Source organism: Budorcas taxicolor, chromosome 6 (assembly GCF_023091745.1).
Source record: "Budorcas taxicolor isolate Tak-1 chromosome 6, Takin1.1, whole genome shotgun sequence".
NCBI lineage: Eukaryota > Metazoa > Chordata > Mammalia > Artiodactyla > Bovidae > Budorcas > Budorcas taxicolor.
In genome coordinates, this window is record NC_068915.1 from 72,069,480 (window position 1) to 72,141,568 (window position 72,089).

Consider the following 72,089-nt stretch of genomic DNA (forward strand, 5'->3'; position numbering starts at 1 on the left):
GGCTGCCACCATTCAAGACACTGAGGCATTACCAAAGCCCTCATCAGCGTTCATGTAGGCCAAGTCACCCATCAATTAAATAACCATTCAAGAAACTGTCATTTAATTTGCCTTTAATTATAGATAACTCCGTTGGTTCCAGCTCAATTGAACCCCATCAAATCCACCTTAACTTCAGAGCAAGGGATGACTTTTTTCCTATCAGTAAATTCTAAAAATCTTAAATTCTCTACTTAGCTTAAAAGCTTTATTTGTGGACCCAGGCTGGGGGTAATAATGTCATCATAACTGATATTTTTAGAACTCAGCTATGGTCTTTTAGAAATGGCAACCTACTCCAATATTCTTGCCTAGAGAATCCCAGGGACGGGGGAGCCTGGTGGGCTGCCATCTCTGGGGTCGCATAGAGTCGGACACGACTGAAACGACTTAGCAGCATGGTCTTTTAGAATATTTCCTATTAGAAAACTTGAGGTTAGGTATTTCTACAGTGGGAAGAGAAGCAATTGATACAAAAGGAGAATTTTACCTCCCAAATAAATGAAATATAGCATAAATTGCTGTTTGACCATTTACTAATGCAGTCGACCTAGAAATTAGATGTGATGTCAGTTACATATTTTGAACCGTGGACAGTCATGGAGAAAGTACTGTACTCATTTATTTCATCAGGCAGTGCCAAAGACCAGTTATATAGTAATGTAATAATACTTGTGGAACCTTACAGAATGTTATTAGCTTAAATTTTTAAATTGACTCATTTTATATAGAGTCAACTCTTTTTTAAAAAAAAAAGTTTATTTTCGGCTTCCTTGGGTCCTAATTGTGGCACACGGGATCTTTTGTTGGGTCTCAAGTTTCTCTCCAGTTGCAGTATGTGGTCTTAGTTGTCCAGCGGCTTGTGGGATCTCAGTTCCCTAACAAGGGATCCCCCCCGGAATCCCCTGCATTGGAAGGTGGATTCTTAATCACCAAGGAAAACACATGAAGTCACTTCTTCTAACACTTACCTAATGTTCTGTGATGGTCTTCAAAATCTACTGATTATAATTTTTTAAATTAGCCATTGGAGACTTTACTGATGGAAACCAAAAGTAGGTTTGTGAAAATCTCTGACCTATATGCCTGAATAAATAATCACTGAAAACATTTTGAAATTAAACCCTCCCATTTTTTTTTGTTTTTACCATTTTTAAATAATGTTACCTCAGTTATATTGCACATTTCCTTGTCTTTTAAACAGTTTAACTCTTTTTGAGGACTACATGCCTAACAGTGCTTTATTTGCTATGTTATCAATCTCCTTTTAAGGGGGATACAGTATGTTATTTCAGGGATCGATGAAGTTTGAAGGTGTGTTTGCATCTATACTAAGGATCCCAGACTGTTATCTTTTTGTAATTGGTAATTATTCTTTATGCTTCCTCACTTTCTCTCACCACTGCTTAGGGCAAAGTAGTTTAAACCGCTTCTTCCTCACATCAGATTTTCTGTGAACTCTTAGTAAGGCCAGAACTGCAGATCACGAGAGGAAATGAGATGACCATCTTGAACATCATTAGCCTTGTTTTGGGACACAGATCTCTGGACAGCAGAGGTCTGGGGACTTGACACCCAGATGAGGGCTCAGTCCTGTGTGCATTGTGCAGGTACTTTTCCATACATATGATGAACGTTCATCTCTCCTTTCCCCTCAAAACTCCTGACTCCAGCTTTCAAGATATGTTTCCCATGACACAGACAAGTAATTTCATCTCTCTGGGCTCAGGTTTCTCATCCAGAAAACAGAGATGTTTGCAGTATCTACTTCCCAGGTAGTCTTGAGGATAACTGAGGTAATATCTGTTAAGTTCTTACAGCAGTCATACGTGTGTCAAATACGTGCACGCTTAGTCATTCAGTCATGTCCGACTCTTTGCGACCCCATGGACTATAGCCCACCAGACTCCTCTGTTTGTGGAATTCTCTCCAGGCAAGAGTACTGGAGTGGTTGCCACTTCTCTAGGGGATCTTCCCGACCCAGAGATTGAACCTGCATCTCCTGTGTCTCCCGCATTGCAGGCTGATTCTTTACCTGCTGAGCCAGCAGTCATACATAGAGAGGGTTAAATAATTAAAAAAAAAAAAAAGATTGGCCTCTGGATAAATGACTCTTTAAGCTTTTGAAAGGAAAGATCTGAGAGGAAGCTTCTGCTAGTAGAGATTGATTTACACTTTCTCTTCTGGGGTGTAGGAGTGGAGAAATTTAGAGGAATTTGTATATGAAGGAGCAGAACTGAAAGGTATTACCTAAAATATCTGTAGAAAGTGCTGGCAGTAAGACTGGGTCCTGACTGGATCTAATAATATATGGAAAGATGTTCATAACAGCTCCTCTGGGGCTCTTCATAGTATGTCTTAAAAGGAGACAAGAGGAATAAACTGCAAATATATGGGGATGGAGGGAATTGGGGGCAAAGCTTATGCCAAGAGTTAGCAGTTATCTTCTATTACCTAATAAAGGCTGAAAGAGAGTGATTCTCAGGGAAGATTATGTGTCTGTGTGTGTGTGTGTATATATATATATATATCAAGTTATATGTGTATCTATCTTATCTATCTATATCTATATATAAAACCTTTTCACCACCTGTCTAACTTAGGTGTTTTTCTCAGCAGCTCCCACGGAAAGGGGCCCCGGCCATCTGCTTTGTTAAAGAAAGCAGGCACTGGCGTCCTGTAGCACACAGGGGATGCCCTGCTGGCCAGCATGAAGCTTGGAAGCCCTTGGTGGTGCCCGCGGGGCAGAAGACCCTGCCCAGGGGCACGTTGCCCCGGCAGCTGTGTGGCCCCGCTGCCTGAGGACCGTGCTGGCGCCGGGCCAGGTGGCTGTTGGCTCCGACGGCCGCCCTTTGCCCCGGCTCACAGCCCCGGTCATAATTCGCTCTAGGCTCAGAGGTGCAGCCTTGTCCAGCTGCAGCATGTTTATCTTGTAATCCACAGACAAGAAGAAAGGAGGCAAATTCCAGCCTTTTAAGAAGTTGTTCCGCAAAAGGAAAAAGAAAGGCACGTCGGTATCCCAGGAGGCGTCTGCAGGGCGCAAGTGTTGCTCTCCCCCAAGTGTCAGCAATGGAACCTTCTCTTCCGACGAGGAGATCCTGGAGAGCAGTCTGAGGTAATCACTCACACTTTTTACCCCCAGACCTTCTGCAGAGTTCCAGGGTGGGGAGTGGAATCCCAAGGGAGGCAGGGCCACCTCACCCGGGTTCCACCTCTGGGAAGGTGGAGGAGTGGGGTGCATGGGGGGCTTGCTCTACGCAGACGCCTCGGGGAGCTGGCACTCGGGTCTCACTTGCCGGGAGAGCACCAGAGTCTGAGGCTCCCTCTTGCTGCCCTCGCCCTGAGGAAAGTGGCAGCTCACTGCCTTAGCTCAACAAGCTTTCTTGGATTGAAGGAGACTGTGTCCCCTGTCCCACTGCCTGGCAAGGAGAAAGGTTTCACACCCATGTTGAGTACACAGACTGCTGGGGCACAGGATGTCACCCTCATGCCCCTGGCCATCTCTTGCAACTTCAGAACCTGCCTCCCATGAGCTTTCAGTTTCTGCTCCTTGTTCTCTCTCCACCTGTCTCCCCTCTTCTCTCCTCTCCTCCACCCCTTCTCCCTCTCCTCCTCCTCTCTCTCCCCCGTCTCTGCTCTCTCCTCCTCCTCTCTCCCTCCCCATCTCTACTCTCCTCTCTCTCCCCCTGTCTGTGCTCTCCCCTCCTTCTCTCTCCCTTTCTCCTCCTCTTAGAGCACAGGCACTATGTCTGGCTGTGACAGTGTCAAGAACCTAGACAAGCAGGGTCAGGCAGTACTTTCTCACCGGAGTGCTGGGAATTGAAGTCAGAGTCAGAGATGGTTAAGCTCTGCTCCTGACAGCTCTGAAGTCAGCTCCTCTGAGAAGCCCTTTCCTACTACCAGTTCTGGTTTGTTTGCCCTTGACAGCATTCCTCCAGCATTGGGAGCCTGGCTCCAGCAAAGAGCTTGTCGCTTTCTCTGGATGTTATTGATGGGCTTGTCTGTCTCTCTCACTCACCTGTCAGTTCTGTGAAGTCAGGGACTTGGTTTTATTCAGCCTCATCTTGGGCTCTCAGAAAGTGTTCCCTGTGAATGCTTGACAATGCATAAGTACGTGTTGATGGCATAGATGATGTAATCTGTGATATTCTTATTGTGTTTCAAGGACAAAAACAAAAACATCCTCAGTGGTCTGTCTGTGGGTATAGTGTTGTCAACTGCAGTTGAGCCCAGATTACAGAATCCTCAAGCAAGCCATCCACATAAGCTTTACAGTGCCCACAACATCTGTTAGTTCCGAGTAATGCCAACTGCTTTTCTCCACAGGCCCCTTATTTGTTTGCCATTGTCTTTAGTAAGGAAACTACTGACCAAAGGAAACGATCTCACTGAAAGAGAACACAGCTAGCACCAAACTAAACCCAATTGTTGGAATGTCAGTACTGATGTAGAATTGAGTATTGTTCAGCATGAATCAGTTTTGATTTTACCTCAGTTTCTTCCTTTGCAAAGTAAGACTGTGAAACTTTTTGCTTCACACATCAGAATGAGGTACAGATGCTAAAATATGACCGAGTAGCGGTTTAATGCAAAATCTGAGCTCAAGTCTGGAAAGTTCTCCTATAGAAGGACTGTCCTATGAAAGCACAACGTATCCTTTTCATAGCTCTGTCAAGTCTCTGATTTCTTGTTGAACTAAATTAGACTCAGAAGACCCTAGACTCTGGTTCTCATCCCACTTAATTGGTATTCCAGTTACCCTTTAGGTTTTTCCTTAAGGTTTAAAGTTTTACAAAGCCTTGGGGAAATCTACATTGAAGCTAACAGCTACATTTCCATTAAATATATGTAATGTTACCTGTTCTTATTAATAAACCTATATTTATGAAATATATGCTGTATTTTAATTGTTTAACACATTTGTATAATACAGGAAGCTAGAAGGATAAACTTGGGCCAGTGAGTTTTAAAATGGCTCATTACATATCTTTAAAATTTAAAAAATAGGAAAATAGAAGTTCCTTAAAATATATATATTCCTGTTTTCATCTCAGAAATTTTTTTTTTAATTATTAAATTATTTATATATTTATTGCTGCTTTGGATCTTCATTGCTGCAGGCAGGCTTTTTCTAGCTGTGGCCAGCAGGGGCTGCTCTTTGTTGCGGTGCCCAGGTTTCTCATTGCGGTGACTTCTCTTGCTGCAAAGCACAAGCTCTAGGTGCTCGGGCTTCAGTAGGTGTAGGCGCATGGGCTTAGTTGCTCTGGGGCATGTAGAATCTTCCCAGACCAGGGACTGACCTCACCCCTGTGTTGGGAGGCATATTATCCATTGTACTACCAGGGAAGTCCCAGAAATTTCCAATTGAAAAATAATTCCACCCATGAAGTAAATATTACATGCATCATTTACAGTATAGCTGAACTTCTGATTATCTGCCCTGTTTACAAAGGAGAAGATGAAAAATGCTGCTTCTAACAATTCTTATTTTCAGTTCACTGCTCAATTAACAGATACGTTGTGTAGGATTCAAAAAGTGTATATATATACGTAGTGTATTTTATTTGTTAATCTCCGAAACGGGCAGCTAGTACTAAAATACAAAGCTCAAAATTCTGTGAACGTGATCTCAGGTGGAGGCTCCAAGGAGGCAGACTTCAGCCCAGTGTGAAGGAGAATTTCATAATTACTAGAGCTGTTTAAAAATGGAGAGGCTGGGTGTATGCCAGGGGGATTGGAACTGATGAAGGGCAATTTCTGCACCGGGTAGGAATTTAAAGGAGCTGAACTTTAACATGCTGTCAAACTCCAAGAATCTGTAATTCTAGAAATGTCTCCATGGCCAAAAATAGCTCATTATTGATCTGCTCCTTCTGCCTGAAATTTCTCATTTCCTTTGGGTCTTAAAGCATTCTGTTCTTTCTCTAGGTTAGAAGCCTTTATTTCTCCTAGGCTGCTACTTTTAAATTATACATGCCAGTGGGAAAAGCAAAACAGTAAAACATGATCAGTTTTTAACAGTTTAATATGACTTCCTTTATTAACTAAAGACAGCTAATACTGTGTTTCCCAAAGTGTGCTAAATAGATTTTAAATTTCAAAAGAGGGAGAAAGTCATTTTGACAAACAGCTCTGGGAAATCCTGGACCGAAACGAATTAAATAGAATTCTTTACATAGGTAAAGAATTTTTACCTGTGTAAAAAGCTTTTACCAGGAGCTTTTACTCGGAGCTTTTACTATGCCATTGTGCCCTGGGAATTTCCAAGAAGAGAGCTGTCGTTTGCAGCATTTCCAAGATTCCTTTAACCACAATTTTTTTCCCCCTGAGAGAATATCCATTGGTATATATTAAAGTTACCACGTGTTAAACTTAATACAAATGTGTTTTACGTAGGTGAATTCGTGTAATATTTACCATGACTCTCTGAGATTGACATTATTACTCCCACTTCAAAGATGAGAAAACTAAAACTAGAGAATGACTTGGTGGTAAGTCACTGAGGCACTGTGCAGACAGTAGTGAGTGCACGCGGAACCATCCATTGCTCTGCCGGTCACTGGTAAGTCACTGAGGCACCGTGCAAACAGTAGTGAGTGCACGTGGAACCATCCATTGCTCTGCCGGTCACTGGTAAGTCACTGAGGCACTATGCAAACAGTAGTGAGTGCACTCGGAACCATCCATTGCTCTGCCGGTCACTGGTAAGTCACTGAGGCACTGTGCAAACAGTAGTGAGTGCACGCGGAACCATCCATTGCTCTGCCTCTGTCCTGCTGCAGCTGTGCTAGGAGCTAGTCACGTGGCCCCAGGTTGTCCTGCTGGCCCTGGGTCACTAAGCTCGGGTATCCTTTGGCCCTCGGCTGCCTGACGGAGGTTCTGCTACTTACGGGGACAGCATTTATCCTACTTCCAGTTTCTACTTAACACCTGGCATTGACTATATCACACACAGCTACAGCACTTTACAGTAAGTGCCAGCTGTAAGCATGTTAAGAGCTGAAGGGGCTCCCTGGAGGGTGAGCTCACCCTGGGGCTGGAGCAGGACAGGAAGGGGCTCAGGCCTTATCTCCCAACAAGTGATAGGACTTGAAGTGGCTGAGAGACAAGGCATGGATGTTTCCAGTCAGAAATGGCATAAGCAGAGGCTTCCACTTGAGAACGAATGTGGCAAATAGGAGGAAACTTTCTAGCTCATTCTGTGAGGCCACTGTTACCTTAATACCAAAACCAGGCAAAGACATCACAGAAAAAGAAAATTACAGACCAATATCTCTAAGGAATCAAGACATAAAAATCCAAAACAAAATACTAGCAAACTGAACCTTAACAACATATAGAAAGGATTATACGGCATGACCTAATGGAATTTAAGCCAGAAATACAAAGTTAGTTTTAGGTCCAAATCAATCAATATAATACGCTATATTAAAATAAAGGACACAAACCACAACATCTCAGCTGATGGAGCTAAAAGTAACAAAATCCACTACCCTTACACGATAAAAAACACTCAAAATTGGGAGTGGAAAGGAATTTCTTCAGCTTGATAAAGGACAGTGATGAAAATCCACAGCCCTGGGATTTCTTTGGAGGGAATGATGCCGAAGGTGAAACTCCAGTACTTTGCCCACCTCATGCGAAGAGTGGACTTATTGGAAAAGACTCTGATGCTGGGAGGGATTGGAGGTAGGAGGAGAAGGGGACGGCAGAGGATGAGATGGCTGGATGGCATCACTGACTCGATGGACGTGAGTCTGAGTGAACTCCCGGAGTTGGTGATGGACAGGGAGGCCTGGCATGCTGCGATTCATGCGGTCGCAAAGAGTCAGACACGACTGAGTGACTGAACTGAACTGACTGAACTGAACTGAATATTTTGCTTAATGGTGAAAAAATGTGTTTCCCTTGAGATCAGGAAAAAGACAAGAATGGCTTTTTAACACTGTACTTATTGTAGGTTATAACTAGGACAGATAGGCAAGAAATAGAAGCTTTAATTTTGGAAAGGAAGAAATAAAGCTATCTATCTGCAGCTGCCATGATCTTATATATAGAAAATCCCAAGGAATCCACAAGAAAACCGTTCAGCTAATAAAGTTGAGCAAGATTGCAGAATACAAAATTCAGATTTTCTAAGTGTCCATTAACAGAGGAATAGACACAGAAGATGTGGTGCAGATATACAGTGGAATATTACTCAGCCATTCAAAAGAATGAGATAATGCAATTTGCAGCATCTCTCTGTTTGGACCTAGAGAGTATCATTCTGAGTGAAGTAAGTTAGATAGAGAAGGAAAAATATCATATGACATCCCTGATATGTGGGATCTAAAAAATGATACAAATGAACTTACTTACAAAACAGAAAGAGATTCACAGACTTAGAAAACAAATTTATGGTTGTGGGGTGGGGTTGGAGGGGGCTTGGGGGAAGGGATAGTTGGATAGTTTGGGAAGGGCATGTACACACTGCTATATTTAAAATGGATAACCAACAAAGACCTAGGTATAGCACATGGAACTCTGCTCGGTGTTGTGTGCCAGCCTGGATGGGAGGGAGTATAGAGGGAGAATGTATACGTGTATGGCTGAGTCCCTTCAGTTTACCTGAAACTACCATAACATTGGCAATTGGCTAAACCCCAATACAAAATAAAACATTTAAAGTTTGGGGAAAAGAAGAAAAAAGATTAGGGTGTTATATTTCAGTGTGCCCACTACTCCTAAGAAAAAAGTCCAGGCTTCCCAAAGCCCTCCTGTTAGTCCCTCTGACTGGCCCTCCAACCAGCCACCGGGGCTCGTCTTCCCTGCATTGGACCCCAGGACTGGGGTACCCAGGATGTGGCTTGAACCCCTCACTGCCTAGGCAGGATCTCTGCCCATATAGTCTCCATTTCCTTCTGAGTCCTCTTCCTGGGGCACAGGTTCTGACCTGATCACTTCACATCCATTAGGAAGACTGTAGTAAAAAAGACAGAGAATAGTAAGCTTTGATCAGGATGTGAGAAAATGGAACCCTCCTACTTGCTGATAATGTAAAATGACGCAGCCACTTTGGAAAGCACTTGGACAGCTCCTCCAAATTGTTAAACACAGACTTACCATATGACTCCAACTCAGCTGGTTTTGCACATGGTGATTCTTTTGTCTGGAAGACCCCACCCCCCACCTCTACCTCCTTCCTCATCTAATTCCTCTTCATTCTGCAGTTTTCTGCACAAATGCATCTTCCTCCAGGGAGCAAGCTTTCTCTGACCCCCTGAGCCTAGATCAGCACCCCCTGCCCTTGTTCTCACAACTTTCTTTACTTTTCCATAAAAGTAGGCCTGCACACCTTACCTTTCATCCGATTTCAAGCCTCTAGCACTGTGCCTAGCACATATCAGGCATTCAGTAATTATTCATTGAATGAATGAATACATGAATCCTCCCCTTTTTACCATACTGACTCTTCCCACTCACTGTACCAGTCAGTATTCTTGTAATTCATCCTTCGGTTTCCCACCATGGTGAAGAGGATCTCTGTCCCTTTGACCTGCTGGAAAAGGAAAATTATACAGTTGGTGTAGTGAGACAGCATGTCACCAATGAAATTACAGTGAAGCTCAGGCTCTCTGATTACCGTGTGTGCTTCGGTTCCTTGGCCTTACTGCTTTTCAAAAGATGAAGTCAGAAAAGACTATTTTACTTGATCATTTATCCTCTATCCATGAGAACCTGGGATGTGCTAAAATTGAACAGAGAGTAGAGAAGAGGTGCAAAAAGCATTAAATGCATGAAAATTAGGACGAAGCAGGAGAACTCATAGGCCTGGGCTGAATAAGTCTAGGAGAAAGAAGGTTGATGATCAGTTTCAGTAATTATTAGAGATACAAAATGTGGAAGGGCAATAGATTGGAAGCCAAGATCCTCTTGTGAATCCAGGTGTTTTCAGAGCTATGTGACCTTAACCAAGCCAGCCTCTTGATCTGTTAAATGGATATGCTGTCTTCCGGGATAATTATGAGGACAAAAAAAATGCATGTGGGGGCTTCCCGTGTGGCTCAGTGGTAAAGAATGTGCCTGCCAATGCAGGAGACATGGGTTTGATCCCTGGTCTGGGAAGAACACACTTGCCGCTGAGCAGCTAAGCCTATGAGCTGCAGCTACTGAGCCCATGCACAGCAATTGCTGAAGCCCATGTGCCTAGACCCTGTGCTCCACAGCAGGAGAAGCCACTGCTGTGAGAAGCCTGAGCACCACAACAAAGAGTAGCCCTTGCTCACTGCAACTAGAGAAAAGCCCAAGCAGCGATGAAGACTCAGCACAGCTGAAGATAAATCAATCAAATAAAATTATTGTAAAAATTCATGGGACCTGACACTATTTGCTATAAAAAAGTACTTTCCAAATGCAGGGTAATATTACTACTGAGATGAAGATGATGTTGATAACTAGTTTTCTATTTCCAAAGCAAAGACCAAGACTAAACTGATTCCCACGGTGGCTAGAGAGGTTTATGAAAAGACCTTACTCCAGGTGGGGCACCTGAAGAGTGGAACAGGTAGCGTGGAAGGCTGAGAAGTCCCTGCAGAATGTGAGAGGCAGGCTGGATGGTTGATCGTCCTACGTAGACCGGGGACTGAGCCTAGAGGTTGGGGTAGATGGTCCTTTGACTTCCAGTTCTCAGTGTCTGTGTTTTAAGACTCCAAACTTTCTTCCTCTTCCTTGAATTTTTTTATGACATACCCTGTTGCTCCTGTAATTATAGGTGATTCGGTACCCTTTAGCCTATTGAGAACTGTGTATTTTCATAGAATGTCAGAGTCCAGGATGAGTCTCCAAGATGTCACACAAAATGTAATCTGACTTCAGTCTCTTCCAGCAACTCTAGTTTGTTTGATGATGATAGTTAATTGCTCTTCAGCATTTCATTTAAATGAGACTCACGGCTCAGTTTAGGAAGAAAAGTGCTGATCAATTACAATTGCCCCTGTTGTCATGGAAACAAGCTGCAATTGGACTATAATTATATTTCCTTATTCCTGAAGTGAATCCCTAATCATTGCCATGGTAATTACCCAATATCTATGATCCCAAATTACATGATGCTTGTCCAAAAAAGACAAAGGAGAAGGAGTAGGAGGGCTGGCCTGAGACATGTGTTAACTGTGCAGCTGCAGAGAGCCTTCTCCTTTTTTGGGTGGGGAGAATTTCCCTCTGTAGGCTCTTACTCCAAGGTGAGATGATGTCAGTGAGTCTTAGATGTGCCCAGAGTTTAGAGTAGTGGCTAGAAGACTGTATCAGGCATTATGAGTTAACAGAAAACACATCTACTGGTACCTTTCTGCAATGGTAATGAAGTATATTTTCTGATTCCTGATAGTCTAGATGACTTTCCATGTTCCAAGGCCCATTGATGCAGCAACCTAGCAACATAATCAAGATCCAGTCTGATTGCTTTTCTTCTCTGGCATTTTCAGGGAGTATGGCTATCCCCAGGCTTGTTTCCTCATGGCTCCAATATGGCTGCCTCTGTTCCAGCTATCACATGCAGATGACACAAACCAGGAACAAAAAAAGAGATCATTCCTGTCTTGTGTCACATTTTATTCACAAGGAGACTTTTCCCCCAAACACCTCCACCAGCAAACTTTCTCTCCCTTTTCATTGTTCCTTTCACGCCAGACCCCGCTGGAAGCAGTAGTTCCAGACAACACAACTTAAAATGGAGATGGCTCTGCTTGAGTCCTCCCTGTGCTGCTTAGCACTCACTGCCCAGTGGGTGAGGGATGCAGTGGTATGTCTAAGGGATGACTTTGTTTTATTTGCCTTCTCACCTCCTATCTCTACTGTCCCTCTCTAGGGCCTAAGCCACAGGCCCATCACGCACCCTCTATCTGATCTCTGCCACTTCTGCAGTTAGGCATGGGCATAGGGCACTGGAGCTAGGTGTGGACATCCAGGAGCATGGGGTTTGGCATCCTTTGCTCTCAGGTCACAGCATGGGCCACCAAGAAGAAAGGCAGCCTCTTGGAGGACAAGTGGAATCCGAACACCAGAGAGCTAGCTGTTCAAATGACTGGTCTGTGTGGATGGGCTGAATGGGAGACGAGAATCAAAAGGGGATCCCAAAGCATAGTGTGGTGGCTGGTTTGGGTCATTCAGCTATTAGCTTCTGGTTCTCCTTCTCCACAGGCCCCAAGTTTCCTTTCAGGGAATCAGTTTTGCTGTGTGCCCTTCTGACAGAATTTGGTGCCTGCTTCCTAGGACAGAAGCCAAAAGGCCCGGATCTTCTACTTGCCCTCCTGCTGAAGCCTGGCCTGAACATGTGATCCAGCCTGGCCAATCAGCCTTTGTCTCCTAGGGCTTTGACTGGGCAGGTGGATCCAGGAAGTAAAGACGCAACCAGGAGAGCAGGCTGCAACTGGGCTCTTCGAGCGCTGTGTGACAGCTGCTGTGGTTCCTGATGCCTTGACCTCTAGAGCTCTCTTCACCCCTGTCTTTCTCCAGGCTTTCACTCTAACTTTCGTTGTCCTTTGAGCCCTCACTGTTCATCTGGTAGCTTTTCTTTTCTTTTCCTAATTAATTTATTTATTATCATTATAATTTTAATTTCTGGCTGCACTAGGTCTTCGTTCCTGCGGGCAGAGGCTATCCTCTCTTGTGGAGCATGGGCTCTAGAACTCTGAACTTTGGACAATGAGTTTAAAAATGGCTCTTTAAATATTTTTAAAATTGAAAAAATAGGAAAATAGAAGTTGTTTAAAATATATATTCCCCTTTGCATCTCAGAAATTTCTTGTTAAAATTATTTATGTATCTATGGCTGCACCTTCATTGCTGCACACAGGCTTTCTCTAGTTATGGCAGGTGGGGGCTACTCTTCACTTGGTTCATGGCCTTCTCATTGCAGTGACTTCTCTTGTTGCAGAGTACAGGCTCTAGGCACTAAGGCTTTGGTAGTTGTGGCACTTGGGCTTAGTTGCCCCCATGGCATGTAGAATCTTCCCCATCCCGGGATCAAAGCCATGTCCCCTGAATTGGCAGGTGGGATCCTAACCACTGGACCACGAGGGAAATCCGAGCAGCTTTTCTCTTGGTTGAGTGAGACAAAGTTGGTTTCTCTTACTTGCAGCTAAGAACTATAACTGACACAGAATGAAACCTGGAAAACTTGGTGAGAGAGAGATGGGAAACAAAGCCAGACGCAGTTTGCTGGTTTGAGTTGAGAAGGAGGCCTAGAAGGAACCTTTGAAAATGCTGATCATCCTAACTTGCCCACTTTTTGCCTTCTCAGGACTTTCACTCCCTCAGTGACCTCTCCATTGAAAACCCATCTGACGAACTCCGGTACACTGTTAATCCTTTACTCATCCACTGAAAACAACTCACAGCTTTTATTTTGTAAAGTGCTGTGGGAGAAACTGGGCTTCCACTTCCTTGGTATGGGCTTCCCTGGTGGGTCAGATGGTAAAGAGTCCGCCTGCAGTGCAGGAGACCCAGGTTCGATCCCTGGGTCAGGAAGATCCCCTGGAGAAGGGAATGGCTACCCACTCCAGTATTCTTGCCTGGAGAATTCCATGGACAGAGGAGCCTGGCAGGGCTATAGTCCATGGGGTCACAAAAATTCTGACACGACTAAGCGACTTTCATGGGAGAAACAAAGATAACAGTTATGATCCCTGCCCTCATGCAACTCCCAAGCGCTGTAGTGAAAATATAATAATACATTTTACAGTGTGAAAGCACTTTTGTTTTCCTTCTCATTTAAGGCATGATTTTAGTAATCATAACATAAACATGTATGTAACGAGAAGTGCATGCATAGGACTTTCTGAGGGAGAAAAGATCCCCTTCTTCCAGCAAAACAGGCAAGGCTGTGTGGGATTGATAAGGTGTCAGTTGGACTTTGAAGGATAAGTAGCACCTGCACTGAGAGATTGGCACTGGGCAGTCAGTCATGGGGAGGAAGAGCCCATGCAGCGATGGAGCCAAGAGAGGGTATTTGGGGGACTGAATGGTTGGCTTTGCGTTTCTGGATGTTTGAAGTGGGGTAACACTTGATAATAATAGGTGATATTTATATAAACACATCACTCCAAGGTTTTTACCAATGGAGGCTCAGTTAATCCTAAATAAGCTCCACGTGCTGTGCTTAGTCTCTCAGTCATGTCTGACTCTTTGTGAACTCATGGACTGTAACCCGCCAGACTCCTCTGTCCATGGGATTCTCCAGGCAAGAATACTGGAGTGGGTAGCCTTTCCCTTCTCCAGGAGTTCTTCCCAACCCAGGTATTGAACTTAGGTCTCCTGCATTGCAGGCAGATTCTTTACCATCTAAACCACCAGGGAAGCCCTAAGCTGCATGAGGTAGGTCGTATTATCATCCTCATTTACAGATAAGGAAACCGATGACCCTGGAGGTTTAGTGATATGCCCAAGGCCACACAGCTGTAAGTGGCAGAACCAGGTTTCATAGAGAGGCACACTGGCTTCAGTCTGAGTACTAAATCCCTGCATTGCAGGGCCTCTGCTTCAGAAAGCCAGAGTGCTTTAGGATGCCTAAATGCAATCATGAAGAGCCTTAAGTGCCAGGCAGCCATTGCAGCTTCATCTGGTAGAATTTGGCAAAAAAGGAACCACTAGAGGTTTCTGAGCTGGCAAATTAACTGCTTAAAGATGAATGTCAGGTTTAAGAGGAAGTGGAATTGGAGGAGACTTCAGTTGGAGATCATTTACAGATGTCCGTCGTATTACAGGAAATAAGCAGAGGATCTGCTACGGGCAGTTGAAGGGCTAGTGAGCATTATTGTCACTGTCCCTCCTGGTTTCAGTTCTTTTTAAAAAAGAAATGTATTTGTCTGCGATGCATCTTAGTTGCAGCACATAGGATCTTTGATGTTTCTTGCAGCATTTGGGTTCTTGTAATTGCAGCACGTGGGATCTGTTTCCCCGACCAGAGTCAAATCCAGACCCCCTGTGTTGGGAGCACGGAGTTCTAGCCACTGGACCACCAGGGAAGTCCTTCAGTTCTGTCTTGATAAAGCCTCTCTGTTTACCTTCGGGGCCTCAGCTTCTTTGTCCAAAAGGACAAATCATGCCTTGGTGATCACAGAGTCAGCAGAGACTGCTGGCTGGCCAGAACTGCTGCCGCGCTGGGTTCGCAGCTCTCTCTCCTGGTCCTGGTTTCCATTAGGGACCCACTGGAGATAGGGCACGGAGCTCTCCAGGACTCCAGGCACAGCCGTGGAGGACTGTAGCAAGCAGAATCCAGTGCAGGTTTAAATGGGTCCCAGAGCTCAGGATTTGCAGTCTTACTCATTGATTTCAATATTGTTTTTGAAGGATTTCTACCTGTGAAAGGGCAGATAATGTTACTCATTAAGGCCTTTGGTACAATAACTTGCCCCTAACCTGGATCTGACTTCATTTACAAAATATTATGGCACAGACCCTAAGGGATGATAGTAACAAAGAAATAGGAAAGATTGGAATTTTGTGGGAAACGCCTAAGTTTGCTTTCTTTTGTGTCAAATTTGTAGAGACAATGGGCTAGCCAAGTGGTAGGGCCCACTGTAGTATTAGTCCAAGTAGTAAGCTTCCCTGGTGGCTCAGTGGTAAAGAATCCTCCTGCCAGTGCAAGAAACGCCAGTTCAATCCCTGGGTCAAGAAGATTCCCCCTGGAGAAGGAAATGACAACCCACTCCAGTATTCTTGCCTGGGAAGTCCCAGGTTCAGAGGAGCCTGGTGGGCTACAGTCCATAGGGTTGCAAGAGTCTGACACAACTTAGCGACTAAACAGCAACAGTGGGGTCCACTAGTGTAGCTGGAGACAGGTGGGTAGAAGAGACTGTAGTATTGGAGTTAGTTATTATAAGTGATTACTGGGACTTCCCTGGTATTTCAGTGTATGAAAATTTGCCTTGCAATGCAGGAGACATGGGTTTGATGCCCAGTTGGAGAGCTAAGATCCCACATGCCAGCAACTAAGCCTGCACGCCGCAACTACTGAAATCCTCATGCGCTGCAACTGGAGAGTCCGTTTGCTGGAAAGAACCTGCGTGATTCAGCTAACCTGACAAAGCCAAATAAATGAATAAATAGTTTTTTAAAAAACTGATCGTTAAGGCCCAAAGAATAGTCCCAGGCCATTCTACTGTCTCTGCCTTTGGAAGGATAACCAAAGGAGTCAGTAAGACTTTGAGGGGAAAGATGAACAGTGGTCTCCATGAGCTGATTAGAAGCTTCTGATAGATGTTTGGAATTCCAGGCTCTCTGCGAATAACAGTATTATCAACGACAACAACAACAACAAAAAAAAAGAACAGAAATCTAGAGATAAGAGTTGCAAGCCCTTTCTTTTTCTATAAGGCCCCAGGAACTTCTCTGCTCTTTGGACCTCTAAGTCCAAAGGGACCATTTTTGTGGTATCTGTATAAGTCACGGCTCAGTGATTCTTCTCTAAGCTTATGAAAACGGTTCCTCAGGGCCCAGTGTTGTTCTAAATTTCCCAAGTGGGCCTCTCTTCCTGTCTTTCTAGAGTTTGCTTTTCCCCCATGCGCTTTACATTTGACTTCAGATCTTGCTTAAATTAAGATGACTGTTAAATGACTGTATTGATAATCTTTCAGTTAGAAGTTAAAAATCTGGGGAGTTTTAGACGTCTTTATACATCTCACAGTTGATTAAGAGAATTCTAGGTATTCTAAGCATCACAAGAGAAGATTGCCACAGCAGGTCCCACTTCCTCCATTTAAACCGATACTCCGAGGGTAAGTTGCAGCACGGAGGCACAGAGACCCCTCGCCTCTTGGCTCACTCTTAATAAATAGAAGGGGGAGAACTGGCCTACTTTGCAATCAGTCATGAAAGATCTGTAAATGTCAAGAATAAAGAAGTCCAGATGAACTTGGCTAAGGTGCAATTTGTGGTAAACTGCCCCTCCACTTCCTAATCACGTAATTCATAGTTCCCAGCTGGTTAAGGACAAAGATTCCCACCAAGCTCTTTGTTCATTAGAACATAGTTTCAAGCTGAGATCTCTGCACGTGGGCTATTCAGTTTCCAGTCCAGCCCTGTCTCAAAATCTGGAACTTTGGACAACATTCTTACCCACTCTTTGTGTCAGCTTCCTCTTCAGAGAAAAGAAAATAATCTGCATTGTAGAGTTGTTTGGAGACAAAATTGCTAACCATGATTACCAAAGAGCTAAAGTTACACAAATTGCCAAGGATGTAATGTTAAACTCGCGTTACGTAAAGTGAATTATCTAGAAGAGAGTGTTCATCAATGTTACTAATAAATCAGTGACCTCTGCCGTTCTCCTCTGCCGTTACTTCTCAGGGCTTTAAAAAAGGCACAAAAACAGATATGAGAGAAAGGTACGAATGTTTTTCATCACTTTGTCTTCCTGCCTGTGTTCTGGGAGGCTGGATACCCGCACTGGAGGACTCACAGGGCATTGCCAAGTGACTCTTTCCTTTTATGTCACAGCTGCTTCTGTGTTTATCCTCAAGTTAAATTTTGGAATTATCATACTGAAGGGCAAAATAAACTAATTTGTGTAACAGAAAAAGTAAAGTAATTCTCATAACAGCAGTAGCCATATCAAAAAATAGATTCTGACGTGTGTAGAAACTTAATAAATATTAAAAAAAATAGTTCTTTCACTTTTGGCTGTGATGAAGTAGCTTATAATAAATCAGTCCTCTCACCAAGAACAACTGAAAATACAAATAAAATATTCTAACAGGGATGTCTGTTTGAAGGTGTCAGATTGCTGCTGGGGCACCAGATTGAGCAGTGAGAGCCTGGAGAGAAGGGAGATCCACTGAGTTGAGCCATACTTTCTGCATATTGCTTCTTTCCAGTGGGCATTAGTTGACTCTTGAGTACAGGCCAAGAGACCAAAAATGTTCAGGGTGGCCACCAAGAGGAGGAGAAGGCAGAAGAGCTGTAAGCAAACTCATGGGGCTGGAACACAAAAATTAGAGTTTGAGACAGCCAGGATTTGAGGGACTAAATTCCCCAAGAGGAGAGAAGGCCAGAATGAAATCTAAATCTAAGTAACAGTTTTCCTTTTGAGGCATTTGTTGGTAAAGCTGCACAAGAATGAAGGCTGAAAAACAGCAGAATTTTTGGCAATCTTTGGTGCTGGAAAGACAAAAATTATAGTTTGAGATTGTTGCCAAAACTCAGCCTCTGTTCATTGGTGCCTCACAGAAACATGGAGACAGTGTTTTGGGTGATGTAGAAAAGAGCTTTTATTGCTTTGCCAGGCAGAGGGGGCCACAGTGGGCTAATGCTCTTAAGACTGTTTAACCACCCTGCAGGGGGTAGTGAGGAGTTTTATAGTGTTCAAGGAGCAGGGCATGATCAGTTCTTGGACAATTCTGGGATTGGTTGGCATCAAGGTGGAGTTTCAAGCTTCATCAGCCTTCTGGTTTCAACCAGTCTAGGGTCTGTGTTCTGGTGGTCAGCAGTTTTCATCTGGAGGGGGTCTGCTTCCCATAAAAAACAACTTAGGAATGTGTGTCAGACCTTTATCTGTATCTTTCAAGGAACTGTAAGTTCGATCATTCTGCTAAGTGGCAGAATTTTAGTCTAAATTGTTATCAGTTTCCTAGTCCAACAGCTGTTCTTTGTTTCTACGTCTTCACACATCCCAGTCGTTAACTCTTTTTTAATATAATTTTACTCAATTTTTTCTTTCTTTTTAAAATAATTTTTATTATTTATTTTTATTTTTGGCTGCAGTGGGTCTTTGTTGATTTGCGAAGCCTTTCTTTAATTGCAGTGAGCGGGGGCTGCTCTTCGTTGAGGTGCGTGGGCTTCTCGCTGCCGTGGCTTCTCCGCTGCCGTGCACAGGCTCTAGGCGTGGGCTTCAGTAGTTGCAGCACGTGGCCTCAGTGGTTGCCACTTGCAGGTGCTGAAGTTTGGGCTCAGTAGTTGTGATCCAAGGGCTTAGTTGCTCTGTGATGTGTGGAATCTTCCTGGACCAGGGATCGAAACTTCGTCTCCTGCCTTGGCAAGTGGATTCTTGTCCACTGCGCCACCAGGAAAAGTCTCCAGTCATTAACTCTTGAATCAGCATTTTACTTCAAAAGACAAGGACACAGGGGTTTGTACACAGTTTCAAGACTCATCAACCTACCAAGGAGAAGGACTTTTAGGAAATAACCCATGTGTTTTTTTTTTAATTAATTTATTTTAATTGAAGGATAATTACTTTACAATATTGTGGTGGTTTTTGCCATACATCAACATGAATCAGCCATGTGTGTACATGTGTTCCCCCATCTTGAACCCCCCTCCCACCTCCCTCCCCACCCCATCTCTCTGGGTTGTCCCAGAGCACCGGCTTTGAGTGCCCTGCTTCATGCGTTGAACTTGCACTGGTCATCTATTTTACATATAATAACCCACGTTTTTATTTGAGACTCCAGGAGGCCTATACGCAAGAAGCAAGGACAAAGCAGAGGTAGCCTGAGCCTACAAAGGTTGCTAATCACTGTGATCATCCTGATTGGACTGATGTGATCTACTCCTTTACTGCTTGCTAGAGGAACCAGCAAATCCTCTCTGGAAGGAGAGGACCCAGCCTTTACAATTTTTCATGCAAATGTGTTGAATTCAATAAAAAACTACCAGGCATTTAAGAAACAGACTATGAGGAAAACAAGATAATAGAAATAGACCCAAGCCAAAAAATAAAAATAAATATTTTTTCTTAAAAAGGGACTTTTTTGGTGGTCCAGTGGTTAGGACACTGCTTCTACCTCAGAGGGCCCAGGTTTGATTCCTGGTCTGGTAACTAAGATCTTGCATGCTGTGCAGCAAAAAAAAAGAAAAACCAAAGGGACTAAAATATTGCTTTTTCAGACAGAGCTTTTCAAATAATTGTAATTAATATATTCAATAAAATAGTTGACAAGATGGATAATTTCATGAGACAACTGGAATCTATTAAAAAAAGAATCAAATGGAAATTCTAGGTCTGGAAAATGCTACTGATAGTAAGAACTCAGTAGGTAGTTTTAACAGCAGACTGGACACCGCTAAAGAAAACATTAATGAGCTGAAAGTTAGGTCAGTAGAAAAATCCAGACTGAATCGTATTGATTAAAAAGAATGATGAATACAGAAAAGATCATGAAAGATGTGACTTATATTGTAAAGGTCTAACATTGCAGGATCAGAGGAGGAATGGGGAAAAATGGGGCAGAAGCAGTATTTGAGGAAACAATGGCTGAGAATTGCCCCAAACTGATGAAAGACACCAAGCCATGGGTTTGAGGAGTATTATGTACCCTGAGCTAGATAAAGCAGAAGCAATTCACACCTAGCCACAACAGACAATAACTGGGAAAACCAAAGACAAAGGAAAATCTTAAAATCAGTTGTAAGAAACAGATTGCCTATCTTTTCAAAGAAACAGTAATATAACAGAAATTCTATAGCTAAATCACTTCAGTCATATCTGACTCCTTGCTACCCAATGGACCATAGCACACCAGCTTCTCTGTCCACGGGGATTCTCCAGGCAAGAACACTGGAGTGGGTTGCCATGCCCTCCTCCAAGGGGTTTTCCCAATCCAGGGATCAAACCCACGTCTCCTATGTCTCCTGCATTGGCAGGTGGGTTCTTTACCACTGGAGCCATCTGAGAATCCTAGCGAACATCATAATTTATGGAAAAATATTGAACGCTTTTTTGGTCAGTTTGGGAATGTGATAAAGTCTACCATCACCGCTTCTGTTTAAGTTCCTGAGAAGATCCTAGCTAATTGCAGTATGGAAGGAAGGAAGGGAGAGGGAGATTGAAAAATGAACAAATAGGGTCTTCCCTGGTGGCTCAGATGGTAAAGCGTCTGCCTGCAATGTGGGAGACCTGGGTTCAATCCGTGGGTTGGGAAGATCTCCTGGAGAAGGAAACGGCAACCCACTCCAATACTCTTCCCTGGAAAATCCCATGGACGGAGGAGCCTGGTAGGCTACAGTCCATGGGGTCGCAAAGAGTCGGACACGACTGAGCAACTTCACTTTCACTTTCACTTTCCCTCATGGTCCAGTGGTGGATTCTGTGCTTCCACAGTAAGGGGCCCAGGTTTAATCCCCAGTCAGAGAACAAAACTCCCACAAACCATAGTGCAGCCAAAAAAGAAGAAAGAAAGAAAATGAACAAATAAAGCTGTCTTTTGTCACAGATAAAATGATTGTATACATAGAAAATCCAGAAGAATCAACAATCACATTATTATAATTAATAAATATAGTTAAGCCTAATTATTATGTCAGTAATCAATAACCAAGTGATACTTTAATACTCTTCCAATAAACAATTAGAAAAATAAACATTTTAACCTATACTATTTATAATAGATTCAGAAACATCAAATATGTAGGACTAAATCTATGAAAATATGTAAAAGACCCTCTATACAGAAAACTACAAAACTTTATTGAGAGAAAGTAACGAAGATCTTAGTTTTCTGAATGTTGAGCTTTACGCCAACTTTTTCACTCTTTCATTTTCATCAAGAAGCTTTTTAGTTCCTCTTTTCTGCCGTAAAGGTGGTGTCATCTGCATATCTGAGGTGATTGACATTTCTCCCGGCAATCTTGATTCCAGCTTGTGCTTCTTCCAGCCCAGCGTTTCTCATGATGTTCTCTGCATAGAAGTTAAATAAGCAGGGTGACAATATACAGCCTTGATGTTCTCCTTTTCCTATTTGGAACCAGTCTGTTGTTCCATGTCTAATTCTAACTGTTGCTTTCTGACCTGCATATAGGTTTCTCAAGAGGCAGGTCAGGCGGTCTGGTATTCCCATCTCTTTCAGAGTTTTCCACAGTTTATTGTGATCCCCCAGTCAAAGGCTTTGGCATAGTCAAGAAAGCAGAAATAGATGTTTTTCTGGAACTCTCTTGCTTTTTTGATGATCCAGCAGATATTGACAATTTGATCTCTGGTTCCTCTGCCTTTTCTAAAACCAGCTTGAACATCTGGAAGTTCATGGTTCACATATTGCTGAAGTCTGGCTTGGAGAATTTTGAGCATTACTTTACTAGCGTGTGAGATGAGTGCAATTGTGTGGTAGTTAGATGGGGAAACAGTGGACACAGTGTCAGACTTTATTTTTTGGGGCTCCAGAATCACTGCAGATGGTGATTGTAGCCATGAAATTAAAAGACGCTTACTCCTTGGAAGAAAAGTTATGACCAACCTAGATAGCATATTCAAAAGCAGAGACATTACTTTGCCAACAAAGGCTACGGTTTTTCCACTGGTCATGTATGGATGTGAGAGTTGGACTGTGAAGAAAGCTGAGTGCCAAAGAATTGATGCTTTTGAACTGTGGTGTTGGAGAAGACTCTTGAGAGTCCCTTGGACTGCAAGGAGATCCAACCAGTCCATTCTGAAGGAGATCAGCCCTGGGTGGTCTTTGGAAGAAATGATGCTAAAGCTGAAACTCCAGTACTTTGGCTACCTCATGCGAAGAGTTGACTCATTGGAAAAGACTTTGATGCTGGGAGGGATTGGGGGCAGGAAACGAAGGGGACGACAGAGGATAAGATGGCTGGATGGTATCACCAACTAGATGGACGTGAATTTGAGTGAACTCTGGGAGTTGGTGATGGACAAGGAGGCCTGGCGTGCTGCAATTCATGGGGTCACAAAGAGTCGGACACGACTGAGCGACTGAACTGAACTGAAAGTGGATCTAAATAAATGAAGGAATATCCAGTGTTCATGGATGAAAAGAATGACTGTTGTAAAGATATTAGTTATCCTCAGAGTTTATTTACAGATCCAGTAAAAAAATCAGTTTATTTACAGATGCCATCACAGAAGCAATCCTAGGAGTGTTGCGTGTGTGTATGTGTGTGTGTGTGTGTGTGTGTGTGTGTGTGTGTCTTTGTATATGTAAGTTTATGTAGAAATGCAGAGATAAGTATAGCCACTTGGGAAAAAAAGCTGGAGAACATAAAATTGCTAGATACCAAGACTCATAAAACAGCTATAAGACTTCCGTGATGGTACAGTGTAAGAATCCACCTGCCAGTGCAGGAGACACTGGTTCAACCGCTGGTCCGGGAAGATTGCAAATGCCATAGAGCAGCTAAGCCCTTTTGTGCCACAGCTACTGATACCCACGTGCCCTGGAGCCCTTGGGAGAAGCCACTGAAGTGAGAAGCCTGCACACTGCAATGAAGAGTAGTGTCTGCTCACCACAACTAGAGAGAGCCCACACACAACAATGAAGACCCAGAGCAACCAAAAATAAATAAATAATCGGGGGGGAGCTATAGTAACTAAGACAGCATGGGATTGTTGCTATAAAAACAGACAAATAGACCAGTAGAACACAGGCCAGAAACAGGTTCAAACATATACAGTCATTTAATTTATGGCAAGTTGCTGTCTTCAAGCCTCAGTTTCCTCATCTATAAATGGGCTTAATAATAGTTCCTATCACATAAGCTTTAAATAGTATATATCACAAGGATTGAGATGTTATATTAAAGAAGTTATCACATATGGAGGGGACATAGCAAGTGCCCAATAAAATTTAGCCAGTATTAATATTACTACTTTGGCTACACTAGTATAATTATTACTACTACTCCTATTACTGTTCATTTTCTCTGTTTTGCAATAAGATCATCTAGAAGTGGGGAATTTGGGGACATTGAATCCTGGCTAGCAGCAAGGAACATTTGGGACAAACACAGAAGAGCAGGAAACTGTTGGTTCTTAGTTTTTCTGGAAAAAAAGGATTGGAGCTGAGAGTTAAACTTCATGATTCAAGGACTTCCCTGGCTGCCCAGTGGTTAAGACTTGCCTTCCAATGTAGGGAGTGTGTGTTCATCCCTGGTCAGGGGCTAAGAACCCATGTGCCTCAAGGCCAAAAAACCAAAACATTAAACAGAAGCAATATTGTAACAAATTCAATAAAGACTTTAAAAATGGTCCACATTAAAAAAAAAAAAAAAAAGTCATGATTCAGCCAGACGATTGACTTGGAAACTGGAAGAGAACTTGGCCTTCCAGTGTCAGCCTATTATGTGCATACAACTGTGAGACACTATAAACATTTATTAAGCATCTAAGTTGGACTTGTGCATATATGTGTTTATGAGAATCTCTGAGAGCCTATGTGTATACATAAGCCATTTGTAAAAACACTGTGTAGAAAATGAAGTTAGTTACCTCTTCTTTCATCTGAATCCTAGCCAGGGAATCTGAGAAAAAAATTTAGACAGGCTATTAAAAGGTTTGATTCCATAACTTTGAATGAAATTTTAATTCCTAGCATCTTTGGGTGAATTTGGAAGTTCATTTTGTAGCATAGGTCACAAAGTTTCTGAGGAACGAGGACATAATGACACATTTAATTTCCTCTCATATTCATATGCTAAAACAGTGCCTCATATTTCATAACGTGGGTTGCTGCTCCACAGTGTCTTGTGCTGTGTAGCCGAAGGCTTACCGATTATTCCAGCTATTTAGTATCTCCAGCCTTCCCATATTCCAGCCCACATGACGCTGGCATCCTGTATTCCTCTCCCACTGCTCCGCCCAAGGGAAGGACTACTAAAGACCTTCTACCACTTTAAAACACTTCAGCTGCCTGGCCTGGGATTGTGTTCAGCTGCTCTGAATCCTGTTTCTCATGCTACAGCTTCTATTTAGGTGACTTTGCCTACTTGTGTACTAAGTCGCTTCAGTCGTGTCCAAATCTTTGTGACTCCATGAACTGTAGCCCACCAGGCTCCTCTGTCCTTGGGATTCTCCAGGTAAAAATACCAGAGTGGGTTGCCATTTCCTACTCCAGGGGATCTTCCTGACCCAGGGATCGAACCTGCGTCTCTTGTGTCTCCAGCAGTGCCAGCCAGATTCTTTACTGCTAGCACTACCATATAAGGCTATTTACCCCCTGAGTTTTATTTGCAACGATAAGTTGGTGATGAGATCACTAAAGTAAAGCTTTCAGCACAGTGTGTTCATCAAAGTCGCAATTGGTAGTTATTATTGTTTTTATTATCACACAGCCAGGAGGCTTATGTCCAAGTCTTTTGTCTCTAAACTTCATATGCTTTGTTACCATACTGCTGGTAATTTGGCCAATTTGATGATATAATTTGGTACTCAGTCTTCCCAAGAAACTTGGTCGGGACCCTGCCTGCAGCATTTCTGTAATTCAGCTCAGAGGTACCAGCCAGAGACCCCTTTCCCCCAGTACTGGCTCTTCTTTCCTGCCCTTGATCACTGATAAAACCTCCCGATGGGACCCCTTTCTGTGGGGGAGGGGAGAGGGAGAAGTAGAGCTCTCAGCTCTGGGATAGCTGCCTGTGTGCCTGGCATCGTGGAAGTGTGCCTGTCTTGCCTTACAGAGAGTGTGTGATTCTGTCCCTGCGTGATTCCTTCCCAGAAATAGCTTAATTTCCCAGATCAAGTGAGGATCAGTTGGCATCTGCTGCCCCGTCTTCCTGCAGTTCACCCAACCTATACCTCACAGTCAGGTTAGAAGTCTAGAATTCCTCTGAAGTCCAGCCTTTCAACTGAAGCGTTCTTATTAGGAACCTGCCACTGTCAAGCTGCCCAATGCATGACGCCCATTTAGAGTCTCCTTAGCACATGTGCCCCCACCCCTCTGAATTCCTGAGGCGTCTCGACAGAGAGACTCTTTATTCCGATAGTGCCCATCAGCAGTTCCAGTCCTCATCAAGTCTTTGTTTTAGATGTATGTATTTTTCTTCCCAATGTGATTATGAGAGAGAGAAATTCTTGCCTCATACTTCGAGATCTTCATGTTGCTTTAAAAGGACTGCTTGACATACTTGACAGCTCATCAGGAGGAGGGCTCCTGCAGCTAAAATTTCTGCAGTGCTTTCTGTCCTGGGTCCTCCACAAACAGGTAGCAAGCACGTGGAGCTCTCCCAGTGAGTGGCTCTAAAACATGTTGTGTAGGAGACAGGCTCTTTTATTCCCAATGGACACTTCTGTCTGCCCAGCTACTTGGCTGACCCCTCGCAGAAGAGGACAGCGGGCTGGAAGCACTTTCTGAGTGAGATTGGGGATGTGGGTGGAGTCCCCTGAATCAGGAGGAACAGGAGATGGAATTGCCAAAAGAAGTCTTATCATCCTAATAAAATGAAGCACATGATTTGCATTCCAGGTCCTTCAACTATTCTATGGGAACCCGGGCATTTTCCCATGACAGTATTTTTATCCCTGATGGGGGAGCAGAAAGTGAGCAGACAGTTCAAGCAATGTCACAGGACAACATCCTGGGCAAAGTCAAAACTCTTCAGGTAAGACAGCTTGAAGGTCAGAGGCATAGGAAGGGGGAGGGGGGCGGCCATGGAGGGAAGTGGGAAAGGTCCCTGGCTTGGCCTTGAGTCATGGATTGGGAAGTCCAGGGGTAACTCCCGGTGAGAATGTTTGCTTTCTCAAACCTGGCTTAGTTCTCTGGAAGCTTCTGTGCACCCATGAGAGGTACACTGTCATGTTGTACCCACCTTCAGAACACCCCCTCTCCTTTTCTCTCAAGTTGTTCCCTCATTTTTAACGGGACTTAATGAAGACAGATACCCTAGAGAAGCTGCAGAACTTGGGTGGGAGGAGAGCACTCCTTACCACTGAGTGTTGGCCATAATCCCTGAGCACAGGGTTGACAGTCAGCTGAAGGCATGCACAGCAGGCTCACCCTCTCTGAGTGTACTTGGACAGTGAATGGCTGTCATGGGTTCTGTTGTGTTTCTGACCCTGGCTTCCCCGAGCCACCCTGTCCCAGAGGGAATCTGTAAAGCTCTTCCGCTTCCCTCCTGTTTGCGCTGCAGAGGTGGGCAGTTTTCCGCCCTAAAACTGACTCAGGTGGTAACTCCTTTAATAATGAAGATAAAATAATTCTTCACCGAATGAGATTGAAATAATGGGAAATCCAGGAAAAGCAAGGGCAGCGAAGACCCCTGGGATCTGACAACGTAGGTTTGCCCGAGTGCTCAGTAGAACTCACTCACCCGGCAGAAGTGCCTAAGCAAGCACGTATCTGAGCTTGGGTTGCTTGGAGGCGATCCAGACTGTGTACGGGGGACTCTGGTGTGCTGGTTTCCATCTGTTTGTAAGTCTGCAACAGTGAATGAACAAATTAATGAATGAACCAAGCAAAAAAATAATAAAGGAGACAGCTGGCTTGAGTAGCTATTGACATGATGAAGCACGGTACTCAGAGTTTTCTACTTGCTTGAAATATTCTTGTTTCTACTGAATATTAAGCTATGTATTTTGTGACCTGTGTTTGGTTACATATTCCACATGTACTCAGCTAAATATAGCATATGGCAACTGGGAAATAGCCAACACCCTGGAACCACACCCAGACTTGCCTAGATCTTTATACCTACCAGCTCACTGCCCCAGGCCATAATCCTGCCCTCAGAACTAACCTAGGCACTTCCTTCAAATTCCAGCACATCTTGACTAGCTCCCATTCTTGGTTCTTGCTGGCCGTACTGCTACAGATTTTATAGACTCAGAAAGGAAAGTTAGCCTTAGTCGCTTCTCTTCAGTTGGAGAAGAGGAAAGGGCAGTGATGGCCGAAGAAAACCTTAACCACCCGCCACTTACCTTTCTTTCTTGAAGTTTCTGGCTCCTGGATATTATTCCTAAGAAGCAATGAACCCTCATAATATTCCCTTTCTAAGGGGAGTGACCTGCAGGTCTCGGTCTACAAACCAACTGTATTTCACAAGGGCTTTCAAGGAGTTCTTTAAAGATTAAGTAATAGTCTGTTGTCTTAAACGGTAGCACCTGTGTTACACCACACCACATGCCAGCACCACTCCATGAAGCGGATTTGGAGTTGTAAAAAATAGATAATTCTGCAACATTGAAAATGTAGAAACTCAGTAGAAATACGTGAATGCCTGTTGTTTGTGTTAATGATGTAAGGCCTAAGTTTAAAGAATCTGATTTCATAAATAATAAAATGTCAAACAACTGACTTCTCCGAAGCAACAGTTCTGTTAATGCAGGAGGAGAAATGTGCAGGAAACAGAATAGCTGTCTAATTGAACGCTCTCCTCTGGATGACATGTACTCACAGCAGGTCTGCCTAATTTTGCTTCCGCTGCATGGATATGCATAAGCTTCCTTACAGCTCTAATGCTATGTTTTGAAACAATATAATAAGAGACTTCTGCTTTTCAAGGAGGGAAATGGGGACCCTTATCATAGCAAATGTGATTTTTAGAGTGCCATAAGATATCACTGTATCACCCCCAAAAGACTGTGCTTTATTTTTCAGTCGACTAAGCAGTATGTTCCTGGTAAGTCATAGAAATAGTAGTTAACTTATTAACTTGCATGAATGCTTTGCATTTTTCCATAAAAACGTTATGCTGGTATTGATGCTTAGTAAGCAGCATAAAAGACCACCCCTTCGTAGACTCCAGCATGGAATGAGGGTGTTTATTTATGTCAGACGCATGTATGTTTTTTATGTCTGGAGTTGTCTTTGTGTATGTATGTATGTTTACTTTAAAAAGAGAGAAGTAGTGGATAACACCTATTGACAGTAAATGTCCTAGCAAGCTAATTTGCCGCCATTATTAAGACATTCTTTTGAAATGAGATTTCTACTGGAATGCCATTTAAAAAAAAAAAAAAGTGTTTGTTTTTTTTTCTGGCTCAAGAAACTTCCCAGCCCATGGAAACCAGAGCTGTGCCTGTAATGACTGCATTTGGAAAGGTTGCCCCCTAGTGTCCACATGTAGTCATCTCAGCCAGAACTGTCCTAGGTTGTACCAGTGATGGTTAGTATCCGTCCGCTGAGCACAGAATGACTGAATAGAGCATAAATAAGCCTACTCTTTCCTGAACAGTGTGAATCTACCACCTGCCAAAATTTCTGTAGCAAGCGATTGAACCTTTAGAAGAAAAATTACCTTTTTTTCCCTGAGTATAAAGATAATGCATGTGCATAGAACTGATTTTAATATACAGCATAGTTATAAAGGACAGAAATAACAGTAGCATCCTTCTTAAGGACCCTATACATAACAGTCAGTTGTTCTGTGGCCAGTAAGTGAAATAAAAAAATGCCTGACAGGCCTCTGCCATCACCTGGCTTTGTGGCCTCAGGGCAAATCATTAAAGCTCTCTGACCCTCATCTTCCTCATCTGAAAAACAAAGAAGATGCGTGTGATGGCTGATCTGAAGAGCCCCTCCAGTTCTTAAAGTCTGCCATTTATAGAAAATCACTGTTCATCTGCTAGAGCACGGAGTGGCTTTGTAAGCTTTGCACTGCAATGCATTGGACTATAGTGACCTTGATGTTCCCAGAGCACATATCAGGGAGGTGCCTATTTATTTCAGAGCAAACCAGGCTGTGAAGTACGTATGCACCTACTGATGATAGGAATCAGGAATATCACAGACCAAGCCCACAGGTGATTTTTAGAATAATACCAGAGCTTTGTCAGAAAAGGCTCAGTCTGTTAGTCCACAGACTGTTTAGCTCAGGAGGAAGAACCTCTGTCTTCAGTAGCTGCTGTCTCCTGCCGGGCTGGATTTCACTTTAAAATGCCAAAGTGTCTTACCTTTGAGGATTTGAGCACCTCGTGCAGCTGTCAAGGACACAAAGAATAAATACCTGCTCTTCACCACTTCTGCACAGAGCAGATGTCTTTAAATCTGTGTGTGTTTGATTTTGCTCATTCTCTTAAATTCATTTTAACTATGGGAGTATCTGGAGTTCGCTCGAGAAGACAGCAATTTTATTTTCTCTCTGCCTTGTTCTTATAGTCGTAGCATGAAGGATGGCTATGAAAAATCTGGGGAAATCTAAATTGGCAGCGTGAGAGCTACAGAATATGATGTGCTTGGAATTTCTACACCATAGGAAAAGAGCCTCATAAATATAGATGTGCATTCCTATAATATCATTCTCCAGCATTCCATTTTACAGCCAAATGGCCAAATTTGAATGAATAAAATATCGCCCCTTTAGCTCACATTCCACTCTAACAGTAACTCCATTCATTGCCATAAGTAACACGGACTCAGTTTAGGCACAGAGGTTCCACTCTCCCCTCCGGTTATTTTCTCAGTGCATATAAAGAATCCGTGGATATGTAAAAATATACATATCTATTAAAATACATCTGTCTATAGATGGAAGAAGTGGTAATAGTTTATTTCCCTGGAAGCTTAAGGGCAAGCTCATCTTAATGGTCTGGTTTTGAGTGACTGCTTGTGTCACAGTTCTTCCCAGGACAATGCCTGAGTAGTGGGCAGAAAAAAAGTCACCAAAAAGCCATATTTATCCCTGTATTCAATTCATTCGACATCTGAGATGGCAGATAGGTTTGGACAGTCATCTTTTAGTTGTCAATAAATCAGACGAAGTGTCCAGCAGCCCCGTCCCCTCTGAGTCAGCTGAGGGAAAGATTTGGAGCGGAACCACAGATCAGGTACAAGAGCCTTGCCCTTGAGAGCCTGGGGCTCAGTCACCATGGCCTTGGCCCTGCAGCCCTGCCCTGGCCTGTGACCACTACAGGGTGTGTCTGCGAGGACAGGCCTTTGTCTGGACAGAGAGGCTGCCTTCCTGTCCCTGGATGGTGGCCGTCACTTTTTGCATGACCTGGGTCCTCCCCTCCTCCTTCCCTTGCCCTCCTCCCAAGCTCCCTAACCAGCAGCCTGAATTTGGTTTCTCCAGAGGAATTTTAAATCAGCTGCTTTATGGAGATGCTCATTGTCATTCTCAAAGGCAACAGCATTGTGTTTCTTTTGCCAGGATGAACGTATCCGTGGCATAAATCAACCCTCAGATACACACACATTCTCATTCCCTCCCTCTCCCTCTCCCTCCTTTCCAATCTCCTCCATCCTGCCCCCTTCAGCTGTTGTACCTGCCATCAGGGCTGCAGATTCTCCTCCCTGGGCCTCCTGTCTGCCCCCTTCACCCTCCTCTCAATTTTCCACTTTAACTCTCTACTTTGTTTCTTAACGTCATGCTCTCCATTTCCCCAGCTTTGTCCCGCGTACCTTATTTCACCTGTTCTTATCACATCTAATATTTTTCCCCCATTTTCTCTTTCATTTTCCTTTGGTAGCCACGATAACCATCCCATCTTTGGAGTTTATTTCAATATAAGTAATGTGAACTTGACATCCATGTTCTAAAAAGGACTCTAACAAAAACAAACAGAAAAATCAGCACGTTCATTCTTTTTGTGATGGTGGCCAAAATCCTAATGAAAGAGCATTAATGTATTAAGCTTAGTCTCCTTGGGAACTCATTAAAGAATTATTCTTTCCATTCTGAGTAGAAGAAATACCCTCATTTTAGATATTCAAGAACATTGGTAGATGGCAGACCCTGACACAGGAGGTCTCATTCTAGGGTGATTGGATAAAAGCTTTTAGCTCTTTACCAGCACACTTAGAGAAGAGATAACTGGTCAACCAAAGGCTGGGCTGGGAGTTGCAGAGGGAGCCCCTGCGCAGACTGTGACTAGGATGCGGGAGCTCTTCCTGCCCCTCCTGCCCAGGCCCCCATGCATCTCCCACAGGGCAGCAAGAGTGCCACAGGGCCTGTGGCTTTGTTACACCATGTCCTCTTGTCTAACACCATCGGCTGTTCTAACTGTGCCTGCTTATTGATCTGCTTAGAGTAGACACTAACTGCCGCTTCCTGCTAAACTCATTTTAGAAGACACCCTATTGCAGCCTTCTCCTCCCTGAAACCCCTTTAGGCTGTTCAAGCTGTACTTCACTGGCTGAACTTGGGCTTTGGATGTGTGTTCCCTCCCTGTGGTGTCAGGGGGAGCCGGGTTCAGGCTGAGATACAGCAGATCGAATCCGAGTCCTTGTCTCTCTGTGCCCCTGACTTGGCATGCTGGGGTGTCCGGGGTGCGGGGAGGGGACCTGGGGCTCATCTCTTTCATGTCTCTGCAATTTCACCGTCCGCCATGTAAAGCCGAGGGGGAGTTGGGTGAAGGTGGATTTGATCCTCTTGAGTTCAGAGAGAGAAGGGGCATTTTCCTCAAGGGAGGCCACCTTCAGTAAGGTGGTAAAAATGCCGGATCCTCTCTTTCTATCCCAGTAAGAGGAGGGAAGTGCAGTGTAAATTTATGAGAACCAGTGGAGCACAATGAAAACAGCACTGAATATGTTTTAGAAGATACGGATTCAGGTCCCTTTGGTACCACTCATTCATTCCGTAAGCTTGGGCCAGTCACTGGACCTTGACTTTTTTTGGTAAAACGAGGGGTTCAGGTAATGTGATTGCTAAGGCTTTTTGCAGCTTTGTGGGATTAAATATTAGCCACATTAAAGATAAAGATCAGACGATGTATTCCGGGTTTTGTTTTCTTTTGAATCATTAAAGGCCTAGGTGTAGAGCAGTAGTTCTCAGCCAGAGGCGATCTTCCCCACGAGGGGACATTGGACAACACCTGGAGGCGGTTTTTTGGTTGTCCAGACAGAAGTGAACAGGGGTTGCTGGTATCGTCTGGTGAGGGGTGATGCTAAACATCCTATGATGCGCAGGAGAGCTCCCCACAACAAAGAATTATCTGGCCTCAAATGTCAGTCGTGCCAAGCTTGAGAATCCCCGATGTAGATAAAGGCAGTAATTTCTACAATATATTCGATTCATTACAGTCTTCTTTCAGATGACCACAGCTTACCTCTTTTTCTTCCTCAGTGTCATTCATTTTCTATTAAATATTTTATATCTAATTTATCAAGCCCATTAAATATTTTGCCTTGTATTAAAAACTATTGTGTTTATATATTTTAAAATAATTCCCTTTTTAATCCAGCTTTTCTTTAATTCTAAATACTATTTTTCTTCCTAATTTCTGTCCTTACCCTCCTGCCACCGTCCATTCAGCTCCCTCCCACCAGCGATCAGTCTCTCTCTGGCCCTTACTCCAGCCTCCTTCTCTGACCCACTGTGTTCCTTCTGGCCTGTGGGTCACAGCGGGTAGCTGCGGCAAGGCAAAGAGGACATCCTAGTGGCAGAACAAGATTGCTTTCATCTTTTCCGTGTGTTTAGCATCAATCATGGAAAGACTTATTGGCCTGGGCCTTCTTCCCTCTGGCCGTGGTACCCACTGTAACCCAAATAGGATGTTCAAGTTAGGGGCTGGTGAAGAAGGTAGATGAAATAAATATTCAAGGGGAATGTGTCCAAAAGGGGCTGGAGGGTTCCTTTGTTTGTGCAGCCACAACAGTCTTGATTTCCCGCAGTGGTTCTTGCAGCTCATGAAACTGTTTTCTATATAATTTTTGTACCTTTCAAGTACTTTTGTGCCTTTGAAAGACTTTTGATTTTTTGACAAAAATCAAAAAATTTCTGTCATACCCAACTTTTTTGATCAGAAATATGATCTCTCTACCCCCCTTGGAAATGTTGGCATCTCCATGAAAGAGGTGGCTGAATGAAAAGGCTCATGGCTCGAAGGTGGGAAAAAAAAAGAAATACTGGGAAGGAGACTCAGTAATTACAGGACTGCATCAGGGCTTTCTGGCTTGGTGTCTAGTCTAGAAACCAGTCATGTAGAGAATATGCCTCAGTGCCTGCTAGCTATGCTGGGGAACCTGACCGTGGTTATTGTGAACCGCTTCACCGCTTCAGAATGTCCTTCTTTTGTTTTTCTCCAGCGACAGTTGGGCAAGAACATCAAGTTTGGGCAGCCACCACCCAACGCCATTCCCATGAAGAAGGCAGACAGTGGCGAGGCTCGCTTCGAAGAGGACCCATTCCTCACCAGTCCTGTGGAAGTTGTGACTCACCAAGACCTCATCCTTTCAGACACCGAGAACAAAGTAAAGCTCCTCCAGGGAATGACTTGATTGCTCACAAGGCTGGGAGGAGGCTGGGCAGTGGGAGGGGGCGTCAGTAACCCCGGGGTCTGCAGGGTGGGGAGTAAGGTGGAAGAAGCTTTCCTTATGAGTAGCCCAGCACCTCTGTTACCCCTTGAGCTGCAGGGGGGCCAGCCGGGAAGAGGGGGAGGCGAGGGAGACGAGCCCTTTGCACCCCCTCTTCCCAGCGTCTTCCGCTTAACTCTTTGGAGACTCGGGCTGCCCTCACCCCCGAGCTGCACCGTCCCCTCTCTGCCGTCACTGTGCATCCTGACTGTTTCTTACGTGTCTGCTCTGCATCTGTGACCATATAACTGTTTGTTCTCCATCTCCAAACTGTTGAGCTCCTTGAGGACAGACTGGGTCTTACACATCTGTATGCCCAGGATAGCATCACTGCCTACTTAGGAGCACTGAATAATTACTTGTGGAACTGGACTGACTTGAAATGAGAAAAGAATGAAGTAGGTGCCGCACAAGCATAGAATATTCAAACCGACCAGCTTGAAGTTTACTTAGTGTGGAAAGTCACCTTGATCCAGCACTATCCTATCTAAATTTTGTCTCTCTCTCTTTTTTTTAAGTTTAGTTACGGTTGTGCTAGGTCTTTGTTGCCGTGCATGGGCTTTCTCTAGTAGTGGCGAGCGGGGGCTACTCTTCATTGCAGTGCGAGGGCCTCTCACTGTGGTGGCTTCTCTTGTTGTGGAGCATGGGCTGTAGGCACACAGTCTTCAGTACTTGCAGCACGCAGGCTCAGTAGTTGTGGATTGTGGGCTCTAAGGCTCGGACTCAGTGGTTGCGGTGTACAGGCTTAGCCCACAGCATATGGGATCTTCCCAGAGCAGGGATCAAACTCATGTCCCCTGTATTGGTGGGCAGATTCCTATACACTGTACCCCCAGAGAAGTCCATTCTTTTGACACTTTGAAAGAAACACTCTGAGCAGATCCTGAAATAAAAGTCCCTTTAGCAGCAAGGCAGTGGCACCCCATTCCAGTACTCTTGCCTGGAAAATCCCATGGATGGAGGAGCCTGTTAGGCTGAAGTCCATGGGGTCGCTAAGAGTCAGACACGACTGAGTGACTTCACTTTCACTTTTCACTTTCATGCATTGGAGAAGAAAATGGCAGCCCGCTCCAGTGTTCTTGCCTGGAGAATCCCCGGGATGGGGGAGCCTGGTGGGCTGCCGTCTCTGGGGTCGCACAGAGTCCGACACGACTGAAGCGACTTAGCAGCAGCAGCAGTTAGCAGCAGCAGGAGAGCCTTCGGGCCTCTTATGGGAAAAGGAGAAACAGTCCTACTGGTAGGTAGATAGGCGGTTCTTAGCAGAGGCTCAGTCTTCCCATGCTTACAAGAAAGCATTCTCTGTGCTATGCCTACCGTGGTGCCTGAAATGATGTTGGGTGTTACTAAAGTGCCCCTGGAAAAAGTCATACTTATTATCAGCTAATGCATCATAAGAATAGTAAGAAAGCTAAGTGCTCTCCAAGTTGTAGAGCAAAAGAAGGAAGGAGATAAAAGACGACAATCTCCTTTGTTGTCTGTCTCTGCCTGGGCCCAGCCCTGATGCCTCCTGGTGCCCATGCCTGTGGGTAGTAGGTGAAGCAGGCACAGGGAGGGCCCCTCTCTCTTGGCTGATCCCACATTCCTCATCTCCAGTCTCTTGAGTGCTGGGCAGGAACATTAGCCATTGGCCTTGATTCAGGGATTCCTATGGACCAGAGCAACTGTCTTCCCTGTCACTGAAGATCTGATAAGCACAGGGCACAGTGGTCTGGGGGACAAGGTGGGTCGTTCATTCAGTAGGTGCTCAGCTGAGGGATCACAGTGTAAACACAGGACTGCCTTAGTGCAGTTTACATTCTAATGGAGTGTCACACAACAAACAACTCAGCAAATAGGTATCATAATTTCGGATTAATAAAAATGCTGCCTAGAAAATGAAACGGTGACACAAAAGTGAGCAATGTGGTTGGAGAGGGCTTTGCTTCTTTAGATAAGGAAGTCAGATGGCCCTGAGAAGGCGTGGAGGGTGTTCTTGGCGCAAGGAAGAACAAGTACAGACACCCAGAGACGGAACTCAGTGTGTCCTGAAGGAGGCACAGAAAGCAAGCTAGTGTGGATGAGGGCGAAGGGTGGCTGTGGATCACAGTGTAGACGCTGGGTCATTTAGACCACGGGAGAAGGGGCGAATTGTTTGGAAAGTGATCAGAAACTGCTGAGAAATTTTTGAATTTATTTTTTATTATTTTTACCTTAGTATCTTATTTTCCTTTTTGACCGTGCCATGAGGCATGTAGCATCTTAGTTCCCTGACCAGGGATTGAACCCTCGTGCCCCCGCATTCAAAGTGTGTAGTCTTAACCACTGGACCGCCAGGGAAGTTCCCCTCTGAGTAGTTTTCAGCAGGGCAGTGATACAATCTGACTTATGTTTTCTAAAGATGCTTCTAAGTGTGGTGCAGAAAATGGACTGAGGTAGGGCAAGGTGATGTTCTGGATCCGGAAGGGGCAATGAGACCCTTTTGTAAACTTAGGTGACAGGAGGCAGAAGGTATACCTGGTGCACGTGACGTGATATGCATGTACCCAGGACCTGCAGGGTGACTGCGATGTGAACCGTTAGCCTTTTTCTTCCTCCTCTTCCTCTCTTTTCCTCTCTCCCTCCCTCCCTTCCGCCAGAGTTTTCTCGCCTCCTCTGGTCACCTACCTCCTCAGCCCAGGCCTGTGTGTGCCACTAGAAGGGCCCCCTTTCTTTCTCATGGAGAAGAGGTCTGGCAGGTGAAGGGGGTGGAAAGCAGCCAGCCAGGCTGAAAGCTGTGAGGTCAGAGTTCTGCCTGGCTGGCGACAGGGCAGTCCCCGATTCTCTCAGCAGCGGGGAAACACATCAGGGACTGAGGTTGGAGCCCACCCAGATGGGGAATGAGTTGAACTCTAGGGAGAGGGGAGTGAATACTGAGCCTCCAGAGCCCTGGTGGAATCTGGACACAGCAGAGTCTCCACCGTGAACCTGCCAGCGCTCTCTGCTCAGGGAGGGGGTGGCCCTCCGCACAGACGCTGGCTGCGTTTGCCCAGGACTTCCTGTGCTCCCGTTTGACTTGAGCACTCTCTCTGCCGTTCCAGTCCAGTGAGACGCCCAGTTCTCCAAGTCCTCTGAATCTGCCTGGAGCCAGAAGTGAGATGGAAGAGAAGGTAACGTGATTTGAACTTGTGTTTGTAGCTTCCTTACGCTTTAACTTCTGTTTTTCTTTTTGTTGGGCGAGCTGCTGCCTCATTTTTCCATTCATAAATGCTGCCTTCATCTATTACTTTAAATCTCTTCAAAATGCAACCAGTGGTAGATGTTGGCATCTGTTTCCATGGCGATGCAATGGCTGGAACTAAACCCTGCTCTGAAAAACTGCCACGCCCTCACCAAGTCTGTTTGGAGTCTCAGATGTCGGTAGTTTTCCTAAAAACATCATGTATTAATACTTCAAGACACTGGTAAGCCATTGAAAAAGACATTCAAGAATACCTGAAGGTGAAGAGTCTGTAAGGAAAAGAGTATCCTTCTATTTGTTGTTGTTTAGTAGCTAAAGTGAAAGTGAAGTCGCTCAGTTGTGTCCGATTCTTTGCAACCCCATGGACTGTAGCCTACCAGGCTCCTCCATCCATGGGATTTTCCAGGCAGTAGTACTGGAGTGGGTTGCCATTTCCTTCTCCAAGTCGTGTCCAACTCTTTTGCGAGCCCATGGGCTGTAGTCCGCCAGACTCTGTCCGTGAGATTTCCTAGGAAAGAATGCTGGAGGGGTTGCCATTTCCTCCTCTCGGGTGTCTTCCCAGCCAGGGGGTGGAATCCACATCTCCTGCTGTGGCAGGCGATTCTTTACCATTGAGCCACCTGGGAAGCCCCTCCTCCTATTTAGAGATGCCCAGGAAAGATGATAGCATTTCTTCACTTATGTGTATTTCTGGTTTTTAACTTTTCTGCATTCCACTGAAACCTGGGATATTGCCTAAGGAGCCCTGTGGCGATCATGGGCATCTCTTCAACAGGGGAGTGTCCCCAGGTCAGGGGGTGGCTCAAGACAGTCCCACCACCCAGATGCAGAGGCCCAGCCTGAATAACTAGACATGAAACACTGCATTTAAATCTCAGCTTCAAATGCTTCATCTGTGTCTTCGGTCTATCACATTTGGCTCTAACTCCCTTTATTCATGCATTCATTAGGGGATAGAAATGTTTAATTCCCGTCTCTTCAACAGAGGTTTAGAATTTGACGCCTATCATAAAGATAACCATAAATAAATAGTCTTAGGAGACCAATGACTGGAATTATTTTTCCTTACTTCCATGCTTCTTGTAATAAATTATTATTTACTGAGCATTTACTTTGCTCTTGGAGCTAGCTATGTCTTTTATCTTTGTGCATAAATATGAAGGGTAATTGCAAAAAACAAAGCCATTGGCTAAACCCACCGACTTTGCACTTAACAGCACAAACAGTCAAACAGGTGAACCCTGGCCTCCACGGATGCTGCGGAGGAGGAGGAGAAACGTAGGGCCGTGCGCGCCCCCTGCTGCCCGGTGTGGCCAGGAGCCCTTGCCTCCCTGCCTGCCTGTGAATTCTCTGAAGTTACGGGCCTGGTTTTGGCTCAGCCTGGCTTCTGAGCCTGGGTCTCTCTGACCTACTTAAATGTTTACGATTGGTCTCAGGTTGTGGTTTTTAAGTGACCATACCTGTGATACAGAGCTGCAAGCGGTTCTGCAGTTCATCCTTTGAAGAACTGCCCTTCACGTTCTCACCTGGGGGCCTCCTCCTTTTCCCTTTCAGTGCGCCAGTGCCCCGCGACTCTGGCGTGATTGTGCCAAAGCATTTTTGCCGATAACACATCTGATGACCTAGGTGGAGAACTTATTGTTCCTTCTTTCAATAAATATTTATTGACCACTTAACAAGTGAGATTTGCTACTTGGGCATAAAGAGGATTGACACAAAGGTGAAAAAAAAGATGCTATGCTATGCTAAGTCACTTCAGTCGTGTCCGACTCTGTGTTACCCCATAGACAGCAGCCCACCAGGCTCCCCTGTCCCTGTACGTCCCCTCTAAAGTAAGAGCTGAGGCGTGTACACGTCTGTGGCAATGGAAGGCGCTCAGAGTTACAATGTTCTTAGCATAGCGATGAGCTTGTCCAGGGCTTAGCAAACTACTGCTCATTTTAGGCCCTGTGGCCATAAAGTTGCAACTACCAGACTCTCCTTTGTTCTGCTCTTCCTTTGTAGTACAAAAGCAGCCACGGGCAATGGTGTTGCTGTGTACCAGCAAGACTTTACCCAGACAGGACCCCTGACTATGTCTTACTGACCCCCGATCTAATCTAACCCACATATCATTCACAGTAGGAAAATTAGTCCCTGGGAGATTAAATGGCCTTTACCAGTTAATACGGATATCACTGGTGAAACAAATGCTCAGTGTCTTTTGGTTCTAAAAGCAGTGCTCACTTCACTATGCCCATGAAGCCCCTGCGCTTGGCAGCATCTCCTGGGCCAGGCTGGGCCAGGAGCAAACTCTAACAAGGGCCACCATGCTAGATTCCCTGCAAGCTCTTCTCTCAGCTGGACTGACTTCATATTTTCAATCTCCACTGTAGGTTGCTCCAGTTAAACCGTCCCGGCCCAAGAGGCACCTTTCTTCTGCTGGCACCATCGAAAGTGTCAACCTGGATGCCATCCCCCTGGCCATCGCTCGACTGGATAACAGTGCTGCCAAGCACAAACTGTCCATTAAGCCCAAAAACCAGAGGGTGTCAAGGAAGCACAGGCGACTTGTCGGGGTATGTATGGCCTGGCAGACATCCTGATGCTGCCTAGTGGGGTGGTGCTGTGAGGGGCCTATGGAAGGAACTTGGTCTCTCCCTGTCGGGGATATGGCTCTGTTGCTGGCACAAGAGTGAATGGGCCATTTCTCTTCCACCACCCTTTCTGACCTGTTGCCCCCCATCAGTGGCTGGTGGACCTCAGAGAGAGGCTCCTTTCCGAGGGGCTCCAGACATTTTGCTTTGCAGCAGACAGATGGCTCACTTTCCTATGCCATAGCCTGAGTCAAAGGTTCTTCAGTTTGATTAGACTTCTGAGTCATAAGTTTCAGGGGACATTGATGACGTGCTCATCTTATTTTTCCTCACCTTTCTAATGCTGGGCTACTGGTTTTCCTATGATTGCACATGTATATTAAGAAAAAAGAATTTGAGGATGACATATAGAGAGGAAACCCAACGTCTGAAGTTCTTCCCTGCCTGCGGTGACCTGTGTCTGTGGTGGGAACGTGGTCCCTCTTTCACGATGAGGAGGGCCACCCACATCGGTGAATGAGATTGTAAATAAAGGTGGCCTGTGCACAGGGAAAGCTAATTCTGTTTCCCTTACCCACGTTAGGATCGACAGAACGAGCGCGGTGGCCTTCTGCATCAGCTGTCCCTGGACCAGAACGGACACCCTGGAGAAGACAAGCCAATCTGGCATGAAAGAGAGCCGGAGCCGCTGGACTCGGAGGAAGAGAAGCGACGCCAGGAAGAATACTGGCGGGAACTCGAGGCCAAGTGCAAACGGCAGAAGGCCGAAGCTGCGGAGAGGCGACGCCTGGAAGAGCAGAGGCTCCAGGCTCTGGAGCGGAGGCTTTGGGAGGAGAATAGAAGGCAGGAACTCTTGGAGGAAGAGGAGGAGGAGGAGGAGGGAGAGGAAAGAGAAATACAGCTAGAGGCAAAGAAGAGGCAGCGCGAAGAAGAGACGCGGAGCCTGGAAGAGCCGGGTTCCCAGGGCCCAGAGCAGAGGGAGGAAGAGGAAGGAGGACTCCCAGAGGCCGAGGAGCCCGTGTGCCCGGAGGAAGAGGCGCGGCACCTGGGGAGATGCTTGGTGCAGGAGGAGATGGAGGCTCAGAGCTGGCAGGAGGCCGAGAACCTGCGACGGGAGGAGGAGGAAAGAGAGTTGGAGGAACTCCGAAGACTGGAGGAGCTGGAGGAGCAGGGGCGGAGGGCAGCCGAGAGGCAGCGGCTGGAAGAGGAGGAGAGGCAGCGGGAGCTGGAGGAGGAAAAACGGATGGAGGAGCTCAGGAGGCAGGAGGAGCTCAGGAGGCAGGAGGAGCTCAGGAGGCAGGAGGAGCTCAGGAGGCAGGAGGAGCTCAGGAGGCAGGAGGAGCTCAGGAGGCAGGAGGAGCTCAGGAGGCAGGAGGAGCTGGAGGCCCAGAGATGGCGGGAGGAGGAGGAGGTGAGGAAGAGGGAAGAACTGAAGAAGAGAGAAGACTTAGAGGCCAAGAGGAGGCAGGAAGTGGAGAAGAAGCTTCAGGAAGCACCGAGAGTGGAAGAGGAGAATCAGCCGCAGCTGGACCACAAAAGCGGCTTGAGGAGCCCATTTCAGAGCGACTTAGCAGAGAAAGCAGAAGACCAAGATCACCCGAAACTTGAAAAGCTGAGAGAAAACTCCGAGAAACCGAGTATTTGGGTGAAGCAGAGCCAAGAGGCCACTGGGACATCGGGGGAGCAGCCCCGAAGGCAGGAGGAAGTTCCTGGGGATCGTGGTTGTGGACGGCAGGAAATGAGGGAAGAAACCAACATGCAGCCTCCCCAGAAGCAAGAGGCCCAGGTGGAAGAGATGCTGGCGCCAGGAGAGAAGAAGGAAGCTGCCACTCCAGAAACAGACAGAAAGGTGGAGGAACTCAGATGGCAGGAGGTGGAGGAGAGGCAGACCATGCCCAGACCGTACACTTTCCAGGTGTCATCAGGAGGGAAACAAATTCTTTTCCCCAAAGTCAATCTGAGCCCGGTGAAGCCCATGAAAGATGAGGGGCTCACCTCAGCTCCGCAAGAGCCCAAGGCCCCCAAAGCTAGCCCAGCCTCCCACACCCTGCCCTCGACCCTGAGCATCCCCCACACGGCCATCCTGGTCACCGGAGCCCAGCTCTGCGGCCCAGCCGTCAACCTGAGCCAGATCAAGGACACTGCGTGCAAGTCTCTCCTGGGCTTGTCGGAAGAAAAGAAGCTGGTGGATGTCCCAGCCCTGGAAAACCCACCCCGAGCCCTGGGGGAACCCCGGGCAGGCAGTGCAAAGACCAGGCCCCCACCAGAGTCTCCAAGCAGCACAGCTGCGCTCGCTGAATGGGCTTCTATTCGATCCCGAATCCTGAAGAGCTCGGAGAGTGACCAGCGTGGTGAGAGAGAGCAGTCTCGGGCTGGGGATGAGTACACGCCCAGGGGCCGGTGTGATTCCCGTGGAAACCTCCGGAGGACCCCGCCCGTAAATGCCAAATTCTCCATTAAACCTGCCTGGCAAAAGTTCTCTGATGGCGGCGGTGAGGGCTCCAGACCCAGCACGGAAGGGGAGAGCATCAGGAAAAGATCTGGGCCGGGACCCAGCGAAGAGGCCGTGCCCCAGCCCCCTGCTGCTGATACTAAAGAGGCCCTGAAAGATGCAGAGAAACCCAGGGCGCACCAGGAGCCAACGGACACCACAGAGGGGTGCAAATTTGCCAAAGACCTTCCATCTTTCCTCGTTCCAGGCCTCCCTTACCCTCCACAGAAAGCAGTGGCCCCGGTGGAGCCCGTGACCACTTCAGATGGCCAGACCACAGATGGAGCAGGAAAGTCAGAGTCCACGATGCCAGGTGGGGAGGATAAAGCTTCCCTTTTCGGAATAAAATTGAGAAGGACCAACTACTCCCTGCGCTTCCACTGCGACCAACAAACAGAACAGAAGAAGAAGAAAAGGCACAGCAGCACAGGGGACAGTATCGATGGGGCGCCGTCGGCCCCAGGGAGCACACATGGAGAGCCAGAGATGGAGGCTGCAGCCCTCAAGCCTGGCCCCTTGCTCCCTGCAGAGAGGAAGCCAGCCCCAGCCCCCTGGAAGGACTCCTCTGAAAGCCCTCCCAGCCTCTCTCCTCCTGCGGCCCAGCCCGGGCCCCCACTGGCCGGCAGCCAGCCCCCGGCTCTGGAGCAGGACAAGGTGGCCAACAGGTTGCCCCTGGCCCAGAAGCCAGCCCTGGCTCCCAAGCCCTCAGGCCAGACCCCACCACCCTCCCCGCTCTCCAAGGTGAGCAGGCCCTACTTGGTGGAGTTGCTGACTCGCCGGGTGGGGAAGCCCGAGCCGGAGCCCAGTGAGCCGTGCAAGGAGGGCCGGGACAGCGGCTGGCCGCCCTCGCCCCCACCGCCTGAAGAGAGAAAGGAGCAGAAGCGGGATAAGGAGGAAGAGGTGGAAACTGAGAGGAAACCCGCTTCCCCGGTGCCATCCTCTGGGCAAGAGAAGCCTGCCCCAACGCCCGAGGCAGGGAGGAAAGGTGCGTAGTTGCAGATCGCAAAGCTCTGCCCCTGTCCAGCCTCCTGAGTCACAGCTAAAGGCACAACTGCCCAGGGCTGGAGGTAGCCCCTGGAGCTGTTGTTGGAGCACTTCCCTGGTGCCCCGTTCCCCAAGGGCCGTGACTCCTGAGTCAGAGTGAGGCTTTGTACTTGTCTTTACAGTTTTGGAAATGTGGACTGACTTGTGTGTCTGCAGCTCACACCCATTAGTGATCCTTACTTACACAAGTAGTAAGTTAGAGATGCTGCACAGACTGATACACTTTAGGTTGACAGTGAAATTGTTAGTCGTGTCCAACTCTGTGGGACCCCATGGACTGTAGCCCACCAGGCTTCTCTGTCTATGGGATTCTCCAGGCAAGAATACTGGAGTTGATAGCCGTACACTTCTCCAGGGGATCTTCCCAACCCAGGGATCCAACCTGGGTCTCTGCATTACTGGCCATTTCTTTACTGTCTGAGCCACTAGGAAGAAGGTGTCATTAATCTTTAGGAGGGGCCTGTACAGTAACGATAAAGACTGGTTTCTTACCCCAGTGTGTGCGCTCTGCTTCTGGGCAGTAGCGACAGAAACTGAGGAGGTGGGACTTCAGGGGACTTTTAACTAGCCCGCAAGGAGCCGCAGTATGCATAATCAACTCTGTCTGTTTATGCACAAGGCCCTGGGCCCTGGCCCCACCAGCTTGCTACTGTGAAGCCCTCTGGTAAGGAAATTTTAGGGCAACCCTTACTCCTGGCTGCCCCTCGTGTTTCTTCATACTGGATGTTTGGGGCAGTGTGGTGATCACTTGGTTTGACTTTGGGGCCCCAAAAACCTTCATCTGATACTTTTTGGTTTTGCAGAGTAGGTGGTCAGGTGTGGGTCATAGCCCAAAATTTGCTCTTCAGGTTTCTGTAGGGAAAGTTTAGGTAGTTGTTTAGATTTGGGGTGGGTTTTGCAGAGATAAGAACTCCCTCAGGGACACTGGTTTGGCTACTTGCCTTACGGAAGACCCTGTCGTCCTTTTTAAGCAGGCTTTCCTTGGCTCCCTGGCCTGGTGCATTGATCAGCAGCACCAGATCCTATCTCCCTATTGGTTTCTGTTTGTCCTCCCGAAGAGGAGCCCAAATTCAGGTGGTGGTGGTTTTACCTGTGCGCTGGGCTCTAGGCATTAACTGCAGTCAGTCCCCACAAGCCTGTTAAGAGCCGTGCCTTAGATTGCCTAGGGTCTGTGGACATAAGCCCCATTGGCTTTCAGAACTAGGTGTTTTGGGGGCTGGTCACTGAGGTAGAAGTCTTAAACGCTGAGGTCCAGAGGTGGGGGTCCAAATCCTTTGCTTCTCAGAGAGAGAGAGAGGGCGTTGCGCTGAGTTCCCTCCTGGTTGTGGATCACTGTGCCTGGGGACGGGGTTTATGGTGAGATTGTGTCTCAGCCTCTCCTACCCACTTCCATGTATGGTTTTTGTTTCTGTTCCCCTGATGTGCTAGCGTCAGTCAGCTAGTTTCTGGATCCCTTTACAAAGGAATTGTTCTGTATGTGACTGTGAACGTGGTTGTCTGTGGGAAGAGTGGAGTTCAGGCTCCCTGCGTCACCATCTTGAAGCAGAACCACTGTTTTCAGTTTGGACTCTGGCTTTTGTGTTGTTCCCTCTTGTGGCATCATCAGCGCTCCTCTCACAGCTGACCCGCTCTCTGATTCTCTTATCTTCTCTGCTCTCTCTTAGAGAGATTCTTCTAACTTTTACCAAAACCTGTTGCTGCCCCTGTTTTCTTTCTCAGTATTGAGATTCTGGGCTGACAGTCTCTGCTAATTGACGTTTTCTTTATTTGGTAGAAAAGTGTGAGAGCAAGGACCGCATGGTGGTCTCTACCTGAGACTGTTGGGGTTTTAACACTACAACTCCAGGCCTGGGCTGACCAAATTCTTTAGCTGGATGCCTATCTGGATAAAAGTATTAAGCCTGGACCTCCAACTTATTTGTTAATTGTATGTATATAGTACCATCATTAGCTAAAACCCATGGAGCACCACAGGTACTGAGGCTGAGATTCACTGAAACAACAATGGATGTAAATCCACATTGCAAATCATGGTGCAGATTTTTATTTTATTGGGCCAACTTCTTGTCAGATCTGATTTCTTCGTGGAGTATCAGGCAAAGAACGTGACAGCTTTGCTGTGTTCTTAGGCTTGCATTATCAGTAGTATGTTTAATCTGTTTGTTTGCTGGAATTTCATTATACCATCTGTCCATTTCATAAGAGATCATTTGGTTCAAAGAAGATATGTCCTAAACTCACTGAACTGCAGATCCTCAGTACAAGTGAGCAGAGCAAGTGAGGACACGAGTACAAGGCCTCTCCCTGCATCACATCACAGGGCTTCCAGCTTCCCTTGAAGCTGTCTTTATTTTCTTTTTTTTTCAAAATTGAAGTGTAGTTGGTATACAATATTGTGCCAGTTTAAGGTATATAGCCTAGTGATTCATTTTCTGTGTATTTTGTTTGCAGATTATATTCCATTATAGGTTATTACAGGATATTGGGTATAAATTCCCTGTGCTGTACAGTAGATCCTTGTTGCTTCCATATTTTCTGTACAGAAGTTTGTATCTGTTAGTCCTTCCAATTTATCCCTCCTGCCTCCCTCTCCCCCTTGGTAACCATAAATTTGTCTTCTGTGCCTGCGACTCTGGTTCTTTTTTGGTAGTCATTTGTGTTATTTTTTTTTTTAGGTTATGCATATCATGTAGTATTTGTCTTTCTCTGACTTTTTTCACTAAGCATAATATTCTGTAGGTCCATTCATGTTACTGCAAAAGGCAACATTTCATTTGCTCTTATGACTGAGTCATATTCCACTGTGGCTTCTCTTCCATAAGATAAACAGAAACCAAGAGGGACGTATGGTCTTTACACTGCTGATCAACATGCCAGTCCAGGAAACCAAGATGTGGTGTGTATATGTATGTGTGTGTACATATGCATGCCAAGTCGCTTCAGTTGTGTCCGACTCTTTGCAACCCTATGGACCGTAGCCCGCCAGGCTTCTCTGTCCAAGAGGTTCTCCAGGCAAGGATACTGGAGTGGGTTGCCATGCCCTCCTCCTCTATCCCAACACAGGGATAGAACCAGCATCTCTCACAAGTCCTGATTGGCAGGTGGGTTCTTTACCACTAGCGCCACCTGGGAAGCCTGTGTATACATGTGTGTGTGTGTGTGTGTGTGTATTGTGTGAGCCCATATATAAACATGCAATATATACACACTCCACATCTTCCTAAGTCAGTTATCTGTTGACAGGCGCTTAGGTTGCTCCCACATCTGGACTATTATAAATAATGCTTCTATGAACATTGAGGTGCCTGTATCTTTTTTAATTAGTTTTCATTTTTTCCACATATATACCCTAGAGTGGAATTGCTGGATCATGTGGTCGTTCTATTTTTAGTTTTTTAAAGAACTTCCATCAGTTCAGTTCAGTTCAGTCGCTCAGTTGTGTCCGACTCTTTGCAACCCCATGAATCACAGCACGCCAGGCCTCCCTGTCCATCACCAACTCCCGGAGTTCACTCAGACTCGCGTCCATCGAGTCAGTGATGCCATCCGGCCATCTCATCCTCTGTCATCCCCTTCTTCTCCTGCCCCCAATCCCTCCCAGCATCAAAATCTTTTCCAGTGAGTCAACTCTTCGCATGAGGTGGCCAAAGTACTGGAGTGTCAGCTTTAGCATCATTCCTTCCAAAGAAATCCCAGGGTTGATCTCCTTCAGAATGGACTGGTTGGATCTCCTTGCAGTCCAAGGGACTCTCAAGAGTCTTCTCCAACACCACAGTTCAAGAGCATCAATTCTTCGGCGCTTAGCCTTCTTCACAGTCCAACTCTCACATCCATACATGACTACTGGAAAAACCATAGCCTTGACTAGACGGACCTTAGTCGGCAAAGTAATGAATATTTTTGAATATGCTATCTCTGCTTTTGAATATGCTATCTAGGTTGGTCATAACTTTTCTTCCAAGGAGTAAGCATCTTTTAATTTCATGGCTGCAGTCACCATCTGCAGTGATTTGGGAGCCCCAAAAATAAAGTCTGACACTGTTTCCACTCTTTCCCCATCTATTTCCCATGGAGTGATGGGACCAGATGCCATGATCTTTGTTTTCTGAATGTTGAGCTTTAAGCCAACTTTTTCACTCTCCTCTTTTATTTTCATCAAGAGGCTTTTTAGTTCCTCTTCACTTTCTGCCATAAGGGTAATATTAAGGGAACATTTCATACAAAGATGGGCTCGATAAAGGACAGAAATGGTATGGACCTAACAGAAGCAGAAGATATTAAGAGGTGGCAAGAATACACAGAAGAACTGTACAAAAAGGATCTTCACGACCCGGATAATCATGATGGTGTGATCACTCATCTAGAACCAGACATCTTGGAATGTGAAGTCAAGTGGGCCTTAGAAAGCATCACTACGAACAAAACAAAGAACCTCCATAGTGGTTCTTTATAAAGTTCTCCACAATGATTACACCAATTTACATTTCCACCAACAGTGTAGGAGGGTTCCTCTTTTTCCATATCATCTCCGATATTATCTATAGACTTTTTGATGACAACCATTCTGACCTGTGTGAGGTGGTGTCTCATTGTGGTTTTGATTTGCATTTCATGGATAATTAGCAATGTTGAACCTCTTTTCATGTGCCTGTTAGTGACTTGTGTATCTTCTTTGGGAAAATATCTATGTAGGTCCATTTTTTAAAAAAATTTATTTGTGGCCACGCTGGGTCTTTGCTGCTGCATGTGGGCTTTCTCTAGTTGTGCTGAGCTGGGTCTGCTTTTCATTGCTGCTAGCAGGCTTCTCACTGCGGTGGCTTCTTTTGTTGCGGAGCATAGGCTGTAGGTGTGTGGGCTTCAGTAGTTTCGGCTCGGGGGCTCTAGAGCTCGGACTCGGTACTTGTGGTGTGTGGACTTAGTTGCTCCACAGCATGAGGATTTTCCCGGACCAGGAATCAAACCCATGTCCTTTGCATTGGCAGGTGAATTCTCAACCACTGGACCATCAAGAAAGTTCTTCGGTCCATTTTTTAATTGGGTTGTCCTTTTTTTCCCCCCTATTTTTTTTGGCCATGCTGCATGTCATGCAGAATCTTAGTTCCCTGACAAGTGATCAAACCTATGCCCCCTGTAATGAAAGCATTAGTCCTTTGACATTTAACATAAAGAAATTATTGATAAGTATGTACTTATTACCATTTTAATCTTTGTTTTCCAGTAATTTTTATAGTTCTTTGTTCATTTCTTTTTGTTTTTCCTTTTGTGGTTTGATGCTTTTCTTTTGTAACATGCTTCAGTTTTTATTTTTGGTTTTTGTGAATCTATTATATGTTTTTGATTTGTGGTTATGATGGAGTTCATGTATGTTGACCCATGACTATATCTGCTTGCTTTAAACTGATAGTCATTCAGATACATTTTAAAAGATCTAGTTTTATGCTTTCCTCCCTCATGTTTTGTGATTTTGCTGTCCTATTTTACATCTTCATGCTTATCCTTTTACTATTTATTATAGTTATAATTGCTTTTACACTTTCTTGTTTGTTTTTTGATCTAAGTACTGGATTATTGGGGGGGCGTCCCTGATGCCTCAGTGTTGAAGAATCCACTTGCAATGAAGGAAATACAAGAGACTCGGGTTTGATCTCTGGGTCGGAAAATCCCTGGGGGCGAAAATGGCAACCTGCTCCAGTATTCTTGCCTGGGAAATCCCATGGACAGAGGAGCCTGGTGGGCTCCAAAGGGTCACAAAGAGTCGAACACAACTGAGCACACACACTGAATTATTTAGGTGATCTTCAGTTCTTACTATAGGTTTGCCTTCCCTTTCCTAGAAATTCTTCTTTTCTATTTAGAGAAGAAACTTCAGTATTTCTGTTAGAGTAAATTTATTATTGCTGAATTCTTTTTAGTTTTTGCTTGTTTGAGAAATTCTCTCTCCTTCTATTCTAAACGATCATTTTATTGGGTAGAGTATTCTCAGTTTCAGGTTTTGACCTTTCAAGACTTTAAATATATCACTCCACTCCCTTCTGGCCTCCAAAGTTTCTGCAGAGAAATCAGCTGATAACCTTACTGGAATTCCCTTGTAAATAACTGTTTTTCTCTTGTTGCCTTTAGAATTCTCTCTTTAACTTTTGCCATTTTAATTATAATATGTCTTGTTGTGGTTCTGTTTGGATTCATTTTGTTTGGGACCCTCCAAGCTTTTTCAAATACATTTCAATTTCTGGTGGCAGCGTGGCCATCTCAATTCCTGCAGCCACAGTCTCTCCACTCCACAGCCACACACTAGATCTGGGATGAACACAACGAGGAAGGGACAGAACCCTGGGCGGAGTATGAGCGGTTTTTTCAAATTCATTTTCAATCTTCTTTCTCTTTTCTCTGTCTTAGAACCTCTATTATACACAGGCTTGCAAGTTTTATATATACCATAGATCTTGTATGTTGCTTTCATTTTCTTTTTGTTTTTCTGTCTTGTGTTTGATTGGGTGGTTTTCATTATTCTGTCTTCCAGGTTGCTTATTCTTCATCTTTTAGCTGGCTATTCATTGCTCTTAGATTGCTTTTTTTTTTTCTATCTTGGCAGTTGAGTTATCTATTTTTGATTGGTTCATCTTTACAGTTTCTAGTTCCTTGTTACAGTGACCTGAATTTCTATTAGTAATCTTTCTTAATTCAGTTAGCATTTTTACTATCACTGTTTTGAACTGGAGTTGGGTAGACTGGTGAGCTCTGTTTCATTATTTCAGGGAATTTCTCTTGCTTTTTAAATTGGGAGTAGTTCCTCTGCCTTTTCATTTTATTTTATGAATTTAGGAGAAACATTATCTGTTGTGGTCTTGGAGTATTTTTACATGGGTGCATCCCTGTATGGATTATGTGTGCTCAGTGCCTTTGGTATGAGGGCTGGGTTGATACGGATGCCAGCCATGTTTTCCCTCAAGTTGTGCTGGCCATTATCACCTTGAGGAGGGGGTGTGTACTGGGGGATCTAGAGCCTATGCGGGGTGTGAGATGGGACTTCCCCTCTGCTCTGTAGCTGTTGCCGCACTTTCAGCAGGGAGGTCTGATTCCCCAGTCGTTAGAGTAGCCTTGTGGGTCAGGCTTGATCAGGCTCTGTTCTCCTTGAGTGCATGCCCTGCTCCAAAGGAGGGGATTGCCGAAACAAGTGAAGCCTGTGCATTCACAGAGGGCCTACACACCTGTGTAGGTGCACTGCTCATACTCAGCCCGGGGTTCTGTCCCTTCCTCGTTGTGTTCATCCCAGATCTAGTGTGTGGCTGTGGAGTGGAGAGACTGTGGCTACAGGAATTGAGATGGCCACGCTGCCACCAGAAATCTGGCTGCCTCTGTGGTACTTTTCTCCCAGGGTGGTCTGCTCCAGAACCAGCACTGAACTGCAGTGAGGAGTGGATGGGGCTTTCTTGCTTGGCTGGGAGACAAAACTGGGGCAGGCTTCTGGGGGACCACCCAACCACATGCTGAGAATGGCCACCACCCCATCCAGATCACATCCGAGGGCCCCCCAGTCTGTCTCTGAGTAGCTAGACCAAGTCTTTTCCCAGGGGACAGTTGGCCCAGGTCACACACCACTGTGGTGCAGAGTAAGGCTGAGGAGTTCACCCAGCTCAGACTGCAGAGTGCAGCAGGCTGGCAGCCACCAGGGCAGAGCTCTCTCCACCTTGATTGTTGACAAGCCAGTACATGCACCATCCTCATGAGTAGGTCTCTGCTTCTCCAGCCCTCTGTCCCAGAGGTTCTCCCGCAGCCAAGGGGATTTGTCTCCTCCACGAAAGATACTAGGACTGGGGTGTCCAGTCTGTGGCTCAATCTGTTAGCTCCCCAGGGTGAGGGTCCCTGAATAGGGATCAAACCCATGCCCTCTGCAGTGGAAGTGCAGAGCCCTAACCACTGGATCACCAGAGAATTCCCAAGAACACTTAATTTGTAGAGCAGTTCAGTTCAGTTAGTCGCTCAGTCGTGTCCGACTCTTTGCAACTCCATGAATTGCAGCACGCCAGGCCTCCCTATCCGTCACCAACTCCCGGAGTTCACTCAACTCACGTCCATCGAGTCGGTGATGCCATCCAGCCATCTCATCCTGTCATCCCCTTCTCCTCCTGCCCCCAATCTCTCCCAGGGCATCAGAGTCTTTTCCATTGAGTCAACACTTCACATGATGTGGCCAGAGTACTATACTTTCAGCTTTAGCATCAATCCTTCCAAAGAACACCCAGGGATGATCTCCATTAGGATGGACTGGTTGGATCTCCTTGCAGTCCAAGGGACTCTCAAGAGTCTTCTCCAACACCACAGTTCAAAAGCATCAATTCTTCGGTGCTCAGCCTTCTTCACAGTCCAACTCTCACATCCATACATGACTACTGGAAAAACCATAGCCTTGACTAGACGGACCTTAGTCGGCAAAGTAATGTCTCTGCTTTTGAATATACTATCTAGGTTGGTCATAACTTTCCTTCCAAGGAGTAAGCGTCTTTTAATTTCATGGCTGCAATCACCATCTGCAGTGATTTTGGAGCCCCCGAAACTAAAGTCTGCCACTGTTTCCACTGTTTCCCCATCTATTTCCCATGAAGTGATGGGACCGGATGCCATGATCTTCGTTTTCTGAATGTTGAGCTTTAAGCCAACTTTTTCACTCTCCTCTTTCACTTTCATCAAGAGGCTTTTTAGTTCCTCTTCACTTTCTGCCATAAGGGTGGCGTCATCGCATATCTGAGGTTATTGATATTTCTCCTGGCAATCTTGATTCCAGGTTGTGCTTCTTCCAGTCCAGCATTTCTCATGATGTACTCTGCATATAAGTTAAATAAGCAGGGTGACAATATACAGCCTTGACGTACTCCTTTTCCTATTTGGAACCAGTCTGTGGTTCCATGTCCAGTTCTAACTGTTGCTTCCTGGCATGCATACAGATTTCTCAAGAGGCAGGTCAGGTGGTCTGGTATTCCCATCTCTTTCAGAATTCTCCAGTTCCACACAGACAAAGGCTTTGGCATAGTCAATAAAGCAGTAATGGATGTTTTTCTGGAACTCTCTTGCTTTTTCCATGATCCAGCAGATGTTGGCAATTTGATCTCTGGTTCCTCTGCCTTTTCTAAAACCCAGCTTGAACATCTGGAAGTTCACAGTTCATGTATTGCTGAAGCCTGGCTTGGAGAATTTTAAGCATTACTTTACTAGTGTGTGAGATGAGTGTTACTATATGCCAAACACTGTTCTAAAGGTTTTCACACCCAAGACCCCTTTTAATCTTCACATCAGCCTGATGAGGCCTGTGCCATTATTGACTCTAGTTTATGGATTAGAAAATGAAAGCTTGGAGAGATTAAGTAGCTTTTCTGGGGTCACATAAAGTCAAACTCAGGTCTGCTCAATTCCAGAGCCCAATTACTCAACCTCTGATCCTCTCCACCTGGGAAGCTTGTTGCCCCAACTTGCACAGGCAAGACAGTCCACCATGCTAAGAGCACAGACTGGAAGTCAGAAGTCCTCGGCTCAGGCTTCAGCTGTGCACTAAATGACCATGGTCACTGCCCTTGATGGCTTTGGACTCAAGTACGCACATCTATCAAATGAGGGCAGTGGGCCAAAACCACCGTTTCTCACTGTCTTCCTCCAAGTCCTGGTGCCCTTAGCAGCCCCACTAAGGAGAGCAGTGCCCCCCTTTCCTCTTTTATACGTTTGGTCCACTTGTTTCGTCAGGGGACAGTGTGGGGTTGGGGCAGGGGGAGGAGGAAGTTCCATTGAAAAAATAAATTTTAAAAAGCAATAAAAAAAAGAACAATCAAATAACTACCTGGGTCCTCTGTAGGCCAGATGTTTTTTGACAGTGGAGACGATTTTCTCTTCCATTTTGAGGAAAGAGAAATGCTCCTGTTTTTTTCCTTTGAAGATGCTACTTTCCCATCCAGGGTAGTCACTCAGGTATTGGCACATTGTGTGTCAGAAAGGGATACCTGACTGTTTCTTGATTAATATGTCACAGTTTTAGGGGATGAGGGACTGAGATGAGTCAGCAGTTAGTTTCAGGGCAATCCTGCTTTTTGTCTTGACTGATTCTGTTGCAGGGTGGTGGGGTGTGGGTCCCACATAGCCAAGCTGGTGTCAGTTCAACTCAGTTCTGATTCTCTACTGGAGACATCGTTAGAGTCCACAGGTTATGAGCTCAGTCCTACCAGACTGCCCCCAAACTGGATGCCAATTGCAAATCCACGTTGTTCAGTTAGTTTGCTAGAGGATCTCACATTTTACTTACTAGGGAAACATTTTACTTACTAGGGAAACATTTTACTTACTAGGTTATTGGCTTAAAGTTTATATGTGTGCTGTGCTTAGTCATTTCTGATTCTCTGTGACCCTTTGGATGGTAGCCCACCAGGCTCCACTGTCCATGGGATTTTTCAAGCAAGAATACTGGAGTGGGTTGCCATTTCCTTCTCCAGATGTTCCTGACCCAGGGATCAAACCTGCATCTCGTGTGTCTCCTGCATTGGTAGGCAGATTCTTCACCTGCTGAGCCATCAGGGAAGCCTGTGTGTATACACACACACACGCACGCACACATACATAAAAGTTTATATATATATATAAAGAATATAACTCAGATGGAGGAGATGAAGAGGGCAAGGTATGGGAAACGGGCATAGAGCTTTGATACTTTCTGAGCTGGTCACTCTCCAGCACCTCTGTGTGTTCTCAGCTCAGAAGCTCTCCAGACTAGTCCTTTTGGGTTTTTATGGACGCTTCATTACAAGTTGTGATCAATTAAGTCATCAGCCATTGATGACTGAACTCAGCCTCCAGCCCCTTGCCCCTCCCTAGAGCTTGAGGGTGGGACTCAAAGTTCTAACCCTCTGATCACGTGGATACTACCAACCAGACTCCATCTTTACATGCTTCCCAGGAATCACCTCATTTAGCAGAACAAGAGAGACCTTTATGCTCTCATCAGTTAGGAAATTGCAAGGGTTTTAGGAATTCAGTGCCAGAAACAGGGACAAAGATCAAATATGTATTTCTTATATCACAATATCAGTCTTTTTTTCCCCATAGAAAAGCCGATGCTTCAGAGCAGACACTCCTTAGATGGCTCCAAACTTGTGGAGAAGGTTGAGACTGCGCAGCCACTGTGGATAACGCTGGCGCTGCAGAAACAGAAGGGGTTTCGGGAGCAGCAGGCAACTCGGGAAGAGAGGAAGCAGGCCAGGGAGGCCAAACAGGCAGAGAAGCTCTCCAGAGAACATGTAAGTAGCCTGGTCTTTGGCTTTAACTCTGAGCTTGGCTCGCTCTCTCTTTTATTTTTTGAGCACCACAAGGCTCTTGGGGTCTTAGTTCCCTAACCAGGGATTGAACCCAGGCCCTGGCAGTGAAAGTGCCAAGTCCTAACCACTGGACAGCCAGGGAACTCCCAAGCTTGGCTTTCTTTTAGTTCATAGGATTTAAAACAACAGTAACGAGAAAAGGCTGGCTGGGAATGGTGGAAAATACTTAGAGTAGAACAGTAAATCAGTTGACCACTGTTAAGCCAAAGAGGTATTTTCAGTTAGAAATATGATTTGGTTTCCTTATGCTCTTAGGTTAACCTAATTTGGCAGAATCCTCACACACAACAATTATAAGAAAAATACGAAAATAACTTTATTTTAAGCAGTGGGTCGAGAGGAAATTAGGAGTCTTGCTCTGTGGCTCTGATTGTATAGTTTGATGGGACTCTTCCGGGAAAGCATGTAGCATCCCCTCTTTGGGACATCTGACCGAGCTTCTCCTTGGCTGAGGGCCAGGGCTGAGCACACACTGCTCCCCGTGCAGTCTGGCTCCTCCTCTGGGAGCAGAAGAGGGGGGCCAGCTGGTGGAAACCTCCAAGCAGCTTTGCCTTGCATGGTCAGTCCTTCTCTGCCTTTAGGATGGATACATGCATTTCCTGACTTTCTGTCCTTGCAGGTCAGTGTCACCCCACAGCCTGGAAGCAGCAGCGTCAGCAGAGCTGGTTCCCTGCACAAGCCCACCACTCAGCCAGAAGAGAAGAAGCCAGAGACACCAGTGTCCAGGCTTGAGCGCAGAGAACAACTCAAAAAGGCCAACACTCTTCCTACATCAGTGACAGGTAAGAGAGAACAGGTCCATTTCTACTTATGTGTACTTGAAGGTTTTTTCCCTTAAAGCATGTTTTATTTCCTCCAGTGTAAAAACTAGCACAGCATTTTAGGCATTTCAGAGCACAAGCTGTCTTGCCACCCTATTCATAAACTTTGACATGGATAAATATCATCAGAAACATACCCACTATCAGTGGGGTGATGATACACATTTAACAGTCAGGTCTTCAGGGATTGGAGATACCTGTGATTTGTAGTATTTGTCCTTTTCTGTGGTGTAAATACTCCCAGCCATGGCTAATTTCAAACTACCAATGTGATATCAAGTGGCTTGTTAAATTCCTGAGCCTTTAACAAGGTGATATGCGCCTTCTCCGCCTCCACTGCCTGTGGTCCAACAAGATGAGGTTTTTTGACTTCCTGTAGCAAGAAAGACTGCATACCACAAGAACCATCTAAACAAAAGAAGAGACAAGATTATATTAGGATGTGGGGAAAGGGTGAATTTTAGGTAGAATTTAAATGGAGCCAGTGTTTTTTGATAGTCTCAAAGCCAAGTAGTTGACATCAAGCCTGAGCTGAAAAGCAGATTCAGGAGCCTGTTTCCTTTAATGCCACATATTTAAGACCAATGTGAGAAAGCTGTGTGAGAAATGCCCTACCTGGAGCTCTGCCCTGGCTGGAAGTGGAAACTGCTTCTCTGAATCATGGTGATCCAAGTGGCTCAGATGCTCCAGGCAAAAGTGGGCTGGCCCCTTCTTATCAATGTGATTTCAGATAGCTAACTTCTGACCCAGGTGTGACATTAGAGAGCACAGTTGTTCTGCTCTAAGTCCCTGATGTTAATGAACAGCAGCAGTGCTTATACAAATTCATGACATGTAAGAGATACGGGCAAGTTTAAAAAAAAGTCTTTATCCTGTTAAAAGATAAAATGATCCAGTAATGTTTATGACTTTCCTTATTGCAAGTCACTTGGAGGATGGAGAGTTTGAAAGAGCTTCCTCTCAGGAGCTGTTCAGTCGGTCAGTTCAGTTGCTCAGTCGTGTCCGACTCTTTGCAACCCCATGAATCGCAGCACGCCAGGCCTCCCGTCCATCACCAATTCCCAGAGTTCACTCAGACTCACGTCCATCGAATCGGTGATACCATCCAGCCATCTTATCCTCTGTTGTCCCCTTCTCCTCCTGCGCCCAATCCCTCCCAGCATCAGAGTCTTTTCCAGTGAGTCAGCTCTTCACATGAGGTAGGCAAAGTACTGCAGTTTCATCTTTAGCATCATTCCTTCCAAAGAAATCCCAGGGTTGATCTCCTTGCAGTCCAAGGGACTCTCAAGAGTCTTCTCCAACACCACAGTTCAAAAGCATCAATTCTTCGGCGCTCAGCCTTCTTCACAGTCCAACTCTCACATCTATACATGACCACAGGAAAAACCATAGCCTTGACTAGATGGACCTTAGTCGGCAAAGTAATGTCTCTGCTTTTGAATATACTATCTAGGTTGGTCATAACTTTTCTTCCAAGGAGTAAGCGTCTTTTAATTTCATGGCTGCAATCACCATCTGCAGTGATTTTGGAGCCCCCGAAACTAAAGTCTGCCACTGTTTCCACTGTTTCCCCACCTATTTCCCATGAAGTGATGGGACTGGATGCCATGATCTTCGTTTTCTGAATGTTGAGCTTTAAGCCAACTTTTTCACTCTCCTCTTTCACTTTCATCAAGAGGCTTTTAAGTTCCTCTTCACTTTCTGCCATAAGGGTGGTGTCATCTGCATATCTGAGGTTATTGATATTTCTCCCGGCAATCTTGATTCCAGCTTGTGCTTCTTCCAGTCCAGCATTTCTCATGATGTACTCTGCATGTAAGTTAAATAAGCAGGGTGACAATATACAGCCTTGACGTACTCCTTTTCCTATTTGAAACCAGTCTGTTGTTCCATGTCCTGTTCTAACTGTTGCTTCCTGGCGTGCATACAGATTTCTCAAGAGGCAGGTCAGGTGGTCTGGTATTCCCATCTCTTTCAGAATTTTCCACAGTTTATTGTGATCCACACAGTCAAAGGCTTTGGCATAGTCTATAAAGCAGAAATAGATGTTTTTCTGGAACTCTCTTGTGGGGACTGTTAGGGTCCCTGTTTTCCCCAGTAGGCAGCCCTGTCTGTTCCTCAGAGGACACCCACCTTCTAGACACAAGATTTTTTTTATGCCTTAAGAAATAACTGCTAGCTGAGGTCTGGAAATGTAAAGAGGTCTCACGAGGAAAGCTATATTTACTATTTGGTGTGGAGGAAAAAAACTGTACATTTGAAAACCACTTTGGAAGATTTTCTCAAGGACTTCCAAGGGACTTACTTCATTTGATCTTATACCCAGGAATTAAGGATTCTAAACATCATATTGATAAGGGTCAAGAGAGAATTCTTTCAGAATTCTCCAAAGTCAACAACGAGATCAACCTTTGCCTGCCTGATTTCTTAGAGACACCAAAGGGTAAATGCAGTTCAGAGTTGGCTCCACCTTAATAAAACAAGCCTTCTTCTGAAGTTTTGTCTTTTTATTATTTCCAGAGTTCTGCATAACTGTAAGGCCACTGCCATAGGCACTACATATGACCCGAAGATAAGATGGGAGCCCTCATCATACCAAGCCTCTGAGGTCTGATAAATGGTGATAGGAGGCAAAGGAATTTGTTAGACAAGTCTGAGTCATAAGAGCAGGCAGGATCCATAGGGTTTGGAGGGAGGAGGGATGCAGGGCATGCTTGGAGGAGGAAGTAGCTTTTAACCTTACCAGCTAACAAGTTCAAACTTCAAACTGAAAGGTTGTTGTTGAATTATGACGCCGGGATTCTTGGCTTCCGGAGGAGAAGAATTCAATCCGGGGCCAGAGACGAAGCTTGCCCGCTCAGAGCTTTTGTGTAACAAAGTTTTATTAAAGTATAAAGGAGATAGAGAAAGCTTCTGACATAGGCATCAGAAGGGGGGCAGAAAGAGTACCCCTCTGCTAGTCTTTAGCTGGATGTTATATAGTCATCAGCAGTCTGTTAATGAAAGAAAGGAATGTCTCAAAACTTAGAATGGCACCAGGCCCCTCACCCATAAGATGTATTTTGGGATAATCTTGGCTCCAAATGGTTCATCTTGGGCCATAAAAGGATTAACTTGAATCTTGAAGAAGGGCAGAGCACCATACAAATAGTGTTATTTACATAGATTAGAGGAACAATATCGGAGTATAACATACTGGTTTATCAAGTAGGTCCTGAGCCAAAAGGCGGAACTGACTTGAAGACAGAGTTTGGGGTACATGCATAGTACATTAGCATAGCTTAAGATAAACATTTCCTTAAGAAAAAGGCATTGGTTAACTTCAGGTGAAACCAGGTGTCATGGCAACACAGAATTTTAAGAGAAACCTCCTTTTAAATTTGTATAGAGAAGGAAAAAAAATATCGGTAGTTTGTTTCTTCCTGCCGCTTAAGGGAGATAAAAATGTCTGACACTTGCAGGCTATTTCCTCCATTTGGAGACCCCTGGCCTTCCTGCCTGTTACCCTCTCAAAACTACTGGTTTAATCTTTTTCTTCATCAAATTGACTAGTTGCATGACTTAGAATCACAAATTTACCTATTATTACTATTATTGTGCAGGTATAGCTTCTGTGCACAGAGAAAACTGGATTTCTAGAAATTCTTTGAAATTAAAATTGACTGCACTGTGATCACTGTAATTCTGTATGCAGCCGTTAGGATCACATAGGTTTCTTTCCCTAATTTCTTCTTGCTAGAGATGCTCAGTACTTCAGTGGGTTTTGCTTTCTTAATCTCATACTTGTGATAAATCCAAAAAATGTAGCTCTGACTTACATTCTTTTCTCCTTTTCCTTCAAAATCTAGTGGAGATCTCGGATTCAGCTCCCCCAGCACCACTGGTGAAAGAAGTCACAAAGAGGTTCTCCAACCCAGATGCTGCCCCCGTGTCAACAGAGCCAGCCTGGCTGGCTTTGGCCAAAAGGAAAGCCAAGGCCTGGAGCGACTGTCCGCAGATTATTAAGTAAAGAGTGACTCTTATCCATTCTTATTACAGTCATTGGCTCTTCTCTTGCCCTTTTTATTTATTTATTTTTTATATGAGGTAAAGAAAACCAAACTAGGAAAAAGAAGCATGTTTTATAGGCTCTAAAATAATGTTTAGAAACTGAACTGGTGGTGTTCCTTGTAAAGAGTGTATTTGCACAACCCTAGGTCCTGGTGCCTTGAGCTCCTCCTAGTTTTGAAGAGAAAATTCCGTCCGAGGGACCACATGAAGTAAAATCTCTCGACTAAGACCTCACAAGAGCCTGCCATGGCCCTTCCACACACACACACCCACACACCATTCAGAACATGCCCTTTTGCCAACCTTTGTAATATTAATGGTTTTCTTGATTCTTTACTCGTTTCTTTTCTCTGAACCATTTATTTACCATGTGCTTGGGGATTTCTACCTTTCTGAAGTCTTAGTGAAAGGACAAGGATGCCTATTCTCCTGAATGCAGCCACTGGGAACAGCAAGTTAAAAGTCTGGTTTCCAACTCTGTGCCCGTCTCTGCTTCTCATGATTTTGCCCCGACTGGAAACTACCACAGCGAGTCCGTTCACTCTTCTGCTGTGCTGTTGAGCTATGGGCCCTGTTATACCAGAACTCTCCTTAGGGACATGTTAACCATTTGGCCCAGCTGGCTCCTAGGGAACATTTTTATTTAAATGTTTAAATAATAAATGATTTTTTAAAAAAAACAACTACAAATTCTCTGTCTCTGAGAATCCCCATTTAGTATAGTTGTTAACAAGTTTAGACTCTATCCCAGACCTACTCAGAGAGCCTTTAAGGATGGGGCCAGATTGTGTATGTTCTGGTAAAAAAACTCTTCAGTTAGCTTCTGATATATCACAAAGGGTGAGAAGTGTCGGATGCACTGCTTCTAGCGCTACCTGCTTCTTAAAGCTCTGAAGGGGAGGCTCACTTCACCCAAAGCAGCAAAAGTGAGACAAGAAAAATAATAAAGCAACCTCTAAACCACCCATTTATTACGGGGTACAAGAGCCTACATTACATGTCTCTGAAAATCTTTGACGTTGCTAGGGAAAGTTAACAGTAAGACAAGATTTGAAGCCTTTTGTACTAAGGACTTGCTGTGGGGAATTTCTTTCTTTACCATAGCCAAGTAATTCATATTTAGAGTCAAATGTTCAGTAGCACTAAAACATCTCAAGAGTTTTAAGTGGCCTTGTTATTATATACATGAGATTTTTTTTTTAAAAGGTGTGGGGGGGCTTGGCAATTTAAAAGCCACATATATTCACTTTTATTTCCCTAAATTTGCTTTACATGAAACACAGAGCAAACCCACACATTGCTAGTACTTACATTGCTAGTACTTACATTTCATGATGTTGACATATTCCCTTTTTCTTCAATTCTGACTTCAAAATCTAAATACAAATCCTTTGCTTAGTGCAGCAGGGGAAGGAATTACACCCATTTTTTCTCTCCTAAAAAAACACATTTTATTAGTATTTTATTAGTATCATTTTCCTTTATGTTTATGCAATGACAATGTGCTGTTATTCTATTATGTACCTTAAAGGATGAGTGCGAAAATATTTACCATATACAAGGCATTTTCTTTCTGGAAACAATGGCTCAGCCTTATGGTAGTACCTGGCATGTGTGGTGAAGTGGATAGTTGTACTTTTGCAAGCTGGAGTTAACATATATAGTGGACCTTCAAACTGTTAAGAATCAATGGGACGTTAATTTTTTTTAATGGCTATGAGACACAATTAATATGCCACTGCACGTTTTCCACACTGTTCATTTCTAAATCAAATATGTAGGCATTTGTTACCTTCGATGATTTCCTCACAAATATAACACTTTCTTAATAAGAATCTTTCCACTTAGAGCCCTAGAATTATAGTGCTACATTAATTCTTCTGCATTGACTTTTTCTTTCATGCTGTCAGCTTTGAATAACAATCACAGTAATGGCAGAGAACAGGTGAAAAAATCAGGTCATTAACAAAGAATGGTAGATAAGTCAAGTCTGTACTGGCTTACCACTGAGCCCATGCAAAGGAGGAGAAATACCTCAGTTAAAAATTTTCCATCAAAATCTTTAAAAGAAGAGTATACTGAGGAAAAGACAGTCATAGCACTTACTTCCAACAACTTCTAAAGGCTACATGTTTAATACTTCATGTAAAAATTACTCCAAATTTGCACTGAATACCAATGAAGTGTTATTTTTCTTTATTGTGTTGCAGTCTTTTCTGATCAACAAACTATGGGGGAAATTCTGTAAAGCATATAAGAATTCAAGACTTTTAAAAGAAATGAATGATTGCTAGTTACATACACAAGCTTTTTTTTTTCTGTTTTAATTTAAACAAACATACACTTCTGGCAAGGTTATAGATGATTAACCTCTGTTCATAAGACTTAAATATACAAAACTAGAGGTTTTTTTGTTTACTTTTTTTCAAGTGCAATTGTTTCTTATACATGTTACTATTAAATTATCATTTTAGCCAGTTATTAGCAAATTGTAGTATGTATTGTCTCTTCTTGTGACGTTTAGTTTTAATTGCTTATTTTAAAGCAGAAACATTAGAATTACAAGTGTCTGGCAATATTTTTATCAACAATAAAATGAAGTAGACTTAACAATGAAAATACCTTAGTGTGATTTTAATATTATTTTGAGATTTTGGTTGTATAAAGTTTTAATGTAAAATGTCCATTATTGAAGGAAAAAGACCTTTCAATAAAAAATACCTACAAGAACTTTGGCACTGATGGAATTTCCTTTTCAAGGTGAAGTTTTTACTGATTTCAGTGACCATCTACAGAGAGCTCATATTTACATAGCTTTTGTTAAGAAAGAGAAATTTCAAGGCATTTTATAGGGTACCTTATTTTTAATTAGATATTTTTGGAGAAAAATAATGAGTAGGGGACAAAGAAAATGGGCTTCCCTGGTGGCTCAGATGGTAAAAAAAGAATTCACCTGCAATGCCAGAGACCCAGGTTTGATCCCTGAGTTGGGAAGATCCCCTGGAGGTGGGAATGGCTACCCACTCCAGTATTCTTGCCTGGAGAATTCCATGGACAGAGGAGCCTGGTGGGCTGCAGTCCATGGGGTCGCAAAGAGTCGGACACAGTTGAGCGACTAACACTTCCACTCTTTCACTTCAATGAGCAGGGAACAAATGTTTGTCTGAACCCTGAATTTCAATTGGTCTGTGTCTCAGACACCAAAAATGTACTTATCTTCATTCCATACATTCTGCATCGACTTCACAGAGGTTGAAACACACACTGATATGGGAATGGCAGAACGCTGACAGGCTTGCACTTGTGTGAAAAACACCAAGTTGAACTACTTCCCGACAGCCCAAGCCTCTGAGGAGATGGCCAGTTTTGCAGCGGAGGCGGTTGCTAGTCACAGTGTATGTTCTAGGAATGAGTTTTTGCCCTTCATGATATAAAGGTGTGATACCTGTGTGACCACATGGTAATGTTTGATGTTGAAATGAGTAGACCTTTATCTTACCTCACAGGATTCTTTGGAGGGTTAAATTAGACCAGTATATAAAGTGCCACTCACCACATTTACACAGAGAAGGCAATGGCACCCCACTCCAGTACTCTTGCCTGGAAAATCCCACGGACGGAGGAGCCTGGTAGGCTGCAGTCCATGGGGTCCCTAGAGTCGGACACGACTGAGCGACTTCACTTTCACTTTTCACTTTCATGCACTGGAGAAGGAAATGGCAACCCACTCCAGTGTTCTTGCCTGGAGAATCCCAGGGACGGGGGGAACCTGGTGGGCTGCTGTTTATGGGGTCGCACAGAGTCGGACACGAGTAAAGCGACTTAGCAGCAGCAGCAGTGTCTCAGACAAATGATCTTACAACCTCTTTACTCAAAGTATGGGCCATGGAACAGCAGCATGGGCACAGCTGAGACCATGTGAGAAACACAGCTTAGGGCCCCAGACCAGACCTAGTGACTCACAGGGCCAGACGAGGGCAAATGGAGTGATGTGCGCAAGGCACTTGCCTTGGGTGCCAAAAAAGTAATCAAGAAGTGCTATTTTAATGCAATATTTTTTTTAACGATTAATGGAAATTCTATGATGAGCGAGTATCAAAATTTTAAATAAATACAGGGTCAGTATGACTCATTTTCCCTTTTGCCTTAGGTCCCAGTGTGGCTCAACCGAGCCCCTTCCTCTCAACTGGACTAGGCATTTAGCAACAGCTCCAGGTGGTGAATACAGTAAAGGTGAAGCAGCATGGATCTAAAACCTGGCAGAAGTTATGTTGTTCTTTTGGGCTGACCATGCCCTCAATGCCCTTTCTATGTTTGGGGAAGTCTCCATCTTGTGGGTCTTGATAGAGGGCAGCACTCACCTCCTGCTACTGCTACTGCTAAGTCACTTCAGTCGTGTCTGACTCTGTGCGACCGCATAGACGGCAGCCCACCAGGCTCCCCTGTCCCTGGGATTCTCCAAGCAAGAACACTGGAGTGGGGTGCCACTGCCTTTTCCAATGCGTGAAAGTGAAAAGTGAAAGTGAAGTCGCTCAGTCGTGTCCGACTCTTGGCGACCCTATGGACTGCAGCCTACCAGGCTCCTCCGTCCGTGGGATTTTCCAGGCAAGAGTACTGGAGTGGGGTGCCATCGCCTTCTGTAGTTGAAACGCCTGTCGGGTGCTTTCCTGTACTCTGGTGGGCATGACAACATGTGTCATCTCAAATTGGAAGAGACTGTGGATTGGGAGCAAATGATGGAAAGACGGGGGAACTATGAGGAAGTCTGGTAGTGATAGGGAACAGTGTCTGGTGTTAGTGGGGTCAGCCATAAAGTAAGCATTTAGTTTCAAGGACAGCAGCTGTCTTCCGCCCAAAATGATATGATGATTTTATGGCATTCCTTATTTCTGGCTGTATAGCTCTAGCCCTCTATAATTCTGCAAGGGACTTAATATTCTTTTAAAAATTCACTCTGGAGGAGACTGACCAAGATGGCAGTCAGTCATCTTGAAAGACCCTGAGCTTATCTCCTTTCATAGGCACACCAAAATCACAACGATTTCCAGAACAACACTTGATGATAACAACTGGAACCTACCAAAAGATCTTACACAACATAAGCATAATGAACCACACAAAATGGATAAATGGTAATATTCAAGATATGGTCAAGTCCTATATCTTCGGAAAGAAGACCCACAAATGGGAGAATAATCATATCGGAAAGGTTCTCCCAAAGGACTACGAGGTCTGAGCCTCAACACTGGGCTCCCCAGACCAGGGGTCCTGCACCAGGAAGATAAGCCCCCAGAGTATTTAGCTTTGAAGGTCAGTGAGGTTTACTTTCTGGACTCCCAGAGAGCCAGGGGAAATAGAGAATTCATCTTAAAGGGCACACGTAAAATCTCACATGCTCTGGGACTCAGGGCATAAGAGATAATTTGACAGAAGCCTAGGTCAGACCTACCTGCTGATGGTGGAGTCTTTCAGAGGCAGGAGGCAGCTGCAGCTCACCCTGGGGACGCAGACACTGACACCAGCCATCCTTGGGAGTTCCTTCTACCACATACGCACTGGTAGTGGCAAGGGCCATTGTGGAATCTTCCTTTTAGTTTTTAGCCCCAAGATGTAGCCCTGCCTGGCTCTGTTAAGGGAGCCAGCTCCAACCTCTGGACCAGCCTTACCCAGGCCAGACACCAAATGCAAGATAGCCACAATCCTGTAGCCTGAAGTCCCACCAGCAGCCCAGGCCATGTCCTGGGATGACATGGGCCTGGGTGCTTGCCTTGCCCACTAACAACCCAATAAAAGCTTTGGGATATCTGAGACCCTGTACCCAACTGTGTCAGGAACAGCCCCTCCCCTATCCCTCCTTCCCAGCAGTGATCTGAAAACAGTTCCCGGACCCCCGGCCTTGCACCTGGACTCCAGGACCTGTCTCTGCTTGTCAGTAGACCAGCACTAACTCAGGACTTGACCTCACCCACCACAGAGTGGGCAATAGTCTGGGAGTCTTTTAGACCCTGACTACCCACCAATGAACCAGAACTAGCCTTGGGCCCCCTGGGGTTCTAGAGTCAGCTACCCTGTGACCTGGTCCTACCAACCAGGGGCCAGTAGCCTCTGCACAGGGCAGGGCTTAGCAACTAACCTGACCAAGTAGCCAACCAAGCCTACCAGACAGCCCACATAATTTGCTCAGTACAACAGAAGGACCCACACAGCAGGGAGCCATCAGAGCATACAGCCTGGGTGACGAGAGGGGAGTGCACTGCTGGGACATTAGGAGGTCTCCTACAGAAGACCACTTCTCTAACGCTGGAACACAACCAACCTACCAGAAACATAAAATACAAACAGCAACTTAGGCAAAACGAGGCAAAAGAGGAACATGTTCTAGATGAACGAACAAGATAAAACCCCACAAGAAGAACTAAGTGAAGTGCAAAAAGGCAAATACCTAAGAAAGAGTTCATAGTGGTCATAAAGATTAGAGAATCTGGGGAAAAAATGGGTACACAGAGTGAAAGTTAAAGGTTTTTAGCAAAGAGTTGGAAAATATAATGGATAAGGAAATGGCAACCCACTCCAGTATTCTTGCCTGGAGAATTCCATGGACAGAGGAGCCTGGCAGGCTACAGTCCTGGGGCCGTAGAGTCAGACATGACCGAGTGACTATCACTCATACTCACTAGAAAATATAAATAATATCCAGACAAAGATGAAAAATAACTGAAATTAAAAACACACTAAAAAGAATCAACGTAAACTAAATGGTACAGATAAATGGATCAGTGACCTGGAAGACACAGTAGTGGAAATCACTGTTGCTGAAAAGAAAAAAAGAAAAAGAAATGAGGACTGTATAAGAGACTTCGGGGACAACATCAAATGCACTAATATTCACATTACAGGGCAGAAGAGAGAGAGAAAGGGGCTGAGAACATATTTGAGCCATAATAGTTGAAAACTTTCCTAACCTGGGAAAGGAAACAGACATCCAAGTCCAGGAAGTGCATAGTCCCATACAGGATTAACCCAAAGAACACACTAAAATACTGTAATTGAATGTTAAAAATTAGAGAATATTAAAACCAGCAAAGGAGAAACAACAAATAACAGAGAAAGGAACTCATAAAGGGCTATCAGTTGACTTTTCATCAGAAACTACGTAGGCCAGAAGGGCAACATATTTAAAGTGATGAAAGGAAAGCCTACAACCAAGAATACCCTACCCAGCAAGGCTCTCATTCAGATTTTATGGAAAGATCAAAATCTTTTCAGACAAGCAAGAGCTAAAAGAGTTCAGCACTATCAAACCAGCTTTACAAGAAATATTAAAGGAATTTCTCTTAGTAAAAAAGGCCACAACTAGAAAAATGAAAATGACAAAATGAAAAAGCTCATTGGTAAAAGCAAACATTCAGTAAAGGTAGGAAATCACCCACGCACAAAGCTTGTAGGCAGGTTAAAAAACAAGAATATGGATGTATGGACCTAAGAGTTGGACCATACAGAAGGCTGGGTGCTGAAGAATTGATGCTTTCATACTGTGGTGCTAGAGAAGACTCTTGAGAGTCCCTTGGACAGCAAGGAGATCAAACCAGTCAATCCTAAAGGAAATCAACCCTGAATATTCACTGGAAGGACTGGTGCTGAAGCTGAAGCTCCAATACTTCGGCCACCTAATGGAAGATCTGACTCACTGGAAAAGACCCTGATGCTGGGACAGATTGAGGGCAAGAGAAGACGGGGACATAAGAGGATGAGATGGCTGGATGGCATCAGTGACTCAATGGACATGAGTTTGAACAAGCACTGGGAGATGGTAAAGAACAGGGAAGCCTGGTGTCCTGCAGTTCATGGGGTGGCAGAGAGTTGGACACAACTTAGAAACTGAACAACAAAAAAGATATCAAAAACAGTAATTGTGACGGGAGGAAAGTACAAATACAGGATTCTTAAAATGCATTTGAAATTAAGAGGTCAAGAACTTAAAACAACCTTGTATAAATACAGATTGTTATATAAATACCTTATGGTAATTACAAGCCAAACATCTATAATAGATACACAAAAGAAAAGGAATCTAAACATTAAAGATAGTCATCAAATAACAAAAGAAGACAGGAACAACAACAAAAAACCTACAAACACTACCCCCAAACAATTAACAAAATGGCAATAAGAACATGCATAGCAATAATTACTTCAAATGTAAATGGATTAAATGCTCCAAAAGACATCAAGTGGCTAAAGGCAAGAAAAAAAAAAGGAATCCTGCCTACAGGAGACTCAGATTTAAAGACATACATATATTGAAAATGAAGGGATGCAAAAGGTATTGAATGCAAATAGAGATAATAAGAAAGCCAGAGTAGCAATACTTCTACCTGATAAAACAGATGTTAAAATGGAGATTGTTGGAGGAGTCAAAGGACACTACAAGATGGAGGCTAAACAATATGCTACTAAAAAACAAAAAAACAATGGATTACTGAAGAAGTCAAAGAGGAAATTAAAAAAGAATACCCAGAGACAAATGAAAATGAAAAACAATGATCCAAAATCTATGGGACACAGCAAAAGCAGTTCTAAGAGGGAAGTTTATGGTGATACAAGAGCTCAGGAAATGAGGAAAATCTCAAACCACCTAATGTTACAGCTAAACCATAAAAAGAGCAAACAAAACCCAGAGTTAGTATAAGGAAACGTATCATAAAGACTAGAGCATAAATAAACTTTCAAAACAAAATTATCAATGAAACTAAAAAATGCTTCTTTGAAAAGATTTTAAAAATTGATAAACCTTTAGTTTGAACTCATCAAGAAAAGAGAGCACAAATCAACAAAATCAGAAATGAAAAAGGAGAAGTTACAAACACCACCACAGAAATATGAAACATCAGAAGAGATTACTACGGAAAACTATATGCCGATAAAATGGACAACTTAGAAGAAAGGGACAAATTCCTAGAAATGTACAATCTGCCAAGACTGAACCAGGAAGAAATAGAAAATATGAATAGATCAGTTACCAGTAATGAAACTAAATCAGCAATTTAATAACTCCCAATAGAAGTCCAGGATCAGATGGCTTCATAAGTAAATTCAACCAAACATTTAGAGAATTAACACCTATCTTTCTCAAACTGTTCCCCAAAAATTGCAGAAGGAATGCATCTGAACTCATTCTAGGAAGGTAGCATCACTGTGACACTAAAACCAAAGATACTACAGAAAAAAAGAAAAAGAAAATTATAGGCCAATATCGCTAATTAAGACAGATGCAGAAATTCCTCAACAAAATACTAGTAAACTGAATCCAACAATACATTAAATGGGTCGTAAAACACGATTAATAGGGATTTATCCCAAAGATGCAAGGACTTTTCGGTATCTGCAAATCAATCAGTATAACACTACATTAACAAACTGAAGAATAGAAACTGTATGATCACCTCAACAGATGCAGAAAAGCTTCTGACAATATTCAACATCCATTTATGATAAAAAAAACTCCCCAGAAGGTGTGTATAAAGGGAACATACCTCAACATAATAAAGGCCATATATGACAAATACACAGTTAACATCATACTCAAAGGTGAAAAGCTGAAAGTGTTTCCTCTAAGATCAAGAACAAGACAAGGATGCCCACTCAAGGTACTTTTAATCAACACAGTATTAGATGTCCTAGTCACAACAATTGGACAAGAAAAGTAAGATGGTTGGATGGTATCACCAATTCAATGGACATGAATTTGAGCAAACTCTGGGAGATAGTGAAGGACAGGTAAGCCTGGCACGCCGCAGTCCAAGAGGTCACAGAGTTGGACACAACTGAGCAACTGAACAACAACATAAACTGGAAAGGAAGAAGTAAGACTGTCACTGTTTGCAGATGACATACTACACACAAAGTATCCTAGACACCATCAGAATACTCCTAGAGCTCATCAATGAATTTAGTAAAGTTGTAGGATACAAATTAACATACAGAATTGGTTCCATGTCAATCTACTAAAAATGAGTAATCAGAAAGAGGAATTAAGTATATAATCCCATTTACCATTGCATTAACATGATTAAAACATCTAGGTATAAACCTCCTTAGGGGCAAAACACCTGTATTGGGGAAACCATAAGGCACTGATGAAGGAAACTGAAGACAATACAAACAGATGGGAAAATATACCATATTCAGAGACTGGAAGAATTAATACCAAGGAAATCTACAGATTCAATGCAGTCTCTATCAAAATACCAAGGGCATTTTTCACAGAAAATTTTAAAATTTGTGTGGAAACACAAAAGACCCTAAGCAGCTAAAATATCCCAAGAAAGAACAGACCTAGACAAATCAAGCTCCCTGACTTCAAACTACACTGATGCTGCTGCTGCTGCTGCTGCTGCTGCCAAGTCACTTCAGTCATGTACCACTCTGTGCGACCCCATAGACGCCAGCCCACCAGGCTCCCCCGTCCCTGGGATTCTCCAGGCAAGAACACTGGAGTGGGTTGCCATTTCCTTCTCCAATGCATGAAAGTGAAAAGTGAAAGTGAATTTGCTCAGTCGTGTCTGACTCCTAGCGACCCCATGGACTGCAGCCCACCAGGCTCCTCTGTCCATGGGATTTTCCAGGCAAGAGTACGGGAGTGGGGTGCCACTGCCTTCTCCGTCAAACTATACTACAAAGCTACAATAATCAACAGTGTGGCACTGGCAGAAAATATCAACAGAACAGAATAGAGAGCCCAGAAATAAACCCACACATTTACAGTCAATTAATCTATGACAAAGGAGGCAAGTATATTACATGGAGGGGGAAAATCTCTTCAATAATTGGTGTTGCAAAAACCAGACAGCTACATGTGAAAGAATGAAATTAGAACCTATATACACAAATTAATTCAAGATGGATTAAAGATATAAGACTGGAAACCATAAAACTCCTCGAGAAAAACAGGAACACTCTAACACATACTGTAGTAATATTGTTTTGAATCTGTCTCCTAAAACAAAGGAAATAAAAGCAAAAATAAACAAATGGGAACTAATTAAGCTTAAAAACTATGTACAGCAAAGGAAATCATCAACAAAATGAGAAGACAACCTACTGAATGGGAGAAAATATTTGCAAATGATATGACCAACTTGGGGTCATAGCCAACATATATAAATAACTCATACAACTCAACATCAAAAGAAAAAAACCTGATTAAAAACTGGGAAGAAGACCTGAACAGATATTTTTCCCAGAAAGGAAATGCAGATGATCAACAGGCTCATGAAAAGATCAACATCACTAATCACCAGGAAGTACAAATACAAACTACAATGAGATATCATGACTCAATGATATCATGATATCAATGATATCATGACAGGTCAGGATGGTTATCATCAAAAAGACACAAACAACAAATGATGGTGAGGAAGTGGAGAAAAGGGGAATCCCCTGTTGAGGAGAAACGTCAATTGGTGTAGCCACTATGGAAAACAGTATGGAAGTATCTCAAAAAAGCTAAAAATAGAACTACCATATGACTCAGCAATTCCACCACTCTTGGATATATATATCTGAAAAACAAAAACAACAAAAACACTAGTTCAAAAAAAATATGCATCCCAATGTTCATAGCAGTATTATTTATAACTGCCAAGATATGGAAGCAATTTAAGTGTTCATCAACAGATGAACAGATTAAGAGGATATGGTGTATGTATACAATGGAATACTACTCAGCCATAAAAAGAACAAAATTCTGCCATTTGCAAAACATGGATAGACTTGGAGGGTCATTATGCTAAATGAAATGAGTCAGAGAAAGATAAATATTTTGTATGATACCACTTTTACATGGAATCTAAAAAAACAGAACAAGCTAGTAAATCTAACATAAAAGAATCAGATTCACAAATATAGAGAACAAACTAGTGGTTACCAGCAGGGAGAGGGACGGGAGGAAGGGCAAACAGTGGTAAGGGATTAATAATTATTATTAATATTAATTAATATTATTAATATATTATTAAATATTATTAATAAGAGGTACAAACTATTGTGTATAGAATAAATAAGCTACAAGGATATATTGTATAACATAGGGAATATACCCAATGTTTTAAAGTCATATAACATTTAAAAACTGAATTTCTATGTAATACCTATATAATATTGTATATCAATTATACATCAAAATAAATAAATACTACTTAAAATAGCCCAAATTTACCTTCTACTGCTTGCCACCAAGAACTCTGGCATGTTCGATATTTGAGATTCTACTGGTGAATGAATGAACAAATGAAATGATACTACAGTTGTCTGCAGAATTAGGGGAAAGGTCATCGACACAGTGCATAGCTGGAGTTGGCTGGAATGCTGGGGGCCATACATTGACTGTCAGTGTTCACTGGCTCCCTTGGTTCTTCTCAGTGTAGTCTTAGCTCATGGCTCCCTCATTACACGTCTTCTCCAGTAGACAGCCAGACTGATGTGGCTGCTCAGGGCTCCTATGGCTATAAAAGCAGGAGCTACCCAACTTCTTAACATTTAGGCTCAGAAAGTGGCATAATGCCACCATCACTGCATTCTCTAGGTTAAA

General features: G+C 44.4%; 1 protein-coding gene across 1 annotated transcript; it reads left to right on the forward strand.

Annotated features, from left to right (window-relative positions):
• The first annotated feature begins 26,220 nt into the window (after window positions 1-26,220).
• CRACD (capping protein inhibiting regulator of actin dynamics) lies at window positions 26,221-59,456 on the forward strand. Its single transcript, XM_052642316.1, has 8 exons — window positions 26,221-26,340; window positions 33,702-33,866; window positions 37,025-37,093; window positions 39,540-39,722; window positions 40,324-43,216; window positions 54,358-54,548; window positions 55,246-55,408; window positions 59,296-59,456. The coding sequence occupies exons 1-8, from the start codon at window positions 26,221-26,223 to the stop codon at window positions 59,454-59,456; spliced, it is 3,945 nt and encodes a 1,314-aa protein (XP_052498276.1).
• Window positions 59,457-72,089: the final 12,633 nt, after the last annotated feature.

Coding starts and splice junctions, on each gene's coding strand:
- CRACD (XM_052642316.1), top strand. CDS start 26,221: ATGGGAACCCGGGCATTTTCCCATGACAGTATTTTTATCCCTGATGGG. Junction 26,341..33,701: donor GCAAAGTCAAAACTCTTCAG/GTAAGACAGCTT, acceptor GTTTTTCTCCAG/CGACAGTTGGGCAAGAACAT. Junction 54,549..55,245: donor AGAAGCTCTCCAGAGAACAT/GTAAGTAGCCTG, acceptor CTGTCCTTGCAG/GTCAGTGTCACCCCACAGCC.